Source organism: Schistocerca americana, chromosome 8, assembly GCF_021461395.2.
Source record: "Schistocerca americana isolate TAMUIC-IGC-003095 chromosome 8, iqSchAmer2.1, whole genome shotgun sequence".
Taxonomy (NCBI): domain Eukaryota; kingdom Metazoa; phylum Arthropoda; class Insecta; order Orthoptera; family Acrididae; genus Schistocerca; species Schistocerca americana.
The window spans coordinates 401,373,940-401,446,028 of record NC_060126.1 but is presented as its reverse complement, the minus strand read 5'-3'; the positions used below and the strand labels follow the sequence as shown (position 1 = coordinate 401,446,028).

General features: G+C 42.1%; 1 protein-coding gene across 1 annotated transcript; it reads left to right on the top strand.

Moving 5' to 3' along the window:
* The first annotated feature begins 23,899 nt into the window (after positions 1-23,899).
* LOC124545501 lies at positions 23,900-52,980 on the top strand. The gene is made up of 3 exons (XM_047124445.1): positions 23,900-24,028; positions 46,784-47,076; positions 52,547-52,980. Coding segments are annotated over exons 1-3 (726 nt in total). The 5' UTR covers positions 23,900-24,027; the 3' UTR covers positions 52,979-52,980.
* The last annotated feature ends 19,109 nt before the right edge of the window (positions 52,981-72,089 follow it).

Here is a 72,089-nt window from a genome sequence, read left to right as displayed (position 1 = left end):
CAGTGCGACCAGGATACCAAATTGTTTTCATTATACTAACGTAACTGTTCAACCAAGCATTGACATGGTTGAAAAAACTTACGTAATTTCTGACCTAATTCGATTGCTAAAAGTAATGATGAAATACAACTATTTCGCTTTCAATTGTAAATTATACCATTAGCCTGACGACCTGGCAATGGATAACCCACTGGCAGGCATGTTGGATGATATTTTCGTGAATTGGCTGGAAGAGAAATTCTTCCGATATTTTCATTAATACTCTGGAAGAGAAATTGTTCAATTTTTTTTCAGCTGCTCATCTTGGTATTTTGTCTTACGCTCGGTACGTAGATGGCATTTTGATCATACACATGAGTGGCCTGAAAGGAATTCAAAATTTGTTTCAAATTTAATGATAGTTTTCCCGAAAAAATTAGCTTCACTTGTGAATTAGAAAATGACGACCGTCAGCTCAAGTGCTTGGACCTCAGTATTGCTACTAACAACGACAGACTTTCTTTCAGTATTTTTCGAAAAGCCACTGATTCAGATCAAATTGTGCCCGCTAGTTTAGTGCGTCCTCATTCCTATGAGAAATTATTTTTCCATTCAGTCATTCATCGTGCAGTCTCCGTGCCTTTGTCACTTTACAAGCCTAATGAAGATATGAACATAACAAAAGGTATTGCATTTAATAACGGCTATGATCCCACCTTAGTTGACAAGATCTTCAAAGTTAAAACTGACGCTAAAGTGACCACTTTAGGCAGCAGTGCTATTCCTGACAGTAACGAGTGTAAAAATGTTTGCTTGATTCCATTTTTAGGCCCTATTTCGCATAAAATTCGTCGCCTTCTGATTAAAAATGAATCCATATGCAAAATTGGCTTTTCCACGAACAATAACTTACAGAGAAATCTCATCCACAATCTCAAGTCCACAGCTGCTCCGATACACAATTCAGGAGTGTATAAAATCACTTGAGTCCCGTTTATTATGTAGAACAAACTGGAAGGTCCTTTAGTGTCAGGTACAAAGAACATTTGTCGGAAAAAAGAGGTACTAATGGACAGAATTCCACTTTTGCTGATCATATACTAATTTCCGGACCCAAACCGAAACGCGTTGAAGAAATTTACGTTTTACATGGGGAAAGGAAACGTGATAGGCTCGATGTACTCCAAAAGCTAGAGATTATCGAGCATATTTCTAAGAACGATGGACTCATCCTGGGTGAACAATTACATTTGCGTAACAAAAGTTCTTCCAATGGTTTCAATCCATTGCTCGCGGAATTTGATTCCTCTATTTTTACTATATTTTTCCTGCATCTGATTCCGAAAGATTATTTTCTTCTATTGTCATAGATACGTGCCACTAAAGTTATCTTCATGCATATATTTTCTAGTCTGTGCAGCTGTTTGTAAATTTTTTTTCCATGTCATTCTGTCCTTTACGTAATAGTAATTTTTGTAAAGCGTAACAGATGGTTCTGTTGTCCTTAATGTGTTTGACTAATGTATAATTTCAAAAAGACATAAAATTAACTGTCTTTTTTTCAATTATTTTTGTTATAATGTTTCAAAGGGGCACATGGTACTGTCCACGACTGATAGGCGGCGCAACTCGTATTGTTTTCGTGGCAGCAATGTAAGCCACTGGGCCGATCACTCTGGTGATGTTCCCAGCTGCGAGCTTGTGACAAAAGTTACAACGCTTTGTTTTACTTTTGACCTGAGCTCAGTTGCTCCAAATTCCGATTATTGCTTTTTAGCAATGTAATTTTACGTAAGTAACGTTTGTGCGTCATGAAAACTGTCATCTTTGTTAATGTGTTTGTTGTCATACCTGATTCTCTGTGTAGTATTTTATGGGGTTCAGCAACTGTTCATTATGATGAAGACACCCGTAGTAGGCGTCGAAACCTAGGTCAATGTACCTAAAGTTTATGGGCAAACGGTTGGCTGTTTAATCATAAATGGAAACTAGTATACGGTTGCTTAATAACTGTTCTTTTCACTTAATAACTTGGTTTAGGTAATAATTTGATGAACGTGTTGGTAGTGCTTAAGTCGTATCAACTTTTTTAAAGGCATTGCATTTCATTGTGTTTCAGTAGAACAACATATTTAACAAAAATACTGAGTTAGAGTGCGTGTCTGAACACTGACTGTTCGCAGTATCAAGTTCCAGTAGAACCATCCAGTTTTCTTTTCAATTTGTTTTACCATTCACCTCTCATTGACGTGAAGATTAGCTAGAAACGACACATGGTTCGGAAGTTCTGAAAATTTGAGGTAAGTTCTATGGGATCAAACTGCTCAGGTCATCGGTCCCTAACACATGGTTCGGATTCCACGTTAAACTGTAGGTCCACTTTCCTCGTTTCAACAACTGATAGGGACACGCAGGTCGGTGAAGTGGCATCCAATTGAAAGACTTTGGCCACACCATTAAGCCTCACGAAACTGTTACATACGTCTGTCACCACTTTCATTCCTACCCACACATATGACTTGTAGGTAGCATCACATGTGTGCTGTACGTGAAATACGTTTCAGTTACACCATAGCCAAGATATGTACGTGTGTTCTTAGCTGCCAAACAAGGAGGTTGTGAGTTCTTAATGATTTGGTGACATGTCTGTAAAGCGGATAGTGTACATTGATTTCCTCTTTATCCATATTGCATTTGCTTCCACACTACTTTGCTAGGGCAAAAATTTCTTTCCAGAAATAGAGAACTCTTACTACATACAAAAATACGTAACATGCTGTGACACTACGTAAAACATATTCGGTTTTCCTGCCGCGTCAGTTCGGGATATAATCTCAAGTTTTCGACGATAGCCTCCATCGTCATCGTCAGGCGCAACTGACTGTCTTCACTGCTGCTGTGGTGGCCTTATATAGCCCGCGGACGGCTTCTGATTGGTCGGCTTGTGATTGGTCGGCGATTACGTACTGCTGTCGCAGACGGTGTCAATGTGTGCACTGGTGGCGCCACCGCTTCCGTGGGGACGTAAACACTGCAAGGAATGTCTCTGCTGCTTCTCTGCATCGAGCGCTCGTTTCCACGCACCGTACAGATAGTATCTGCTATCACGGTTAAACTTCTTCTCGCTCATTCTTATTTCAACAGCCTCCTTAGCAACAGAACCCCAGTATGTGGAGACATGGGACAAAATTTTTGTTTCTCCATCTCAACAGGAACCAGATGTTCGGATGCGTGCTGTTCATGTGCTCCATGAATTTTTCCAGAGCTTCTGCACCGTGTGGCCAGACCATTGTCAACAATCCTTATTTTATCGTTATGTTGACGATACATTTATGGTCTGGACACACGGCGCAGAAGCTCTCGAACAATTCATGGAACACAAGAATAGCATACTTCCGAACATCCGGTTCACTGTCGAGATGGAGAAGGAAGGAACGGTGCCATTCTTAGACATTTTAGAACAACGACAGGCGGACGGGCGTCTCGGGAACTCCGTGTACTGCAAGCCGACGCATACCGATTTATACCTTAATGCACAGAGTTTCCATCATCCTATTCAGAAGAGAGCCGTCTTGAACACGTTGGTACATAGGGCAAAAAATGTTTCTGACGAGGATCACTTGAAGTCCGAAATTAACCATCTGAAGTACGTGTTCCGAAAGAATGGCTATGGCGCACCCGATATAAAGGCAGCTATCTCCAAGAAAAGGAGACGTGAAAATACTGCACACTCACAGGATGAAACACCGATTACGGTTCTTCCTTTTTGTGGCACTATATCCAACAAAATAGGAAGAGTCTTGGGTATATGGGATATAGGACCGATTTTTCGTCCTCCTAAGAAAATGAAGCAGATGATGCGCTCTGTTATGGACAGTCTCGGCCTCAGGGTCCCTGGAATTTATAATATCCCCTGTGAGTGTGCAAGGAATTATATAGGTCAGACCATTCGTACCGTTTCCGACCGCTGTGCAGAACACCAACGGCGGCGGAGCACAGCCTCACGAACAAACATAAAATACTGTTTAACGAAACAAAAGTTTTGTCACATGCCTTCGCATACTGGGATTCTGTTATTAAGGAGGTTGTTGGAATAAGAATGAGCTAGAAGAACTTTAACCGTGATAGCGGATCTGAGCGGTGCATGGAAATGAGCGCTCGGTGCAGAGAAGCAGCAGAGACAATCCTTGCAGTGTTTGCATTTCACGGAAGCGGTGGCGCCACCAGCGCAGACATTGACACTATCTGCGACAGCAGTACGTAATCGCCGACCAATCACAAGCCTAGCAATCAGAAGCTTTTTTCCTTCTTCATTGCCCCCCCCCCCCCCCGAGGGAGTGGGGGCGGGGGCGGGCTGGCAGCAGCGTAATATTCCGCTCTGCAGTCTATGGAAGAGTTAAAAACATAATGCGGAGATAATAAAACAATGAAAACAGGCGATAAAACTGTGACTGTTTAAAACTGTAACATGGCGAAAAGTTGCGAAGTGAAAATATAAAAACAAAGGATTGGTTGTGGTTTGGGCATATCTGCTGTGTACAGGAGGTAGAAGAGAGGGGAGAGGACAGAGCCCTGGGGCACACCCACAGAGGGGTAGAAGGTGTGGGAATTGGCATTGTGGATGGTAACATAGGAGGGGCGGAGGGAGCACAAACACAGGCCTTTTCGAGGTCTAGGGAGACAAAATTGGTGAGGCAATGGGAGTTAAGCTGGAAAGAGAGGAGATGAGTGAAGCGCAGGGGTTGGTCATCGGCAGAGAAGGAAGGTCGAAAGCCACATTGGGTGCCGGGGAGGAAGTGCTGTCGGTAGAGGTGGTGATGGATGCTCTGGGTAAGGATAAATTCCAAGAGTTTGCTGAACACCGAGGTGAGAAATATAGGGCGATAGGAAGAGGCATCAGATGGAGGCTTGTTAGGTTTGGGGAACATCAGATACGGGAGGTTTTCCACAGGTCGGGGCAGAAGCCGGTGGCAAGGATTAAGTTGCAGAGGGCTGCAAGGACTATAAGGAAGGAGGGAGGGCAGTGTTTGAGATGGCAGTAGGTAACATGGTCGTGGCCAGGGCGGTGTTGCATTTAGTGTGGAGTGTGAGGCTGATGTCCTGTGTAGTGATGGCAGTGTTGTTCTGATGGTTGTGTGTGGCCCAAGTACTGGAAGCTAGGAGCAAGGGGAGGAGTGGAGGTATCTGTATATTCAGTGACATCGGGGAAGAGGGAATAATCAAATTGGAGATCATCTTGAATGGAAAAGACATTGGATAGGTGGGAGACAAAGTGGTTGGCCTTACTGAGGTTGTCAGGAAAGGGATGGTCATCAAGGAGGAGAGGTTACTGTTGGGTAGGGTGGTTCCCAGTAAGATAGTGGAAAACCAATACTTGAAAGAGTTTATTGGGAGTGTGGCGTTATGTGCATGTGTGTCACCAGGCACAGCATTTCTTCACAGTAAGTATGTTGCGGATGTGTCGTTGTAATTGTCGGTGGCGGGTTAGTCTGTCCTGGTCATGAGTGCGGAGGAAGGACCATTACAGGCAATGGGATTCTTGAAGAAGGACGGCCTTTGGGGGCAGGGCTGGGCGGTGAGGGTAGATGGCTTTGGTAGGGATATGGGTGGCTACAGCATCAGAGAAGGTCTGGTGGAGAAAGACAGCAGTTTTGAGATGTCTTTGGGAGAGTGGAGGGTAAGGTTGTGGCTTTCGACCTGGGTTTGTATGGAGTCCCGGTGGGCATCCCAGTTGGTACGGAAGTAATTGTGGACAAGTTTAGGAGGAATGTCAGGGCGAGGAATGGGTGGGGATGGCGATCATGAGAGATAGTGAGGAAGACAGGAGCATGGTAGCTGCCAGTTAGGTCAAGGACTTCCACAGTGATGCGCCCAAGGAGGTTGGGAGAGGTTAGGATCACATCAGCGCGGTTCTGGTCGCTGCAGTGCCTGTTCCTTTGCACATGCATGCATGCATGCGGTACTCGAACCCGGATTTTCTGTTTATCGCAAGCCGTCGCCTTACCATTTGGCTACCTGTGCAAAACTCACGGCCAGGCACGCGTATCTAAAGTAACTTTGCATCGTAATCAAAATGACACAGGCACCGCAATAACGTAAGCCTAGCGGTATTCTGGTAAGGTTCACAACAAATTATTTAAAGACAGAATTATTGTAGTCGTTATGTAAGAAGCCACATAAGATTATTTTAGCGACATTCTACACATTCATTAAAGGGGGATTTTGATGAAATTGGCACATTGACCAGACGCTTTGAATTGGTGAGAGATCTGGAGAATGTGCTAGCCAGGGCAGCAGTCGAACATTTTCTGTATACAGAAAGGACCGTACAGGACCTGCAACATGCGGTCGTACTGCACGAACAGTTTGACGACGTTTGCAGCAGCATGGACTATCAGCTCGGAGAACAAGAGGTGACCGAGACGTGTAACGAATTGCACCCCATACCATCATGCCGGGTGATACGCCAGTATGGCGATGACGAATACATGCTTCCAATGTGCGTTCAGTGCGATGTCGCCAAACACGGATGCAACCATCATGATGCTGTAAACAGAACCTGGATTCATCCGAAAAAATGACATTTTGTCATTGGAGCACCCAGGTTCCTCGTTTAGTACACCATCGCAGGCGCTCCTGCTGTTCGTGCAGTTGGTTATTGTCTTGCAAACGTCCCCATCAGTTGACTCAGGGATCGAGACGTGGCTGCACGATCCGTTACAACCATGCGGATAAGATGCCTGTTATCTCGACTGCTAGTGATACGAAGCCAATGGGATCCAGCACGGCGTTCCGAATTACCCTCCCAAACCCACCGATTCCATATTCTACTAACAGTCATTGGATCTCGACCAATGCGAACAGCAATGTCGCGATACGATAAACCGCAATCGCGATTGGCTACAATCCGACCTTTATCAAAGTCGGAAACGTGATGGTACGCATTTCTCCTCCTTACACGAGGCATCACAACAACTTTTCACCAGTCAACGCCGGTCGACTGCTGTTTGTGTATGAGAAATCGATTGGAAACTTTCCTCATGTCAGCACGTTGTAGGTGTCGCCACCGGCGCCAACCTTGTGTGAATGCTCTGAAAAGCTAATCGTTTGCATATCACAGTATCTTCTTCCTATCGGTTAAATTTCACGTCTGTAGCATGTCATCTTCGTGGTGTAGCAATTTTAATCGCCAGTATTGTATTTTGAAAGGTTGTCCCCAGATGTCGTTCTGTATCTGGGTTTTGACGAAATTGGTCCAGTAGTCTTGCCTTGTTATCTTTAGTTGTTTTTGATATTTTTGTTTAGCGTCACGATACAGGTCAAGTCTTATCTGTCTTTCAGGAGCTGTCTTTGCTTGTTGGTAGTACTTTCTTTTGTCCCGTGAATCCTTCCTTAATCTTGCCAGTTCTGTCGACCACGGTTGTTTCTGTCCCCACTCAGTTTGTGCATGTGGTATATCTGTTTCCCGTGCTCTTTGTCTGACCCCTGTCAGTAGATGCATTTTGTAATCTATACTGCCTTGAACAGTGTGTAATGACGACGCCCCAACAATGTCTCCAACTTTTTCCTAGTCAGCTCTTCCTATGAGTAAATGCTGCTGTTCATAGTCCATGTTATGTGTATTGACATATCTGTCTGTGGTTATGACGATTGCGTTCTGGTCGCTGTGTGTAGCTATATCCAGTACCCTCCTAGTGGAAGAGATTTTGCGTTCCCTAGAGAAAAGTCTATGTTACATACACCACCGGCATCTCTGAAGTAGGTAGGTGCACCCTCTCTATTCAGTATGAAGAGGTTGCATTCATTTACCACGTCAACCACTAGTTGTCCTCTGTCGTTAGTTCTATCTGAGTTCCATAAGAGGGATTTCGCTTTTATATCGGTTAGAATGAGAATCATTTTTCTTTCTGAGTGTCGTGAAATGTCTTATATTTTGTCAAAGAAAGGTTGTATATCATGCGAGTACTGAGCGTAAATAGACGACATGAGCCATACATCCTGTCCATCTGTTATTTCCGCTGTGGCGATGTGTTAAGAGCAAAACTGGGTGATCTGTTATTTATTTCAAGTTTACGCTACCAGTCACTTTTTATTTTATGCTTATTCTAACATAATGCAACGCGTTCCGAAAATGTTCTGTTCATCTTCAGGTGTTTATACACTCCTGGAAATTGAAATACGAACACCGTGAATTCATTGTCCCAGGAAGGGGAAACTTTATTGACACATTCCTGGGGTCAGATACATCACATGATCACACTGACAGAACCACAGGCACATAGGCACAGGCAACAGAGCATGCACAATTTCGGCACTAGTACAGTGTATATCGACCTTTCGCGGCAATGCAGGCTGCTATTCTCCCATGGAGACGATCGTAGAGATGCTGGATGTAGTCCTGTGGAACGGCTTGCCATGCCATTTCCACCTGGCGCCTTAGTTGGACCAGCGTTCGTGCTGGACGTGCAGACCGCGTGAGACGACGCTTCATCCAGTCCCAAACATGCTCAATGGGGGACAGGTCCGGAGATCTTGCTGGCCAGGGTAGTTGACTTACACCTTCTAGAGCACATTGGGTGGCACGGGATACATGCGGACATGCATTGTCCTGTTGGAACAGCAAGTTCCCTTGCCGGTCTAGGAATGGTAGAACGATGGGTTCGATGACGGTTTGGATGTACCGTGCACTATTCAGTGTCCCCTCGACGACCACCAGTGGTGTACGGCCAGTGTAGGAGATCGCTCCCCACACCATGATGCCGGGTGTTGGCCCTGTGTGCCTCGGTCGTATGCAGTCCTGATTGTGGCGCTCACCTGCACGGCGGCAAACACGCATACGACCATAATTGGCACCAAGGCAGAAGCGACTCTCATCGCTGAAGACGACACGTCTCCATTCGTCCCTCCATTCACGCCTGTCGCGACACCACTGGAGGCGGGCTGCACGATGTTGGGGCGTGAGCGGAAGACGGCCTAACGGTGTGCGGGACCGTAGCCCAGCTTCATGGAGACGGTTGCGAATGGTCCTCGCCGATACCCCAGGAGCAACAGTGTCCCTAATTTGCTGGGAAGTGGCGGTGCGGTCCCCTACGGCACTGCGTAGGATCCTACTGTCTTGGCGTGCATCCCTGCGTCGCTGCGGTCCGGTCCCAGGTCGACGGGCACGTGCACCTTCCGCCGACCACTGGCGACAACATCGATGTACTGTGGAGACCTCACGCCCCACGTGTTGAGCAATTCGGCGGTACGTCCACCCGGCCTCCCGCATGCCCACTATACGCCCTCGCTCAAAGTCCGTCAACTGCACGTACGGTTCACGTCCACGCTGTCGCGGCATGCTACCAGTGTTAAAGACTGCGATGGAGCTCCGTATGCCACGGCAAACTGGCTGACACTGACGGCGGCGGTGCACAAATGCTGCGCAGCTAGCGCCATTCGACGGCCAACACCGCGGTTCCTGGTGTGTCCGCTGTGCCGTGCGTGTGATCATTGCTTGTACAGCCCTCTCGCAGTGTCCGGAGCAAGTATGGTGGGTCTGACACACCGGTGTCAATGTGTTCTTTTTTCCATTTCCAGGAGTGTACATACATACGTACATGGAGAACTGTTACTTAAAATAAACAATCTTAAACTAGATTAATCTAGAACACTTCGTCCATTGTTTTTTACTGTAGCTGCTGGTGTGGCATTTGGGGGGAAGGAAGGGGGCAGCCATACACTGCCCCGCTCCTTCAAATGGCTCTGAGCACTATGGGACTTAACATCTGGGGTCATCAGCCCCCTAGAACTTAGAACTACTTAAACCTAACTAACGTAAGGACATCACACACATCGATGCCCGAGGCAGGATTCGAACCTGCGACTGTAGCAGTCGCGCGGTCCCGGACTGAAGCGCCTAGAACCTCTCGGTCACCGCGGCCGGCCCCCTTTCCTTCCCCCAAAATGCCACAACAGCAGCTACAGTAGAAGACAATGGACAAAGTTTTCTAGATTAACCTATTTTAAGACTGTTTATTTTAAGTAACAGTTCTCTATGAATGTATGTATGTATAAATGCCTGAAGATGAACAGAACATGTTCGAAATGCGTTGCATTATGTTAGATTAAGCATAAAATAAAAAGTGACTGGCAGCAGAAACTTGAAATAAATAATTATCCCACACAGTCACGGTTGACAGACATAGCCATTATGGCTGAAAATAATAATGGGTGATCTGTGTTACTATGAGGTTTTTATTAACTACTATTACCGCGGCTTTCGCGTTTGGTGTACCTGTTATTGTGATATAATGTAAGGAGAGCCCTGAAATCTTCCCGCATCGCAGAAGAGGCGATGTCTGCTTTTGTTTCTTCTAAGAGCCTACCTAGCTGAGGGGGAGATGAGAATGAGGTGGCAGCAAGTAGGAGCTGAAGATGGGGATGGTCGTGACGGCGACGGCGACGGCGACAAGGACGAGAAACGGCAGCGGCATCGAGGGCAATGGCGGCGGCGAAGTACTGCGGCTATGGTTGCAGCAGCAGCGGTGGCGGCGACGAGGGTGCCCTCAGCGAACGGGTGGGGGGCAGCCCCTCCGGCAGGTGGTGAAGGCGGTCCGGCGAATCCCTCTGGGCAGCGGCTGGACGGCGACGGCAAAAGGGGTGGCCCAGCATCCACGGCAGGGGGCGGCGGCAGCGAGGACCGGGCGACGGCGGCAGCGGCTGGCGGACGGGCCGGCGGACGAATGGCAGGCGGCTGCGGTGGGGGTGGCGGTGGCGGGCAAACGAAGGCAAGCGAAGGCCGGCACATAGATAACGGCAGCAGCAGGGGCAGGGCGCTGTTCCAGATGCGTTCATTCCACCCTGAGTGTAACCCAGGCAGTGTATTTTCCACACTGCGAATCGAGGGGATCCAACCCCCGAGAATGGATGGAATCAGAAGCTGTCGACGGGCTATATAAAGCCTACACGTCAGCAGTGAACACAGTCTGTTGCTCCTGACGATGACGATGAAGGCTGCCGTCGAAAGCTTGAGATTATATCCCGAATTGACGAGACAATAAAACCGAGAATGTTTCACATACCAGTGCCATCGCGAAAGACTTCGTTCTCGTGCTGTGACTCTGTCTTCATAACAAAAGCGATTGCCGGCCAGAGTGGCCGAGCGGTTCTAGGCGCTACAGTCTGGAACCGCGCGACCGCTACGGTTGCAGGTTCGAATCCTGCCTCGGGCATGGATGTGTGTGATGTCCTTAGGTTAGTTAGGTTCAACTAGTTCTAAGTTCTAGGGGACTGATGACCTCAAAAAGTCCCATAGCGCTCAGAGCCATTTGAGCCAAATACCAGGTGTACCGGTATGAAATGAGCGTTAAGGTACAAATGTGTCGAAAGGGAACATTTGTTGCGAACGAGTCTTAATTTTTTTTTTGTTTGGTTGGTATGACATCTGTCAAAGATATTTAGTGTACATCAAGACATGGAACAAACAACATCATATGTTTTCATCGTGTTAACAATGTCGAATTTTGTACCAGAAAGTGATGATGTGCGGAAAGCATTAATTTTTTGTTTTCATTTGAAAAAAAACCGCTGCAGAGTCGCACCGAATGCTTGTCGAGCCATATGGTGATCATGTTCTATCAGAATCAACATGCAGAAGATGGTTTCAACGGTTCAGAAATAATAATTTTGATGTAAGAAATGAAGAATGTGGAAGACCATCAAAAAAGTTCGAAGACACAGAATTGCAAGCAATATTGGATGAAGATGATACTTTGAGTCAGAAGCAAATGGCAGCAATGCTAAATGTTGAACAACAAACAATTTCTGACCGTTTGAAAGCTATGGGAAAGATCCAAAACTGTGGAAAATGGGTGCCACACGAATTTAATGAAAGATAGATGGATAAACCGAAAAACCATTTGTCAAATTTTGCTTCAAAGACATGAAAGAAAATTAATTTTGCATCGAATTGTTACTAGCGATGAAAAATGGATTTATTTTAAGAATCCTAAACGGGAAAAATCATGGGTTAATCCGGGACAGCCATCAACATCGACTGCAAAACCAGATCGATTCGGCAAGAAGACAATACTCTCTGTTTGGTGGGATCAGAAAGGTGTGGTGTATCATGAGCTTCTAAAACCCGGTGAAACTGTGAATACTAATCGCTACAGACAACAAATGATCAATTTGAACTATGCATTGATCGAAAAAAGACCAGAATGGGCCAGGAGACATGGCAAAGTATTTTTTTACACGACAATGCACCTGCACACAAAGCAAAACTGGTTCAGCATACAATCAAAACACTTGGCTGGGAGCCGCTAACCCACCAGCCGTATTCACCAGACTTGGCCCTTCCGAATACCATTTGTTTTCAACAATGGGACACGCATTGGCTGAGGAACACTTCGATTCCTACGAAGAAGTCGAAAATTGGGTGTCGGATTGGTTTGCTTCAAAAGACGAACATTTCTGTGGGCGTGCTGTTCACAAATTGCCAGAAAGGTGGTCAAAATGTATAGAAAGCAATGGTCAGTACCTTGAATAAAATGTTTTTACTTTTCAATTCAAAATTAGTGTTTCATTTTCAAAAAACGCTCATTTCATACCGGTACACCTGGTAAAAGCGATTATGAAAGCTGTGTAATAAAATAGATCGCAGGAGATCTACAGTCTGGTCTTTTATTTAAACCTAGTTGGCAGACAAGCATGGCTACTGTACCTCTATATGGCTTGGTTTCGTTAGTTTCTTTTAAACTGTCGGTGTTTGTGCTGGAGATTTCAAACTTTGTTGTGGAAAGGGTGTTTACGACCTTTTCTACTACTAATGTTTAGAGATGTTCAGTTGAAAGTTATAGATACTTATGGCAACAATACGTATTAGTCCTTTCTGTTATAATAGGTTGTACGAAGCTGTCGCTACCGCTGTTAACACATGTTAGCATGACAAGAACTGGAGTTTAGCCTAGTGGGAAAAGATATTTTTTCGACGCATTATATTTCCACATTCTGTTGGTAAAAATGACAGACGTTAGGTTTCAAGCTTGTGCGCTATGTTAGTACTGCGTGAGGTCTCTGAGCTCGCTTCCTTAATAAAACCAGATAAAAACGTAGTGATCATTGTGCTAGCAGTAGTGAGAAAGACCCAACATGGCTGCCACACGTTCGCTGAGTAGTGGCTGCAACGGCTAGAGTCACGGGAATGCATTCGACACATTCTCCTAGTTCCTGTGGTTTACGACTCGTTGAAAGCTGTTCGAGTGGCGGCCAATGGCAGTTACATCAGGTTCGTTCGAGATACGGTTGCAACCGTTGGAGCCACAAGAATGTGTTCGACGTAGGCATTCTCCCAGTTCCCGTGGTTTGTGACTGGGTGAAAGCCGTTCAACTGGCGGCCAATGCACAGTTGCAACTAGTTTCGACTGATCAGAGGAAATTCATCTGACTGGCTCCAAAGCATTTAATAAGCATGCTCCAAAAATATCAGCGTGCGCACGTGCTTAGCTTTTTGTGATCAGTCTCATAGCATTAGGTTCCTGCTACCCCTTCAAAAGGAACGGTACATCTCAACCTTGTGAAAATTTCATACATACTAGTGTAATTAGCCGACCGTGGAGGCCGTGCGGTTATAGGCGCTTCAGTCTGGTAGCGCGTGACCGCTACGGTCGCAGGTTCGAATCCTGCCTCGGCCATGGGTGTGTGTGATGTCCTTAGGTTAGTTAGGTTTAAGTAGTTCTAAGTTCTAGGGGAGTGATGACCTCAGAATTTAAGTCCCATAGTGCTCAGAGCCATTTGAACCATTTTGAACTAGTGTAATTTTATTCCGTTGATGGATTTTTCTGCGGAAATGAGTTGCATATTTAAAGCTTGGGATATCAAAAGCAAAATTATTTCATTTCCTCTGTTAACTTTACTTTGAGATTGAATAAACGTTCTCTCTTCCACACAATGATCGCATCAAACGAGCCGATAATTGTGCATCGCAGGCTATAGTCTTTGCTGTAAATGGCATGCGTACATTAACTTGTCTAACATAAGATGCATAGGTAGAAATTCGCGTCGTATGTTGTTATAGAGACGAGCATATTAGTGAAATTAAGCTACGTACCATGTTGATAAGTACTAGATGCATTGCAGCCAATCCCTACCAGCTAAAGTAGTGAAAATTTTCTTTCAAATCACATTATTACCACGTAGTAGTTCATTAACGTTACTACTAACTATCTACTGTGTATTATTGTCAATCAGCAATAAAATTTGCGTTACAAGCTGATCAAACTTGTCATAATTTGCATATAATCAAAATATGTAAAAGAAAACGGAACGTTGATGAGGAAAGTGGCAAATTTCAGGAATATTTGAGAACTTCTTCCGTTAGCATTTTGTATTATCACTCCTCCAGAAAGTGCTAATAACAACTGGGGAGCAGAAACGTTTGACTGAATTTCATTCATCATAATCGATGTTTTTGGAAAGCCTGCAACTGCGTCATTCATTATTTAAATAAACACTGTATAACGTACGTACTTTTTTCATGCTTAGTGCGACGCATTTTGAGAATTTCTCATTGTTACGCTGAAATGTTTATGTTAGTATTTTGTGCGTTGTGCTGCCTGTCTTGCACTGTAGTCGTCTGTTGCAGATTGTAAGGTACCGTGCCTCTTCCATCGTGCAAAAAACGACACAGGCAAACCATCACTCATTCTGTGAGGGTTTTCACACTTTTCTGCATAATGTAAGAGGCACAGTACAGTACCTCACAATGTCAAAATAATTCCTCGAAATACATAATGCTAAGCATGAAAAACGTACGTACAGGGTGCACTGTTTCATTATTTAAGGGGAGCCGGAGGTGCCTATGCTGCCCATGTTAAACTCACTAAGTTTGAGGAACATTTATGAATAAACTACCAAATAGAAAAATTTGATTTTTTTTACATATAGAGTGGTTTAGTATTGCAGTTATGACAGAGGGATTTTGGAGTATCTTTTCTAGTTTCCTTCCAATTGTTTTTTTTATTAATGACCCAAATTTTTTTTACAAATAATTGCTTTATAATTAAACTGAAATGAAACTACTGAACATATTGTCAAATGGCTGTGTTACAATGTAAGTTTGACCACTAGGAGTGCTGTATAAAAATTTCATCTCTCTAGCTTGAGTGGGTTTTGAGAAAATGTCCTTATATTCGAAAAATTCTAATTTACGGGAAATGGCTATCAAATTTTCTCAATACATTCCTGCACTATAGGATGGATTATCAGGGTCTTCTTCTTCATCCTCCAAAAGCTTCCTCTTCTGTCTTCTTTTCTGGCCTGTTGTTCCATCATACTTCATATGCCTTTCTCTTCTTTCTGCTCCTCTTATCCTTTCTCTGTCAATATTTCTTAGTGCTCGTACAGTGTTCACCCCGGCTGTAAATCCTAATGCCTTCAGAACTTCACACTTCACACTGTTCCCTTGCTTGTAGGTTGCTATTGCATCATAAATGCCAAAGTGCAGTGTTTTTATGCTTACAAACACCCTTTTAGGAATCACTTTCCAAATCAAATTGTTTACGCTCTCATTAGGATTCTGCGTCTTTCCGTGTAGACATCTGTGTAACAATTCTGGCTGTGCTAAGTCATGAAAAATTGGTTTTATTGTTCCCTCCTGATTCTTGTACATACTGCATATCACCCGCTTTACACAAGAAGTATAATACTACCAACAACAGGCGCAACACTGAACTAATTCGAAACGGTAAACAGCAAAGAGACGATGTTCCGCGCTCTTATTCATTGTAGTATCGCAACTTGGTATTAGCGTTAATTTTCTTTTCCTTACGTTCTTCCTCTTCTTATATACACGGTTACTAAAACGTGACATCGTAACCAGAACAAAAGTGTACGACAATATTAAATGGAGCAAGATGTTCGAAATTCTGAGGAAAATAGGAGTAAGCTGTAAGGAAATGCGGGTAATATTTGTCACAGAAAACAATGTAGCCAACCCTTGCACACTCGCTGTATGCGTAACATAAGGCGCTGTATGCGTAACAGGCCGAGAAAATCCCAAACAGTTCGCCAGGAAGTCACGAGAGGGTGTTTGATGCATTCAGCGGCCGCCCATTTCCTCTGCAGGCATGGGGGAAAATGGTAATAACTCCACTTCTAGGGCGAGTAGAACAATAATTCAAAGTTAACATTAAAGAGGAATGTTCCAATTAATTTTCGGTAGCAAAAAAAAAAAAAACGAATTTTTTTTGGATTTGACCACCTCCGGCTCCCCTTAAGTCACAATCATTTGAGTAACGCGAGGAGAGCGAATGTGCCAGCTAGAGCTATTGGTGACCAATCAACGAAAACATGCGAAACATTTGTTCGAGTAAACCCAAAGGGTTCTGACGGTCGAAACTATTGCGAAGCTGCGCACGCGCAGTAGAGACAGTTTGAAAACGGTTTTATTCCGTTAGGACATCTTTACTGGAACGAACCTATTTAGTTTCGAATGACCAAAGGAATTTCTTCTGGTAACTCCAAAGCCTATAATAACCTTGCTCCAAAGAGATAAGCCTGCGGAAAGCTCCCTGCATTCAGTCTGATAGTTTTCCTGTTGAAGAAAATAAGTGTCAGTTTCCTGGTAGCCTTTAAAGGAACAGCGCGTCTCAAAACTGAAAATTTAAATACGTGTTAGTGCAGTTTTATTTTCTTCAGGGATTTTTCTGCAGAAAAGCAATAAAAGCTCACTATCCTCTGTTGACTTCACTTTCAAAATTGAATAAACTTTTCCTCTTCCATACAAAGATCGCATCAAAAGAGCCGATAATTGTGGATCAATTACCGTACTCGCTGTTATAAACGACAGGCTTACATTAACTTGTCTCACGTAGGTGGCATAGGTTGAAATATGCGTTCTATGCTGTTCACAGATGTGAGCTTAATAGCTAAATTAAGCTACATACCACGTTCATAAGCGCTAGACACACTACAGGTACTCCCTACCAACTAAAGCAGTGATAATTTTTTTCCGAATTAAGGAATTTCCGACTTTTGTAATTGCTACATTTGGCTTATCAACATTGGTACTAACTATCTGCAATGTACTGTCAGTCAACAACAAAATTTGTGTTATCAAAGTCAATGAGACAAGTTTATTTGACACCATACGCATACAATCAAAATACGAGGGTTGGAACTTAAATAATGGCAACTATTTATTCACAACCGATACAAAAGATTACATGCTTGCACCTGTTACTCTCTTTCAAAGTAGTCGCCAGCGTTGTGTAGAACCGTTGCCAACGATGTGGAAGGCGTAGTATACCGTTAGCAAGGTCTGCTCTGTTGATGGTGCGAATGGAGCGGTCTCACTGCCTGTCGAATCTCTGGAACAGTTCTGAAGCGAATGCCACGAAGTGGTTCCTTCATCTTCGGAATCAAATCAATGTCACAAGGACTAAGTCCAGCGAGTATGGTCGATGGTACAGTACTTCCCAGTCCCATCGATCGAACAGAGCCACCACAGCTTGCTCTGTATGCGCCCGTGCATTGTCGTGCGTAATGATGGGTGGGTTGCGCAGGAAGTTTCGCCGCTTCTTTCGCAAAGCTGGTCGCAGGCGATAATCCAAAAACGAACAGTAATACTGTGCATTGACGGTCTGCCGTGGAGGAACGTAATGCGTTAGGATAACACCGTACGGTCGTACACGACGCACTTTCGACTTTCGCGTCGACCCATAATGGCGCCATTTCTTGGATTGGCGTTTCAGTTTTGGCTTGTACAATGTGGCCCATGTCTCATCCAGTGTTATGATACGACGTAAAAAAGCCTCTCCTTCGCGCTTATAGCGCTCCAAGTGCGTTTGAGCAGCGTCGTAACGCATGCATTTCTGCATTTCCGTCAAGTCATGCGGAGCCCATCGTGATGTAATTTTTCGCGTGCCCATGCGTTCCTCCCGGATGCGAAGCACAGTCGTATGCGCTAATCCGGTTTCGTGGGAGAGATCACAAATCGTACGCCGTCGATCACTGTCCACTAACGCGGCAACAGCATGCACTTCTTCAGACACGCTACGAGGACCTGCATGTCTGCCACGGTTTGCCGACCTTCGTTGAAGGCTTTTACCAACTTTTAGCCACTGTTCTGTACGGCAATGCCGATTCCCCGCACGCCTCTTGAAGGCCTTGATGACACTGTCGTGTTGTACGACCTCTGGCACATTCAATCTTGATTCAACTGCGTTGTTCCTGTTTCGAATACATAGTGACACCGTTACGTTAGGCCGTTCGCTCACAATTGACTACGTTTCCCTCGATTGTGTGGACGCCGGTGACGTGGGACGGGCGAGTTCATTTGCTTGGAGGTAAGGTAGGTATGTCAACAAAAATGTTGAAATGTGTGTGAAATCGTATGGGACTTAACTGCTGACCGAGCGAGGTGGCGCAGTGGTTAGACACTGGACTCGCATTCGGGAGGACGACGGTTCAATCCCGCGTCCGGTCATCCTGATTTAGGTTTTCCGTGAATTCCCTAAATCATTCCAGGCAAATGCCGGGATGGTTCCTCTGAAAGGGCACGCCCGAATTCCTTCCCCATCCTTCCCTAATCCGATGAGACCGATGACCTCGCTGTCTGGTCTCCTTCCCCGAAACCACCACCACCACTTATCTGCTAAGGTCATCAGTCGCTAAGCTCACACACTACTTAACCTAAATTATCCAAAGGACAAACACACACACTCATGCCCGAGGAAGGACTCGAACCTCCGCCGGGACCAGTCACACAGTCCATGACTGCAGCGCCTGAGACCGCTCGGCTAATCCCGCGCGGCGGTATGTCAACAAAGTTTGCTATCAGCGACATTAGTAGATTCCATTGCATAGAGTCTCCAAAGAAGTGTTGTAACTATTTAAGTTCCAGCCTAAGTATTTGAAATAGAACAGAATGTTGATGACGAAAGTGATGGCAGAAATAATTCACAACTTCTTCAGTTAACATTTTGTGACACTGCTCCTCCTAGAAGTGCCAGTCACAACTGGGAAGCAGAAACATTTGGCTCAGTTTCTTAATCATAATCGATTTTTTTCGAAAGCCTGCAACTGTGTCATTCTTTATTTAAATACTGAAACACTGTACCATTTACGTACTTTTTTCATGCTGAGCACGACGCATTGTCATGATCAAATACGAGGCTAAGGTCTCCTATTATTTTTTATAAGCACTTAGACCTGTTTATTTCTACAATGGTTTACATCAGTTCATAGCTTGAACATTTAGCTATTTTTCGACATAATCACCATTTTTCTGTCGATGCATTTTTATAGATGCTGTGGCAGTTTTAGTATGCCCAAGTCATACCAGCTCGCATCCATGCTGTTCAGGACGTTATGAACCTCTTCTTTCACCTCGTCGTCGGAGCTGAATCGCTTTCCGGCCAAATGTTCTTTTAACTTCGGAACAGGTAATAGTCACTAGGCGCCAGGTCAGGACTATAGGGTGGGTGGGTGATTATGTTCCACTGACACAGGAGAGCAACAGTTTGCCGAGCGATGTGTGGGCGAGCGTTGTCATGGAGAATGTGTACGCCCTTGCTCAACATTCCTCTTCTCCGGTTCTGAAATGCCCGTTCGAGTTTTCTCAGAGTCTCACAGCACCTGTCAGCTTTAATTGTGGTCCCAGTGAGCATAAAGTAGACCAACAACACCCCTTTCCGATCCCAAAACACGGTTGTCATGACTTTACCGGCAGACTGTGTTTGAATTTCCGCGGCTTTGGCGAAGAAGGATGCCGCCACTGACGTGATTGTTGCTTGGTCTGAGGTATAAAATGGTATGCCCAGTTTTCGTCACCCGTGACAGTTGAGTCCAGAAACAGCATGGCGGCGAGCTGGTATGACATGGACATAACAAAAACTGCCACAGCGTCTACAAAAATGCTTCGACAGAAATTGTGATTATGTCGAAAAATAGCCAAATGTTCAAGCTGTAAACTGATGTAAACCGTTGTAGAAATAAACAGATCTATTTACTTATAAAAAAATAGGAGACCTTACTTTTGGGATTACCCTCGTATTTACATTAGTATTCTGTGTGTTCTTCGGCCACTCATGCCGTGTTTTTGAGCTTGTAAGTTATTGTGCATCCTACTACATGCACAAAACTACACACACGCAACCCACCATTCATACTGTGCAGGATTTCACACCGAGTGTGTGGTTTTCTCCATAATGGATGGTGCACATTACTCTGTAACCTCAAAAAGACCATGCAGTACAGTGCAAAGACAAGCACAACACACGTACAAGCATTACACAAAATACTTACCTAAATATTTGTACCTGACAATGAGAATAAATTCTCGAAATGCGCAGTGCTAAGCATGAAAGAAATACGTACCAGGTGTGATGTTGGGAACTCGGCTGCAATCTATGTGCCAAAATTTGGAGTGCATGAACAAAATCTGCCATGTCGAAGCCGAGTAAACAGCTGAGTCTGAAGCCAAAGATTAATGGATACGTTTTGTTTATTTTATTAATTGTGCATTTTAACTGCTGGGCTTACCTGCAAGTAAAGAGTTGTTTCATGTACCGTAAAAGCTGAAAATATTTTAATGAAGTGTAGTAAGAGGGAAAGTAACGAGAACAAAGCTGCCGGATACAGTACATGATAAAAATTAGTTTTCCGATTTTCTTCCTGTAAACAATGAAACTCATCAAATTGGAAAAAATACTGTATGTAAATGAAGCAAAAGTAGCTGAATTCCTGGATTTAGTTTTTGTCAGAGGTTCTTCTTTTCAATTAAAAACGACTTCACTGATGTATATTAATACCTATCATTCGATTCTGAAGAAACTAACTGGCCCGCAAAATTTACGTCTTTTGTACGTTAAAGTTTCATATCACAGCTCGATGTTGATGTGTCTATTTTTTCGATATTGGTCATAGCTACTCTCATACATAATTTCCAAGTGTTCTGCACCATAAAATTTAAGGGCTTGCAGTGAAAAATGGCTACTTCAGGTTTGGATCATTTACAAGCTGACTGTCAGCGTTAAGTGTAAGTAGACGCACGTTTCTCAAATTAGTCATCAGGATTTCTTGTTGTACTGTTGTACCTGCTGCTGGACGACGACAATGAAGAAGACATTCCACACCAACAGTTACATACTGGAAAAGCTGAAACGTATCTCATTTAGCTTGACAACAGTTTGTTTGCAACACGTACACTTCAGTCTATCAGACGGTATTTATTAAATGAATATGATTCGTTTAACATAATATGTTGGAGTGGCCTTACAGGTCTGGACCTAGTTCAAAACATTTACATTAATTAAATTTTAATGCAGGTTAATGTAACCATTTAAAGTACTACTTACATTACTTTCAGGTTCGAAACGTGAAAGAAAGTACCGGCTCTGATACTGAAGCTGATTTTATCAGCACTAAGTGCCAGAAAAGAAAAATTAAGAAGTAATAGGAAATTTCTATAAGGAAAAATGCAATATTTACAGAACAAAGTAGGTTCAGTGTCATCTGAAGCCAGGCACAGATCTACGATATTTCCGAACCGGGGCAAAAACTTGACAGTGGTGCCCCCCCTCCCCCTCCCCCCAAGCGTTTGAGATAGGACGTCAAAAGCTTTTTAAAAAATTGATTTTTCAAAAACGTGTTCATTTTGTAGCGCACACCTTTGTGAAGTTTGATATATAAAACATATGTGTTCGAGGAAATGAAAGACATGTTATTCAATCTTAAGTTTGCCTAAGTGCAATGCCACACCTCCCTCCACAGAATTCTTCTATCGCACGTCACAGTCTTTCACACTGTGGAATTCAACGTATATGTTTTGTAATAGAAGCCATCAAACCTCTATTCAGGACAGCGGAGATTAAAATGTCTCCTGCTCCCAATCGGCCAGTTTGACATCCTACCTCCATAAAAAAAAAAAAAAAATAATAATTCACAATTAATACTGGGAGGGATTATTTGTGACCAGGGGAATAAGAAATCTTCATTGAATTTGTACTCTTTATTGTCTATTAGGTAATACGTTCTCTTTTGTGTGACACAAAATTAAATATAGGAAACATAAAACCAGTAAAGACAAGAGACAAGAAAGGAAAAGTACGCATTTCTCCAATCCTGAGGTCCATGCATTTTTTTCCCTCCACTCTTGCTACAGCCTTTCTGCGAATGAATCTATTACCTAATCAAAGTTCGTCAATTGTTTTCCTACATGAAAAATCAAAATGTTGTTGTCTAATACTGAAAAAGCTGTTAATACGAACAATACCCAAGAGTGGCGTGGTTTCTTGATTTGATGACGTCTATTTTGTTACTGTCTGTTAGATGAAACGAAACAGGCCTTTTCTACTTGTCGTCAATTCTGACGCACGCCAAATAAGCGAGTCTGTTTTCGCACAAATGCTCATTTTTATGTACCTTATTTACATAAATAACACGACAGAATACGATTCGCGAAGTACGATTATCAATTGCCTATCAGGCGTACTACGAGCAAACAGTTTTATGTTAGGAAATAATTTCACATTTCATTCATATGCTCCAGCTTCTCAGGCGTGAGCTCGAGAAACAGTATTACGAAAATTGTATATAAATTTGGAATCGCCATATTCTTCCATATGATTTATGTGATGTTCCCATTTCTTCTCCTTCCTCGTTTTAACAAACAATCTTGTCGTCACTAATTCTGTAACTATTCCTACCACTGTCAAAACTTATTCTCCAGTTGATTTCACTAACGCTGCCACAATCGCAGTTTCTGTTTATTCTTCGGTTGGGTGTCATTACGCATTCGTACAACGCGTTTACCTGACTGCTAACCGGAGGCTGTACAATTAGTCCTTAGTAGTGTGACGTTCTGGCAAAAATTTTCATCTTCTTGGATACACCGAGAAGAAATTTCCACTCTGGTAGTCTGAATCTAAGGACTTCGCTAATACTTATAACAACGCTGATCATTCGCACATCCAATCAACCATATAAACAAACGGTGATTGGCATTCATTCGTACGGGTTTATTAGGCTCAGTTCCTATAGCCCCATCCCCTTTTGTCTGCGGGAAAGTTTTTTTATTTATAGACGCGACGGAAGTTAGCCTGGCAGAGACAGCACATACAATATGCACGCATTCAAAAGTCAACTGAACATTCGTTCAGAAATCAGCTTAGAATGTGTTCAAATATGATCAAAAGCCAACTGGGATTCGTTTCAAAATCATATGAATAATCGACGACCAACGTGCACTGGATGCTAGAAGCCTTGTGAAACAAGATTTTTTCCTTCAAGAATATGAATATTGCGTCCACTGAAATTACTGTAGATACTGGCCTGTCTGAAGATAAAAGCAGTGGTATTTCACAGCTTGCAAATGCTAACAGTAATAAGTTTAAAAGCTTTTACCTATAGATTTATCACAATTAGTTTTACTAGCGTTTCCTTTCGTAAAAGTTTTCATTTAGTCGGTTGTATTAGTTCCGTTTTGTAAGAAAGTCTATTTCGAGCTGTAGTAGCAAGCAGCCATCGTTTCGCGTTTACACGGTTTCAATATGGCGTTGAGCGCAACTTTTGACTACAGTTTAAAGGAGCCGTCATCTGCTGTGTTGTATACTGTCTGTTCTGTGGATAAGATGTGAACTAGCGTTACAAGTGGCCGAGCAACGAAACACGCGAAATACACGTTCTGACTGTTGCAACTACCGCTGAGATGCGCATATGCAGTACACGCTATTTGTAAACTGTTGCAACAGTTTGTGATATCTTTATTCGAAGCTCATTGTTTTCCCACACAGCCGCACCGGTTCACCCCTAGCGACAGAGCGAAGAGCGCTCAGGAACTCACTCGGGAGCGAGGGAGCAGCACACAAGTGACTCCTAGCGGAGAGCGAGTGAACTAGCTCTCGCCAGTCGCTCACAGCTCCCGCCAGCGCTGCCACGTTGCAGCTCGCTTGGAGCAGATAGCACGGCGACACAGGAGATTGTCAACTTGCAGCTCGACCTGTTACTTACATGACCTAGCGCCAACCGAGTGCGTCTCTACTGGATATTGTTCTTTATAATAACAACAGTATGTATATTATGCAATTATCCTGCTCGTATATGATAGTGCATGTACTTTTTTTAACTCATTTAGGCCACCTGTAATTATGGTGCTTTTGTTTTTGCTGTGCTGTTGTCATCTGCCGCTTCTGATGTTCTTGGTGACGTTTAGTAGCTCTTTTCTTGTTAGCACCTTACCACTTCACTGCTAGGCCAGTATTCCTTCATTTTCCTACTGAACCTTATTGCGCAATCCTTAGACCATTTCCAGGTCCCATTGTGGTTAACTTATGTAAGGGAGGCTAGGAAGGGTCTGGTTTCAACAGCAAAATTGTAGTCACCCCTTTTAGTTTATATATTGCCTACTATAAAGTTCTATTTGCTTGACCCCACAAGAATCCAGTGGTGTTATTCTTGTTGGCTACTTTGAAGACCTTATAGACAACCTGAGACAGTCAATTCTGTACAGATGGCCGTAGAAACGATAATGGTGGGATTTTCTTGGTGCTGGTGCAGTTCAAGATTTGATTTTTTATGTTACCATGTGGTAGGATCCTTAGTACCCGCCAGGGTAGCGGAGAGCGCTAAGGCGCTGCTTCCTGGACTCGGGTAGGCGCGCCGGCCCCGGATCGAATCCGCCCGGCGGATTAACGACGAGGGTCGATGTGCCGGCCAGCCTGGATGTGGTTTTTAGGAGGTTTTCCACATCCTGCTAGGAGAATACCGCGTTGGTCCCCATGTTCTGCCTCAGTTACACAGCTCGCAAACATCTGAACACTTTCGCACTATTCCATGGATTACACTCGACTCAGACAGTTGGCGTGCACTAATTCCGTCCCGGGGGGTAGGGGGTGGCGGCAGGAAGAAGGGCATCCGCCCACCCCTTAAACATTAACATGCCAAATCCGATTAACGATGGCTAACCCTGCGTAACTGCAGGACAAGGCTCAAGTGATAGTAATAGCAGTGGTAGGATCCTTAGTCACTCTACATTTACTGTAATTCGGGACTCTTCTAGGGTCTTCTTGGCTAGGGCAGGCGCTCTTTTGCATAGAGGACTGATGCACTGACTCCTGTGTTATAATGTCTTTCTTTGTATTAATCGATGCACGTTTCCTGGCACTAGATGCGAAGAAAGAAATTTCTGTTCTAAGGACGTACAGTCCAGAATCGTTATTCCAGTCAGGCAGAACCGTCGTGAGCATTGAGGCGATCACCCCACGAAATCACCAAGCTGAAGATACCCGTTTGGTGAAACACTGTGCATGTTGGTTTGGAAATAACATCACCATAGTTCAAGTTTCTGCATTTACTGTACGCACGTCTGAAAGACACGGATGTCAAACTAATCCCTTGCCTAGGTTGCATGTACAGTGCAGCAACGTTCTGAATCGGAAACATTTAGACCGCCGTTTAGACACGGTTTTCTGCAAGGAAGTATGCCCTACCTAGTTTGATTTTCTTTTGTTCGAGAGCTGCAGTATTACAGAGATCCATTCTCCAAGGTACGTTACGGTTTTGGCTCTCTTAATATGATTGGTGGCGCTTTCATTGTTCTAGGGGGAGTCTAGTGTTCGTAATGAATTCGACATTTTCGATGTATATCCGCAGACCTGTTTCCTCTTACATTAAAAGCAGTGTTTGGAGTTGCATTGAAGACTTTTGCATGTCGCTTGGCAGTAGGTTATCAGGTGATCAATAAAAGCCAGGCGTCAAACCCATAGGCTGCCTGCTTCGATTCCGCCCTTGATCTAACGTTCGATGGTCCATTCACCAACGACTTTTTCCAGGACACTGTTGATAGTCCTGTAAACGGTGATTCTTAGTGGAACTCTGTGCAAAAGTTTTTTTTGAAAAGCTTTCCATATGTGTTCGAGGATGCTGAAACCGAATTTTCAAAGTACCACCAAAATTACAACCCGAAAATGGGTCAAAAATGAAGAAAAGCTCGAAAACAGAGGACTTTTGGGGTTTTTCGTTTATAACTCGAAAATAACGCAATTTTCGGCAACGTTCATTATTTATGAAAATAATATTTCTCCCTAATAAGTATTGGTGATTTTTTTCGTCAGACGAACAGTATGGCGTGTAGTTTGTGTTGAACTTAATGTAATTTCTGGTGCAATACAATCCCAACTCCTCGTCCGTCAGTGTGTTATGATGTTCGTTCAAATGTCGAAATAAAAGATTTCGTCAAGCCTGCAGTTAAAAGATGTTCGAATAACTTATCTAAATGGCCTAAAATTATGCTTCACTTATTGGCATTTGGTAATAATAATATTTATATTATTAATATAATAATTTTTAAGTCACATCAGAGTAGTTTTATCCTCTTTGCGTTTCGCGCTCTACTAAAGTCTTGTTCACTTGATTCGAAAATGAGAATATAGGCTACAGGGTGTGCCCAAAAACAAAACCCGACAAAGTTTAGGGCAGTTTCCTTATACAGAAATAAGTAAAAATGTCTAGTAGTTAGGCTCTAAAATGCATACCTTAAGAGGTGTCAGGTTCTTGTTCGATACTATGAAACACATCTCTTCTACTAGAAGGTCTTTGCTTTCAGTATTTTGGAAGGAGGAAGTATTAGCTAAAATGGGGTCTAAAATACCTACTTCAAGAGCCATGAGCACCTGTTCATCTTCACTAGTATGAAACACATCACTTCTACCAACAAGTGCTCATCTCTCTTAAGATAATGAATTTAGAGCTCATGTTTGTTAGACTGTTTTTCTTGTTTTGGTCCATACTACTTCCTCCAAAAATATGAAAAGATAAGAGCTTGCAGTTTAAGAGATGTGTTTCGTAGTATCGAAGATGAACAAGTGCTGATGTCTCTTAAGATATGTACTCTACAGCCCTTGTTTACTAGACATTTCTTGCTTGTTTTGATGTAAGGAAGCAGTCGCTAAAGTTTGTCGGTGTTTTCTTGGGACAATGTGTATACGGGTATGTTAAAGCTAATGCATCATTAATTTCATTTGGTGCCATATAATAGATAAATAATTAGAGTAGAAACCAATGTATAGTTTTTATCACAGTAATAAGGAGGTGTTAAATAGGATTGGGGAGAAGAGAAGTTTGTGGCACAACTTGACCAGAAGAAGGGATCGGTTGGTAGGAAATGTTCTGAGGCATCAAGGGATCACCAAGTTAGTGTTGGAGGGCAGCGTGGAGGGTAAAAATCGTAGAGGGAGACCAAGAGATGAATACACTAAGCAGATTCAGAAGGATGTAGGTTGCAGTAGGTACTGGGAGATGAAGAAGCTGGCACAGGATAGAGTAGCATGGAGAGCTGCATCAAACCAGTCTCAGGACTGAAGACCACAACAACAACAACAAGGTCATGGGATTTCACAACGGGAAGTTACAATTACAACAATGTGAAATATGGCTTATCGCGATCTGTAGGAGTCCTGGTTTCCGTCTCCTGCCCATCCCCTACTTCCAAAACGGCGTTTACTAAGTCTTGTAATTCTCGCCAACTATATCGCAGCTGACGCAGCGCTTCCAGCAGTGGAGGTCTGTTTTTCGGCAGCTACAAGGGCAGCCACGACAGCCAATTCTGCATTAGCGGAAGATGTAGGTCAAAATAACATCGGGTGCTGGCGACTGAAGCATAGTGGTTGGAACCAGGCGATCATCCGCTCTCGTCCAATCCCATTCTGCACAGTCACTGTTGTACCTTATGGTACACTCGGAGAATATGCTGGAAAGCAGCGTTCTCAGTTGGTGGCAGAGAAACGATGTTGGCAGTTGCTCTGAATGCCGATTACGAGGGCTATTCGGAAAGTAGGGAACGTTCCCATCTGACGCCGCTAGGCGCGCGTCGATCGCGTATATTTTGGTATGTGTGTGCTTGGCAGCTTAGTCGGCATCAATCCGTGATAGTGGGAACGTCTCTGCGCTTCTGGTTTTTTTCGATATTCGAATTTGAAATGTGAGCTGCTATCGAAAATCCCGCCAGTTGTGAGGTGCGGTCTGTGATGCGGTTTTTGTTGGCAAGAAACCTAAAACCCATAGAAATTTATCGTGAACTGTGCGAAGTGTACGGAAACAACATAATGATTGAATGTTCCGTCCGGAAATGGTGCATTCGGTTTCAAAATGATCGAACCAACGTTCGTGATGAAGAATTGTGACTGACCTGCTACGGTCGCAGGTTCGAATCCTGTCTCGGGCATGGATGTGTGTGATGTCCTTAGGTTAGTTAGGTTTAAGTAGTTCTAATTCAATCTGTATATTGAGCAAGCAGTAAAGGAAACAAAAGAAAAATTCGGAGTAGGTATTAAAATTCGTGGAGAAGAAGTAAAAACTTTGAGGTTCGCCGATGACATTGTAATTCTGTCAGAGACAGCAAAGGACTTGGAAGAGCTGTTGAACGGAATGGCAGGGTCTTGAAAGGAGGATATAAGATGAACATCAACAAAAGCAAAACGAGGATAATGGAATGTAGTCAAATTAAATCGGGTGATGCTGAGGGAATTAGATTACGAAATGAGACACTTAAAGTAGTAAAGGAGTTTTGCTATTTAGGGAGCAAAGTAACTGATGATTGTGGAAGTAGAGAGGATATAAAATGTACACTGGCAATGGCAAGGAAATCGTTTCTGAAGAAGAGAAATTTGTTAACATCGAGTTTAGATTTAAGTGTCAGGAAGTCGTTTCTGAAAGTATTTGTATGGAGTGTAGCCATGTATGGAAGTGAAACATGGACGATAACTAGTTTGGACAAGAACAGAATAGAAGCTTTCGAAATGTGGTGCTACAGAAGAATGCTGAAGATAAGGTGGGTAGATGACGTAACTAATGAGGAGATATTTGAATAGGATTGGGGAGAAGAGAAGTTTGTGGCACAACTTGACTAGAAGAAGGGATCGGTTGGTAGGACATGTTTTGAGGCATCAAGGAATCACAAATTTAGCATTGGAGGGCAGCGTGGAGGGTAAAAATCGTAGAGGGAGACCAAGAGATGAATACACTAAGCAGATTCAGAAGGATGTAGGTTGCAGTAAGTACTGGGAGATGAAGAAGCTTGCACAGGATAGAGTAGCATGGAGAGGTGCATCAAATCAGTCTCAGGACTGAAGACCACAACAACAACAACAACAAGTAGTTCTAAGTTCTAGGGGACTGATGACCACAGCTGTTAAGTCCCATAGTGCTCAGAGCCATTTGAACCATTGTGACTGACGATCTCGCTAAAGTTGATGAAACGATTCGTGAAAACCGTCGCTTCACAGTAACGGAACTTTCGCTTTCTTTTCCACAAGTTTCACTAACTTTGTTGTTTGAAATTGTCACTTAAAAGCTAGACTACCACAAATTTTGTGCATGATGGGTGCCCAAAATGCTAACACACAGTGAGTGGGGGCGACGCTGACATTTCTAGAGGCCTACCACAAACATGGCGATTCACTACTGGATCGAACCGTAACCGGTGACGAGACTTGGGTGAAACACGTCAATTGCGAGACAAAATTACAGTCCATGGAGTGGAGGCAAACAAGGTCCCCCCCCCCCCCCAAAAAAAAACAAGAAAATGTTTGCAGACCTTGTCAGCAAGGAAGCTGATGGCGACCAGTGTTTCGGGATAGGCAAGGTGTGCTTCTTATTGATTTTCTCGATCGTGGAGCAACCATAAATTCTGCCCATTACTGCCAAACTTTGCACAGCCTTAGGAGTTCAAAACAAACGCTGAGGAAAGCTGACATCCAAAATTTCAGTTTGGCACGACAATGCCCGACCTCACACAGCAAGCCGCACTAAGATCTCTTTAATTCATTCAAATGGGAAATTTTCCCTCACCTGCCCTGCACCAAGCGACTTCCACTTGTTTCCAAAGATGAAAACTGTCTTCCAACGCAGCACTTTGATGACGAGACGGAACGCCAGGTGGGCGTGACTCATTGGCTAATGTCTCAGGTGGCAGAATTTTACACGAAGGTATTTCAAATCTTGTCCACCGCTATGATAAGTGCCTCAATGTGTTTGGTGACTATGTGGAAAAGTAGTATGTCAGTCACTCTTTCAGATGTATATAATAAAATGTATTTCTTGTACTTAGTGTTTTTTAATGCCAAAACGTTCCCTACTCTCTGAATAGCCCTCATAGATGCAGCTTCTGTATCTGAGGCAGTTCAGAGATTCTTCGCTTCCACCAGCATACAGTCTGATGAGGAATCGCTTACAACACTCGACTACATCTAGTCATTTCCTTTCCTTTCCCACTCACAAACAGAGCGAGGAAAAAAACAGCTATATGTATGCCTCTGTACGATCTCTAATTTCTCGTATCTTCGTGGTCCTTAGGTGAAGTGTGTGTTGGCCGCAGTAGTCAGTTGGCAGTCAGCTTCAAATGTCCGTTCTCTAAATTTTCTCAATAGTGTTCCTCAAAAAGAACATCTCCTTCCCTCCAGTGATTGCGATTTGAGTTTCCGAAGCATTTCTGTCATATTTCATTGTTGTTCGAACCTACCGGTAACAAATCTAGTAGCCCGCCTCTGAACTGCGTCGGTGACCTCCTTCAATCTGACCTGGAACGGATCCCAAACACTGGAGCAGTATTCAAGAATAGGTCACACCTGCGTCCTATATGCGGCCTCCTTTGTAGGTGAAACACACTTTCCTAAAATTCTCGCAACTAACCGAAGCCGACCATTCACCGCCCTACCACAATGCTCACACGCTCGTTACCTCATATCATTTTGCAACATTTCGCCCAGATATTTAAACGATGTGACTGTGTCAGTCAGTACACTACTAATGCTGTATCCGGACATTACATGTGTGTTTTCCCCACTCATTCGCATTAAGTTTTCCCACATTTAGAGCTAGCTGCCATTCATCACACCAACTAAATGGTTCTGAGCACTATGGGACTTAACATCTTAGGTCATCAGTCCCCTGGAACTTAGAACTAATTAAACCTAACTAACCTAAGGACATCACACACATCCATGCCCGAGGCAGGATTCGAACCTGCGACCGTAGCAGTCCCGCGGTTCCGATCTGCAGCGCCTAGAACCGCTAGACCACCGCGGCCGGCGCACACCAACTAGAAATTTTATCTAAGTCATCTTGTATCTTCCTACAGTCGCTCAGCCTCGATACCTTACCGTCAGCAAACAACCGTATATTGCTACCTACCCTGTCCGCCAAGTCATTTACGTATACAGGGTGAGTCACCTAACATTACCGCTGGATATATTTCGTAAGCCACATCAAATACTGACGAATCGATTCCACAGACCGACCGTGAGGAGAGGGGCTAGTGTAATTGGTTAATACAAACGATACAAAAATGCACGGAAGTATGTTTTTTAACACAAACCTACGTTTTTCTAAATGGAACACCGTTAGTTTTGTTAGCACATCTGAACATATGAACAAATACGTAATCAGTGCCGTTTGTTGTATTGTAAAATGTTAATTACATCCGGAGATATTGTAACCTATATTTGACGCTTGAGTACCACTCCTCCGCTGTTCGATCTTGTGTATCGGAGAGCACCGAATTACGTAGGTATCCAAAGGGAACGGTGATGAACCTTAGGTACAGAAGAGACTTGAACAGCACATTACGTCCACATGCAAACACCTTTTTATTGGTCTTTTTCACTGACCCACATGTACATTACCATGAGGGGTGAGGTACACGTACACACGTGGTTTCCGTTTTCAGTTACGGAGTGGAATAGTGTGTGTCCCGACATGTCAGGCCAATAGATGTTCGATGTGGTGGCCATCATTTGCTGCACACAATTGCAATCTCTGGCGTAATGAATGTCGTACACGCCGCAGTACATCTGGTGTAATGTCGCCGCAGGCTGCCACAATACGTCGTTTCATATCCTCTGGGGTTGTAGGCACATCACGGTACACATTCTCCCTTAACGTGCCCCACAGAAAGAAGTCCAGAGGTGTAAGATCAGGAGAACGGGCTGGCCAATTTATGCGTCCTCCACGTCATGGTAATGTACATGTGCGTCAGTGAAAAAGACCAATAAAAAGGTGTTAGCATGTGGACGTAATGTGCTGTTCCAGTCTCTTCTGTGCCTAAGGTCCATCACAGTCCCCTTTGGATCCCTACGCAGTTCGGTGCTCTCCGATACACACGATCGAACAGCGGAGGAGTGGTAGTCAAGTGTCAACTTTAGGTTACAATATCTCCGGATGTAATTAACATTTTACAATGCAACAAACGGCACTGATTACGTATTTGTTTATATGTTCAGATGTGCTAACAAAACTAACGGGGTTCCATTTAAAAAAAACGTAGGTTTGTGTTAAAAAACATACTTCCGTGCATTTTTGTATGGTTTGTATTAACCAATTACACTAGCCCCTCTCCTCGCGTTCGGTCTGTGGAATCGGTTCGTCAGTATTTGATGTGGTTTACGAAATACATCCAGCGGTAACGTTAGGTGACTCACCCTGTATAGGGAACAACTGCTGCCCTGTCACACTTCTCTCGGGCGCTCCTGATGATACCATCGGTTCTGATGAACACTCGCTGTCGAGGACAGCATACTGGGTTCTATTACTTTAGAAGTCTTCGGGCCACTAGCACATCTGTAAAATGATTCCATATGCTCGTACCTCGTTAACAGCCTGCAATGGGGCACCATGTTAAACGTTTTCCGGAAGTAAATGAAATGATCGTATGGCATTGTTGGCCGGGAGGCCCCATTCGGGGCAGTTCGACCGCCGTATTGCAAGTCCTTTATTTTAGTGAGTTGCGAGTCAATGATGATGAAGAACACACAACACCCAGTCCCCTGCCGAGAATCGATCCTGGGCCCCCTGCGTGATAGGCGGTAACGCTACCGCAACGCTACGGAGGCGGACTGTCTTCCGGAAATCTAGAAACATGGAATCAGCCTGTTACCCTTCATCCGCAGTTAGCAGTACGTCGTGCGCGAAATGGGCAAGCAGAGTTTAGCACAAGCGATGCTACGGCCTCCTTGTTCGGATCAGATCTTTAAATATTTGCATGTCGTTTTGCAATTAAGGGTTTTTCCATAGCGTAATGAAGCATTTCACTTTTCCATTATTGTAAAGAGCGTGAGTAGTGTCACATCCACTGACTGCATGAAATATATATATATATACAGGGTGTTGCAAAAAGGTACGGGCAAACTGTCAGGAAACATTCCTCACGCACAAATAAAGAAAAGATGTTACGTGGACATGTGTCCGGAAACGCTTACTTTCCATGTTAGAGCTCATTTTAGTTTCGTAAGTATGTTCTGTAAGTCCTCGATTCACCGCCAGTTGGGTGGGCTGACGAGAATCTGCACGCAGTTGTGCAATCACGTCATCAACACAGATTTTCCGTGAACGTTTGGGCAGACATTGTTGGTGATGTCTTGATTGGGCCCCATGTTCTTCCACCTACGCTCAATGGAGCACGTTATCATGATTTCATACGGGATACTCTACCTGTGCTGCTAGAACATGTGCCTTTACAAGTACGACACAACATGTGGTTCATGCACGATGGAGCTCCTGCACATTTCAGTCGAAGTTTTCGTACGCTTCTCAACAACAGATTCAGTGACCGATGGATTGGTAGAGGCGGACCAATTCCATGGCCTCCACGCTCTCCTGACCTCAACCCTCTTGACTTTCATTTACGGGGGCATTTGAAAGCTCTTGTCTACGCAACCCCGGTACCAAATGTAGAAACTCTTCGTGCTCGTATTGTGGACGGCTGTGATACAATACGCCATTCTCCAGGGCTGCATCAGCGCATCAGGGATTCCATGCGACGGAGGGTGGATGCATGTATCCTCGCTAACGGAGGACATTTTGAACATTTCCTGTAACAAAGTGTTTGAAGTCACGCTGGTACGTTCTGTTGCTGTGTGTTTCCATTCCATGATTAATGTGATTTGAAGAGAAGTAATAAAATGAGCTCTAACATGGAAAGTAAGCGTATCCGGACACATGTCCACATAACGTATTTTCTTTCTTTGTGTGTGAGGAATGTTTCCTGAAAGTTTGGCCGTACCTTTTCGTAACACCCTGTATATATATATATATATATATATATTCTCTCGGGCTAGGTGGCCAATTGCGTGAGGAGATTAAAGCTGTTGTGGGATTTTACCTCCCCCTGGTTTCATCATTAGTAATTAGTTTGCTGATGGAGGTCTGTTAGTATGACAACAAGACCACGTCTTCCCTAACAGCTACGACGGTTGAATGTGTGGGAGCCAAAGATAGTGCGATGCTGATAATCAAAGTATCAGCATCATCCACAGCTTGCTTGCAAGCTGTGTCTGCTTTACCCAATTTCTGCATTAACAGTGATATTAAGTGATTCCTGTTCTCCAAATTTGAGAGGATTTTTATCTGGGCAACACGTGTTATCATCGATCTGACGAAAAGGTCAATGAGACGTAATTTTTGTGAAATTTTATATTCTTTATTTTCATAAATAGTCAACTTTGCCTAAATAGTGTCGTTCCCTAGTTATAAGCATAAAACCTAAAGAAGCACAATTTTTCGTGGTTTTTTTCGTTTTTGACCTACGTCCAGGCCGAAATTTTGCTGGCGCTTTGAAAATTCTGGTACAGGACCCTCGAAAAAATACACAAAACTTGTCAAAAATACTTCTACAATACTTTCCATCATTTGGCCATTCTGAGCACCATTTGACTGGACTATAAATAATATACATGAAATAACGTCGCCTTGCCCCACTCTTGCACTGAACGGGAAAATCTGTGAGAGTTGTTCTCTCCTGCATGTGTATATTATTGATTGTATATATTATTTGTTTTTATTTTTTGTTTATTTATTTAACGCAATCAGATTAGGGCCTTCAGGATCTCACATCGAACAAGAGTTTTACATGTGATTAAAAAACTTATTACTTCACAGCTATGGTACTTAATAATCATAGTACATTTAATGTAATAAGCACTGATGATATAAAATAGAGTTAGAAAGAGCAATTGAATTTAATCAATACCATTTGGATTACTAATACTAAGTCTGACTAAGAGCAATGATACTAACGATAATACTACTAATACTGCTAATAATGACAACAATCACAACAGTGCATCATACAAAAAGGTGTTTATGGGTGTACTTCTTCTACTTCATTAGCGTACTTCATTGGCTGTCTGTTGCCATTTTATCCAAGGTTGCACCTGATCATGGTGCAGGCTTGAGATCTTCAAGCAGGCTTTCAAGCCATTGCTACCCAGGTCGTCCCACTGGCCGTTTATTATTTGTTTACAAACTGCAACTAATCGTTGCCATTGTTGTTGCACCTGCACTGAGGACATGCCTAAGCCATCGTAGTTGGCTTTCTTTCATTTCGTATACTTTTTGTACTATTCCATATAACTTAAGAACTTCATCATTTGTGAAATGACTGTGCGCTGTTAATCCAAATGTTCACCTGAGCACCTTTTTGTTTCCACGACACCAAGTCGTTGTTCCATTTCTCTTGTTGGAGGTCAGCATTCAGCACCACAGAGTGCAACTGAAAGGATTATAATTCAAAAGTGGGATTTTATAACAGAGCTAGATCTGAGGGAGAGAAAATCAAATACAATGCTTGGAAAGTGAGAAATACCTGTTGGATACTTGTAAGGCGTCAGAGGTGTGTATGGAACAGAGGCTGACATTATTGTTGTGTTAGTTAATATGTCATTAGCTGTCTTTTGAAGCAGGATGTGTTGTCAGGTTCTCTGATATAATGAGGCAGATCGTTCCAGTAAGGTTTCTGATATTGAAAACGACTTACAGGGGACGACCAAGTGACTGTGGTTGAAAGAAAGTGTTTTGTTGTGATGAGAACGTTTCTGCTGTGTTGTCCAGGGAAGAGCCTTAAGGTATGGGGAAGATACGAGCAGTCATTATGAGCAGTATTGGGTCAGCAAGAAGCTTGGTCATTTGCCATCTTGTACAGAAGATGTTGATCTAAAACGCATGACGAGTTTTTCGACGGTGTCGCAAGCAATATGCGTAAGACGGAATTTTTCGCTGCTACCATCACTGACCTTCATGAAATAACCAAAAGTCTTATATTCTGTTTTCAGTTCAATGACGATAGTCGCTAAAGTGAAGTGCTAGTTTAGTTTCCCGATTGGGCCGAAGGGATCAGATGCAGCTCTTATTTTGCCTCTAATTTGACTACGCAGGTCTGTCTGTTGTCTGTTACTGTATTGACAAGCGCGAGTTATCGTTTTTCTCAGACTGACTGACTCTGTTCCCTTTCTGCTTGTAATCAAATCGATTTTCAAGGGTAGGATTTTGTTTGGAAGTCAGATGTGCAGCCTCTCTGAGATTCAGAAGCTGCTTCAGCTGATCTGTGAGCCAAGGTTAGGGAAATGCAGGGTACAACTGGTAACTCTGCAAGAAGTAAAATGGCAAGGAGCGGAATCGCTGAAAATAGAAGATAGAACAATAATGTACGGTGATTGCAGTGAATGTTAGGAATTTCTACCCGGTTTCTACCTTTATAAATCAATAAATAGCTGAGTAAAGGAAATCAAAAATGTTAACAATCGAATATCACATAGTTCGCAGTCAGTGGTTAGACATTACATTTTTAAATGCACATGCATCCGCAGAATATAAGTATGATATGAAAGAAGTATACTGGAGTCAACTGGAACACACACCCAACTGGATAAGCAGGCTGAATGTAAAAGTTGAGTCAGGAAATGATACCAAAGAAGGAAACAAAGAAATTTACAATCATCGGCAATTTTAGCTTACATGAGAAAAGTTCAGGTAATGGGCTTCGACTTATAAGCCTTGCAATGACAAACGATCTCATGCTAAGTAGCAAAAAATTTCAATCCAAACACATTCATTTAGGGAAATGGTTATCACCAGATGGAGAAACAGTGAATGTCAGATTGATCCTATAGCTACCAAAAAAGATTCCAAAACAGTTTCAAAAATGTTAGAACATTAAGGGTTGCGGATTCTGACCAAACCAAATGTTAAAAACATTAAAAATAAAACTAAAAAAGAAACTAAACGGAAATAGAATTGAAATTATTGGATAAAACATAGGAAATAAGATTAAAGAAAAGTCAAACGAACCTTTATAAAAGAAATGGAAAAAACCTAACAATAATAGACTACGCAATAGGTAGCAAAGAAATGACGAAATCAAATGGAGTATTTAAGAAGTAACTATCAAAGTTATACGAAGAAGAAAACGGCGTAACAAAATCTGGTTGAACATAAAGTACCAAGAAAAAGTGCTGGAGAGAAGAAACATGAGGAAGCCATGGATTCAAGACAGGAACAATATGACAGTGAAGGAAAGATACTACAAAATCTATCAGGAAGCACATCGTACCCTAGCACAAGAAAAAATGGAATATTACAATATGATAAGAGAAGCAGAGGATGAGTTTAAGCATATACAGGGAAAGACCAATATATACAGGGTGGTCCATTGATCGTGACCGGGCCAAATATCTCACGAAATAAGCGTCAAACGAAAAAACTACAAAGCACGAAACTTGTCAAGCGTGGAGGGGGAAACCATATGGCGCTATGGTTGGCCCGCTAGATGGTGCTGCCATAGGTCAAACGGATATCATCTGCGTTTTTTAAAATAGGAACCCCCATTTTTATTACATGTTCATGTAGTACGAAAAGAAATATGAATGTTTTAGTTGGACCACTTTTTTCGCTTTGTGACAGATGACGCTGTAATAGTCACAAATATATGGCTCACAATTTTAGACGAACATTTGGTAACAGGTAGGTTTTTTAAATTAAAATACAGAACGTAGGTACGTTGAACATTTTATTTCGTTTGTTCCAATGTGATACATGTACCTTTGTGAACTTATCATTTCCGAGAACGTATGCTGTTACAGCGTGATTGCCCGTAAATACCACATTAATGCAATAAATGCTCAAAATGATGTCCGTCAACCTCAATGCTTTTGGCAATACGTGTAACGACATTCCTCTGAACAGCGAGTAGTTAGCCTTCCGTAATGTTCGCACATGCGTTGACAATGCGCTGATGTATATTGTCAGGCGTTGTCGGTGGATCACGATAGCAAATATCCTTCAACTTTCCCCACAGAAAGAAATCCGGGGACGTCAGATCCGGTGAACGTGCGGGCCATGGTATGGTGCTCCGACGACCAATCCACCTGTCATGAAATATGCTATTCAATACCGGTTCAACCGCACGCGAGCTATGTGCCGGACATCCATCATGTTGGAAGTACATCGCCATTCTGTCATGCTGTGAAACATGTTGTAGTAACATCGGTAGAACAGTACGTAGGAAATCAGCATACATTGCAGCATTTAGACTGCCATCGATAAAATGGGGGCCAGTTATCCTTCCTCCCATAACGCCGCACCATACATTAACCCGCCACTTGTCGCAGCCATTGTGGATTTTCCGTTGCCCAATAGTGCACATTATGCCGGTTTACGTTAGCGCTTTTGGTGAATGTCGCTTCGTCGCTAAATAGAACGCGTGCAAAAAATGTGTTATCGTCACGTAATTTCTCTTGTGCCCAGTGGCAGAACTGTACACGACTTTCAAAGTCGTCGCCATGCAATTCTTGGTGCATAGAAATATGGTACGGGTGCAATTGATGTTGATGTAGCATTGTCAACACCGACGTTTTTGAGATTCCAGATTCTGCCGCAATTTGTCTGCTACCGATGTACGGGTTAGCCGCGACAGCAGCTAAAACACCTACTTGGGCATCATCATTTGTTGCAGGTCGTGGTTGACGTTTCACATGCGGCTGAACACTTCCTGTTTCCTTAAATAAAGTAACTATCTGGCGAATGGTCTGGACACTTGGATGATGTCGTCCAGGATACCGATAGCACACGCCCGTTGGGCATTTTGACGGTCCATTTTAACACGGGTAATGTATCACGAAGCCAATACCGTCCGCATTGGCCATCTGGTTTCCCCCTTCAAGCTAGAGGAGTTTCGTTCTCTGTAGTTTTATCGATTGACGCTTATTTCGTGAGATATTTGGCCCGGTCACGATCAATGGACCACCCTGTATATATATATATATATATATATATATATATATATATATATATATATATATATATATATATAAGCCTGGTAAATATGGATCAGCGTGGGAAAATGCTGACTGACAAGACTAACGTACAAGGAAGATGGTAGAGATACTTTTCACAACAACTCAACTTCAGTGATAAATTAATACTTTAAATTTCAAGAACCTGATACACTTGATGTACATGTCACCACCCCATCAGAAAACGAAATACAGCAGGCAGTAAAAAGTTAAACAATAACAAGGCTTGTGGCGAAGACGGGATACACACAGTCATTAAAAAATGGAGGGTCACAACTGTAACTAAAACTGCAGTTTTTAACAGAAACAATTCAGAAGACGAAGTAAATATTCTAGAACTCGAATCAAGAACAGCTGCCAACGTGCGTAACTTAAGACGTAGATATCCTTGGAGTAGTGAAGCAACTTAAATCACTTAATAAAAGCACGTCCTCCGTTCCAGATTTTACACCAGTTAGGTTCCTTTCAGAGTCTAATGATGCAATAGTTCCATACTAATAATCACATGAAGGGCTTATTGCAGTAGTGGTACAAGTCCGTTACCTCCACTTTTCTGCCTATAATGCTACTGAAATTAATGATCCAAACAAACAGAAAGAAAGGTTCATCTCTACCAAGAAGCCATATGCTTGAATATTTCCTGTATCTCAACTGCAGATTTTTCAGCGCTCATTTAACTTTAGGACTCTGTATCTCAAAATGAACAAAAATGGACTTGTACCACTGTTGAAATAAGAGCTTCATATACAACCGCTCGCTCGACGAAAGATCCATACCCAAACCTGGAAAGTTGGACAGATCACACCAATATTCAAGAAAGGCAATAGGAGTAATCTACTAAATTAGAAGTCCATATCATTAACGTCGATATGAAGCAAGATTTTGGGACATGTATTGTGTTCGAACATTATGAATTACCCCAAAGAGCGCAGTCTATTGACACATAATCAACACGGATTTAGAAATATCGTTCTTGTAAAATACAGCTAGCTCTTTACTCACACGAAGCGTTGAATGCTATCGACAAGGAATTTCAGATTGATTCTGTATTTTCAGGAGGGTTTTGACACCCTGCCTCACAAGCAGCTTGTAATGAAATTGCACACTTATGGAATATCGTCTTAGTTGTGCGACTGGATTTGTGGTTTCCTGTCAGTGAGGTCACAGCCTGTAGTACATGACGGAAGATCATGATGTGAAACAGAAATGATGTCTAGTGCTCCCCAAGATAGTGCTAGAGGTCCTCTGTTGTTCCTTATCTATACAAACGATTTAGGAGACAATCCGAGCACCTGTCGTAGGTCATTTGCAGATGATGCTGTCGTTTATCATTTAGTTAAGTCATCAGAAGATCAAATCCAACCACAAAACGATTTAGATAAGATACCTGTATGGTGCGAAAATTGGCAAATTGACCCTAAATAATGAAAAGTGTGAGTTCATTCACAAGAATGCTAAAAAGAATCCGTTAAACTACGGTTACACGACAATCAAATTTAAAGGCTGTAAAATCAACTAAATACATAGGAATTACAATTACGAACAACTTGAATTCGAAAGAACACATAGGAAATGTTGGGGGGGGGGGGGCAAGGCAAACCAAAGAAGATCCAAAAGATCTATTAGAGATATTGCCTACACTACACTTGTCCGTTCCCTTTGGAGTACTGCTGCGTGGTGTGGGATAATTACCAGATAGGATTAACTGAGTACACTGAGAAAGTTCAAAGAAGGGCCGCACGTTTTTTTACTATCGGACATGATACAGTATTTGGGGTGGACATAATTAAAACAAAGGCGTTTCTCGTTGTGACGGGAACTTCTCACGAAATTTCAGTTACCAGCTTTCTTCCGCGAATGCGAAAATGTTTTGTTGACGCCGACCTACATAGGGAGAAACGATCATCATAGTAGAATAAGGTAAACCTACGTTCATAGCATTTGTAGACCTAGAGAAAGCTTTTGACGATGTTGACTGGAATATTCTCATTCAAATTCTAAAGTTGGCAGGGCCAATATACAGGGAGCGAAGGACTATTTACAATTTGTGCAAAAACCAGATGGCAGTTATAAGGGTTGAGGGGCACAGTGATTGAGAAAGGAGTGAGACAGGGTTGTAGCCTATGCCCAATGCTATTCAATCTATATATTGAGCAAGCAGTAAAGGAAACAGAAGAAAAATTTTAAGTAGGAATTAAAGTCCAGGGAGAAGAAATAAAAACTTTGAATTCTGTCAGAGACAGCAAACGACTTGGAAGATCAGTTGAACTGAATGGACAGTGTCTTGAAAGGAGGATGTGAGATGAACATCAACAAAAGCAAAACGATGATAATGTAATGCATTCGAATTAAATCAGGTAATGCTGAGGGAATTTGATTAGGGAATGAGACACTTTAAGTAGTAGATGAGTTTTGCTATTTATAAAGCAAAATGACCGATGTTGGTCAAAGTAGGGAGGATATCAAGTGTAGACTGGCAATAGCAAGAAAAGCGTTTCCGAAGAAGAGAAATTTGTTAACATCGAGCATATATTTAAGTGTCAGGAAATCCTTTCTGAAAGTATTTTTATGGCGTGTAGCCTTGTATGGAAGTGAAACGTGGACGATAAACACCTTAGACAAGAAGAGAGTAGAAGCTTTTGAAACGTGGTGCTACAGAAGAATGCTGAAGATTAGATGGGTAGATCGTGTAACTAATTAGCAGGTACTGAATAGAATTGGGAAGAAGAGAAATTTGTGGTACAACCTCACTAGAAGACGGGATCGGTTGGTAGGACATATTCTGAGCCGTCAAGGGATCACAAATTTAGTCCTGGAGGGAAGCGTTGGGGGTAAAAATCGTAGAGGGAGACTAAGAGATTAATAAAGTAATCAGATTCAGAAGAATGTAGTTTGCAGTAGTTACTCGGAGATGAAGAGGCTTGCACGGCATAGAGTAGCATTGAGAGCTGCATCAAATCATTCTTCGGACTGAAGACCACAACAACAACAATAAAATAAGGGAAATCAGAGCTCGCACGGAAAGATATAAGTAATCGTTTTTTCCGAGCGCTGTTCGAGGGTGGAGTAACAGACGTACTGTCAAGGTGGTTCGATGAACCGTATGTCAGGCACTTAAGTTTTATTGGCAGGGGAGCCATGTAGATGTAGAAAAAGACCCTCAAAATTAAACAGATTAGTTAAAATGAGTATACAGGGAACTTTGTGGCATATAAAGACACCAGTAGGAAAAACTGAAATTTTTAAGGTGTCCTCTGGGTTGAGAGAAGCGGATGCCATTTCACCTAATTTATGATACTTTGTCTTAGAGAAGATAGACAGAGAGTTTACTAAAAGTTATCCACAAGTGATCTAACTGCAGGATGTGAACATTATTAGATTTGCTTACGTAGACGATGCAGCATTAATAAGTAGTTTCATTACAGAATCAGATTGATTCAAAACTTTTACGAATTGGAAAAACGACAGAATACCGGGTCATAAATAAGGAAATTGGAAGTAATGCACCTTTGGCTGTAGATGCATTCACTTTCAAGACTATTGACCACTTCAAGTACATAGCAAGTCTTTTCAGAACAACAATAGAACGGATATGAAAATAGATGCCTGTCTAGCAACGGAGTACATAACACTTTTGAGTTTCATCAAAATTATAAAGAAAATACAGATCATTTACTACTATCTTTAAAGTTCTCTTGTATCAGTCAACTAATATATCTGTTGTATTCGGTTGTCACAAATGATTTAAGATTTAACCCGTAATAAACGATATGATTATTGCATGCGTAAAATATAAGGATTGAAATATATTTACAGCGAAAATGAACACTTATCTTTTGTTATACAACGTCTTCTTTGCTGTGACTGTGCGTCAGAACTAGGTACAATAATATGCAGTGATAGAACCAGTCTAACACGTGTGATGAAATTGACTGTCATTGGTAATACAGTCCGAAGCACTGTTCAAACAGAAACTCTTTCTCGTAGCGATGTTCACAGTCCAAGCTCACAAACATATGCAAGCACTTGCAGATTAACTTGGAGAGTTTAGCTGGTTGTCTCTAACTTTGCTGTAGACTAGGCGTTGAGTGGAACGTGTTCTGGCGTGGAACTGACCTCACGTCCGTGTGTAGGTCTGTTTCAAGACAGCACAGAGAACTTCTGTGGGCGTGTCTTGCTACTTACGTCTCACTGGTGTCGCCAGCAATGCTCCGATAGCAAGGAGCGTCTTTGTGGTGTCGACAGCAGGCGCCAGTGCTACACCTATGCGCCACACTATAATACCGTACGTTGTACAGATGTGAAACATCAATATTTAGGAAGAAAGATGAAGAAAAACTGTTAATATCACAGGTCTGCAAGAAAAAATTTTTTTTTAAAGTTGTTTGAAATTTGATAACTGACTTTTGTGTACTTTACAGCGCTGATTTAAAAAATGCAATCCATTTTTTCTATTACGTCAAGTTTCCTCACAAAAAAGGGAACTTTTTGGGTATAATAACAAAATTTAACCAATTTATCAAATTTTTCCCAACATTATAAAATTTTATTTTATTTATAAATCATGTTCTAAACTACATTTCCGGCACACTTCCATTTCTCTTTTTCTCATAAGTCCTTATAATAACGCTTTCGTTTTCTGTCGAAGCTTCTTTTATTTCTTTTCCGGCTGTGGACTCGTTGAGGATCATCTTCTTTTATCATCCAGCAGTAGTCCGCTATCATGTTGACGTTCCATCTTCCTTGATATCTTCTTTCCATTTCTTTGATGTCTTGGTTGAATCTTTTGCCCTGCTCTTCACTTACATCACCAAGGTTTGTAGGGAAGTAGTCAAGATGTGAGTGGAGAAAATGAACTTTAATGCTCATGTTACAGCCCAGCTTCTCAAAGTTGTCGAGCATGTCTGCGACGATTGTCTTGTAGTTTGGATCTCTTTTGTTTCCTAGGAAACCAGTAACAACTAATTTAAAAGACGTCCATGCTGCCTTTTCTTTTGTTTCCATTTTGTCCACGAAGTAGGGACCTGTCATTAGTTTTCTAATGTCTTGTCCGACAAAGATTCCTTACTTTAGCTTTGCCTCCGATAAACCAGGAAACTGTCCACAAAGTATCTGAAACACTCCCTTTCTTTTGGCAGTGCCTTAACAAATTGTTTCATTAGCCCCAACTTAATATGAAGTGGTGGGAATAACACCATTTCGGAATCCACAAGGCTTTTCCTCTCAACATTTTTAACCCCTACCTGTAAGCTTTATCTCAAGGGCCAAGCTTTTTTTATGTAGTGTTGCTTTCTGTCTCTACTGCCCCATTCACAGAGAAAGCAAGGGAACTTTGTATAGCCACTTTGTTGACCAAGCAGCATTGAAATCACTTTTAAATCACCACATAGTGTCCATTTGTGGTCTGAATAGCAGAGTTTGCTTAAAACCAGTTCAACTTTTCGTAACATTCTTTTAAGTAAACCGAGTGTCCAACTGGTATAGAAGCATACTTATTGCCATTGTGTAGAAGTACTGCTTTAAGGCTTCTTTTTGAAGAATCAATAAAAAGTCTTCACTCATCAGGAGCATATTCTATTCTGAAACGTGCCATAAGTCCAGGAACATCACTGCACAACACCAGGTCTCCTTCCTTCCTGAGAGAAGAAATATACAAACTCCCTTTTCCCTCGATCGATACCAAGAAAAAGATGTACCCAGAGCTAACTTATGTTTATCTTTCAATCTAGATCCTAAAACCTCTGCCGATTTTCAGTCTCTGTCTTCTTCACTATCACATTGCTGAGCCAATGGCTCGTGATCATCTATATCATCCAAAGAATCTGGAGGAGAGGGTATTGGTACTTCAGGTCCATGAGGAACAGGGCGAATGGCTGATTGAATATTAGGGTAAGAAATATCCTTTTTGTTTTTCAAATTGAAACCTCGTATGTTGCAAGAACAAAAATAGCAGTCATCACTATGATTTTTGGGCTCCCTCCATACCACTGGTATTCCAAAACGTAAGGACTGCTTTTTACGCTGAAACCATTGCCACTGTTCTTCGACACACATTGAACAAACTTTGTGTGGTCCCCAAGGCTTATCTTGATCGCCTAACTTTATACCAAAATAGGCGAAATATACTTTTTCAACAAAATAGGAAATGTTTCTTTGTTGCCTTTTAACGGTACAGTTATCACAAATGTAGCAGAAGCAATCTGGCGAGTTTTGCATCCTGTGGTAGTCATTGTCCATAAAACAGCTTCACAACACAAGAAAACAGTCACTACTTTAAAGCACTAGTAACAACAACACGTGAACAGCACAGAGTGAAGGACAATAGCAGAACCTCACTGCTTGGTGATGGTGGGGGAAGGGGCAGCACAATGGACAGGCACTAACATGAAAATACTGCTGGTTTCTCCTAATTACTATTTATTTTACATATATCTAGTGTAAAAACGGCTAAATAACAGTTTATGGAGATCCTAAAAACCAAAATTCAAACTCACTAGAGTGCTGAAATATCGAAAAAAGCTAAAACTAGACAAGCAGTTTGTGAAATAACTGTATGTGATGGAATTTTTTCCCGAAATCAGCGTTGAAAACACTATAAAAATCACTTAATAAATTTAAAACCATTTTTATGTCGTAGAGCTGTGTATTTGGAAGGCAAGTTTTTTGACCTGTGTACGATGAAAATAACATGGAGTGGGGGATAAGAAGAAATGAAGAATTAAGAGAACTCTACAAGCACCATAACATCGCCAAAGTGCTAGAGAAGTCTAGCTAGGCTTGAGTCAAGTCTGCAACAGAAGTATTACATGGATGTCTATATTTTGAAATATATGGTAAAGTTCGTCGAGATGAGGTGGCAGTGATAGAACATTCACGTTTGAAACATGGAGAATTGTGTGTTTAGATGTAGCACTAAAAAATGAAAAAGAGGAGAGAGAGAGGGAGATGATAGTGAATGCACTGGAAAGATGCTGGAACGGAAGACGGAAGCAGAAAGGAGAGACAGAAACCTGATCTTCCGAAGAACAAAACTCATCTCCACATAACACTAGTATAAACAAAATTAAAAGAATGATGATAAAGAGTATTCTTAATGTTAGTGGTGCTAATGACAAGTAACGCTAGTGATGTCATAAAGAACTGCTGAACAATAAACGAAACTAACATGAATTAGCACAGTAAGAAAAATGAGCTAATCAATGAGTTAATCAACAAATACATGAGTACATTATGGCTAATTGTCTTCTACAGTAACAATACAGACACGCTGTTGGAACATTTTGGCTGTATGAATTGACTTCTTAGCTCCTAAAGCACATGCTTTAAAGTTCATTACCACAACTAACAACATTTTTACAGCTTCTACCCTCGCCATTATCCTGCCATCATTTGTCCACGCATTGGACAGCCCAAATTCAGATATCACACTATTCAAAATTCTTAATCCTTCAGAAGTGAGATCCTTACATATTATTAGACCTGTCTTCTCGAATTTCTTTTTCACTATGAAGGTTTCAGATTTTTCCTATATGATACATGCTTCACAACTGTGAGCCTAGCTACCACAGATCACAATGTCCCATGATCACTCTATAATTTCTGATTGTAAAACCTGTGCATGTACATTTATTCTAATTGTAAGTTTTTATTATTAAAAAATTTTATCCTAAAAGGAAATATTTTAATATTCCCAATCTACTTTTCAGTGGAGCAGGATATGTCAGCCACATCGACTCCCAGAAGAACCACAAGCCTTGTATGGCAATATTTTACCAAACTTGGAAAAAAAGGAAAATGCCGTTATTGCCCACAGATAATTTCCTGTTCTGCTGGCTCCTCATCAAACCTAAAAAGACATCTAAAATCGAAGCATCCAACAGCGTATTTGGAAATGCGAGTGTCAGGAAATCGCTCAGGTTCGCCATCAACTGATGCAGAAATTCAAGAGATGATTTCTCACGAAACGTCTTCAATGATGTCTGCTTCTGCCTCAGATGAAGTAAGTCAAACTGAGTCTCACGCTGCATCCAGCCGGCCGTTGTCATGTGATTCTGGAACAAGTTCTGATTTATTTTCTTTTGTGACGCCCTCACGCCAAATCGCTTTTCATTTGCAAGAACCCGTAAATAAATTTGTTAATATTGTAAAGCTCATCAAATTAAATAACAGTACAGCAATAGATCCTCAACTTTTAAAACTGATTTGCAAATAAACCATGTTTTTTCTGTATTTGAAGACGCAGAGTTTAAAAAAAAAAGATCATATATATGACTTGCCTAAATTATAATTCACCATGTGGAAAACGTTATCAAGCTCTTTAATGCCCAGTTTGTATCACGATTAAGTGATAAAATTAAAAATGATTTACTCACTGCAAAGATAGTTTCCCTTTCGTCTGACAGGTGGACAAGTATAAATAACATTAATTTCTATGCACTTAAAGTACATTTTATACCTGAGAATGAAAAACAACAATCATACCTTTTAGACTGCTTACACTTCATAGGAATAAACACCACAGAGAAATTGAGGAAAGACTGTTATCAACAGCTGTAATATTAATTTTTAAATCGCCGCCACAATAACAGAGACTGATTTAAATATGAAATCAGCTGCCTTGATTTTGAAATTTTCACATATCCCATATTTACACAGTTATGAAACCTCGTTGCGCTCCGCACAGTATGGAAGTCCATACAGAAAAACGTTGACAAGGTCAAAAGACCAGTTATATTTGTGCCTTTGCCTTAGCCAAATTTTCTGGAAGTATATCCCAGAGGATGGAACACTGGTAAAACATCACATCGTTTCTTGTCTTGTTATTGTCGATGAAAAATCGATCACTTTAAAGTTAAAGGGCACACGCTGGGGGATAATGCAATAGGCCATATAGATTTTGAAAGTTTTCGATTAGGTAACTAAAGACGTGTCTTGAAAGGTAACTGTCTCATTGTCAAAAATGACAATCTTGCCAAGATTAATGGTATGGCAACTAAAATTTTTCAAAGACAAAAATGTCTTCGAGGAATAGGTTCATCAGTTAATAGTTTGATTAAAGGGTTGCGAGAGTAGTTTGAGGTCATTGAATACCCATGTCAAAACATCTGTATGAGTACTAAAAGGAATCCGCTAAATTTTGGTTACACGACAAATTATACAAATCTTAGGACTGTGAATTCAACTAACAAGAGGACCATACGCACTTCCCCTCACTGGTTTGATTCTTATTGACCGGATGTGTAGGACAGCTCGTTTTGTATTATCACGTAATAGGGGAGAGAGTGTGGCAGATATGATACGCGAGTTGGGATGGAAGTCATTAAAGCAAAGACGTTTTTCGTCGCGGCGAGATCTATTTACGAAATTTCAGTCACCAACTTTCTCTTCCGAATGTGAAAATATTTTGTTGACCCCAACCTACATAGGTGGGAATGATCATCAAAATAAAATAAGAGAAATCAGAGCTCGAACAGAAAGGTTTAGGTGTTCGTTTTTCCCACGAGCTGTTCGGGAGTGGAATGGTAGAGAGATAGTATGATTGTGGTTCGATGAACCCTCTGCCAAGCACTTAAATGTGAATTGCAGAGTAATAATGTAGATGGAGATGTAGATGTAGACACGACAGGGACTTCAACATATGTAAACAGCAGGATGCAACTCTCGATCATATTCGACGAAATCGTTAGAGTTCGAAAGAGTTGGCAGCCGAGCCAGTAAATGCACAGTCCGAGAAGTGCGAGATCCAGGGGTCGAATCCTTCTCCCGACACTCACTTTTCTTTTTCATTCCCATGTAATTCTAACAACAGAATTATTGCGACTGTGCATGTTACCATTACAGAATGAGTCAGTTATTATTTTGATTATCTTCATCCTGAAAAATGAGAAAGAAATTTTCGTAAGGAGACTGAAAATGAGAAAGGGATACACAAGAACTTTCAATCAAATCAGTGTAGTCATTTTATTTATAATGTTATTTCTACGTTTGTGACAAGTACAATGTTTAGCCTATGGAGCTTGTTACAAGTATAATGTGTAGCCTATGGAGCACTGCACGATACAGGATGATACTGACCATAAAAGCATAAGAAACAATAATTGTTGCTAAGTGCAGCACTTGAAAGAAATGATTTTTGCATATGCATGGCTTTTTTCAGTGTGTATGTGGCAAAAGAAACTTTGTTTACATTCATAAACGGTTCTCGGTCATCATACAATTTCATGACGTATCACGCGTATCTGTTGTTAGAATTACGTGGGGAAAAAAGTAACAACAGCGACACTCGAACCACGCACTTCGCACTTATGAAGCTAAGTGCTTACTCGCTCGGCTGCAGAAACATTGAATACTAGCTTCCATTCGAAGTATATAGCGCCCCTAAAATTTTCAAACTCGATTTTGTCGAAAATGGTTGAGAGTTGCCTCTTCCTGTTTACATGTGTTGATATCCTGGTCTTGTCCTACACACCCTAGTATGAATCAAACTGGAGACGGAAATTTCGTACGATTCCCTTTTAAGTACTTAGGGGTTACAATTACGAATAACTTAAATTGGAACGATCACATAGATACTGTCGGGGGAAAGCGAACCATAGACAGTGATTTATTGACAGAACACTTAGAAAATGCAACAGGTGTACAGAAGACACTGCCTACACTACGCTTGTCCGTCCTCTTCTGGAGTGTTACTGTGCGGTGTGAGATCCATATCAGACAGGATTGACGGAGGATATTCAAAGAAGGGCAGCTCGTTTTGAGGTATCGCGAAACAGGGGGGACAGTGCCACGGATGTGATAAGCGAATTGAGGAGAGAACCGTTAAAACAAAGGCGTTTTTCAGACACTATCTTTCACCTCTAAACGTGAAAATACTTTCTTGGCGCCGAACTACATAGGGGAAATTGTCATCATAATAAGATAGGAGATCAAAGCTCGCACGGAAAGATTTATTCATTCGTTCATCCCGCACTCAGCTCGGTGGTGGAATAGTAGAGAAATAGCTTGAAGATGGTTTGATGAACACTCTTCCAGGCACTTAATTGGGATTTGCGGAGTAATTATGGAAATGCCTAGAAAAAGCTATCCCCTTACGTTTATGGGGAACGAGAAAATTGCTGTACCCCATATTGTACCAACTAGTTCTGAATGTACTATGTATCCCAGCTACGTCAGTGCCCTGAGAGGGTATTTTTCAAAAGCAGAAAAAATATCCACTGAGAGAAGAAACCAACTCACTTCGACTAAAATAAGTTAAATTTTATATACAAATCACAATGCTGATTAACTTTACAGTTTTGGGGAAATATATTGCCATAATGATTATGAATGACGACTATAAATATTTAAATGAATTACAATTACGATATAATTCTTATACTGTATTTTATTTCCAATAAAAGTATGAAACCACAACAGAAATTAGCCTTATTTTTAAAATTCCTCTATTTCATAAAAAATATAGAATTTTGCCGTAGTATCTTTAATTTTTACAGCAGATGCAATGCAGAACCTTTAAATCTAAAAACTAATAGCGTCATAGGAAACTTATTACTTCTCCTATGTTACTTCAAAAGAGGGTCAAATCTGATACAAATGTTGGTATAGTGACTGGAAGTTGAAAGGGCAAGGTACCTTCCTATTTTTATTTTTGTGAGTGAATGGCGAGTGTTGAGTCACGAAAAAGAGCGATTCCATTCCTGATCTGATCACTGAAACGAATGGTTTTGCCCTCCTCCACAGCGCAAACTGCCCAAAGCTTTCCTGTTGACTGCCTTACCCAAAAAAAGAAAACAGAAAAATGCGACTCGCTGAGATATGTTTTACGGTTTTCAGCCAAAGACTGTACTACCCTAGCACACGATTAAATTCTTGAGTCACATAAGTGCCTGTCGACATGCGCATGAATGCACAACATGAACAGAGGCTGGCAGCAGACGCCTTTCAGTGTGAGATACTGAGACACCCCCTTAGAAAAATTTATAAATGACAGTGCTGGAAAACCTCTGCGTTATTTGCTTTTCAAACAGATGAGCAAAACTGAACGTACTCAAGTCATTTCTCTCTTTACTTATTCTGATCAACACTAAACTGACACACAATATTTTTTTTAGCGCAACGCAATCTGACTTTCAATAATCCCTACAAAAAAATGGCCCTGACTAACAATAACCTATACCTTTCATGAATCACTTACCTCACAAAAATCGTCGTTACTCAAACTACTGTATTACAGCGAGCGCCAATATTGCCAGCTAAATAAAAGATTCTACTGAAGGCACTAATTACTGATAGGCATAGTTAGCAAAGGAAAGATTTTGATGGAGAACAGACAATGTATTTACCTTAATACTGTTCAAAAGTCATTATATATATATATATTAGTTCATGACATCCAGTCTTACAAATCTCCTTTTTCTGACGGACAAACGTCCAGATCGTCCGCTCTCAAAGCTCTGCCATCTCTCTCTCCACATCCACCACCGCTGGTGTCTCACCTCCAACTGCGCAACGCTACGCGCTGTTCCCATCCAGCTGCCCAACACTACAATAGTGAATATTCCAACAATGCCAACCAGCCACAGATTGCACACAGCACAATCACTGATTTTCATTCAGAGCGCTACGTGGTGTTACCAACATAAAAACCTAAACGGCCTACTTGCAATAGTTTTCTGTAGTCTCCAATAGTTTTATTTGCTGCAAAATACCCATCAGCGTTTTCCACAAGGGATATGTCAAGTCGCTGCTTCTAAATATTCCTACATTTCGTAGTTCTAGCACAACAACGTACTTCAGTATACAGAAATCTATAATGTGCATCAACTGAGGCTAATAAAACTGTGTTGTTCATTCCCTTGTAGTTGTAATAAACCGATCCATCCATCCTCTATAGACCATTGCATGTGATACGCGTTTCATGCAAGGCCCAAAAACGCTGGGGGAACTGCCTCCGTGCATTAGAATACGCTTCTGTAATATTTGTCCAGACATCCTTTCTGAAACCATTACACTGTTTCACAAGCTGCGACATCGTCGCGAAAAGACACAGTGACCCGTATATGTAATAAGTTTCCTTTAATTTACGTCTGTGGTCACAATCTTTTCTGTTTAACAGATTACCGGTTTCGGTCTTTAATGACCCGTGTATGTAATAAGTTTCCTTTAATTTACGTCTGTGGTCACAATCTTTTCTGTTTAACAGATTACCGGTTTCGGTCTTGAATTACCATCATCAGATCTGTCTCATAAAAACAAAGTCCTAATGCACTAATGCCAATATGGCTACAGTGCATTAGGACTTTGTTGTTATGAGACAGATCTGATGATGGTCATTAAAGACCGAAACCCGTAATCTGTTAAACAGAAAAGATTGTGACCATAGACGTAAATTAAAGGAAACCCATTACTCTGTATTAGGATAACAACAAGCGTATCAGTTATGTCTCAACAGTATGATCTTTTGTTACCAGGTGCAGCCTCGAAAAAAGAAGCGCAGCAAAGAACCTTTGCTCGATGACGCACGAGGAGCATCACAATACGCTAATAGCATCACAGACAGTGCCACTATGAGTGCTGAAGATCTATTTTGCAAATTTGTTGCATCCGAACTGCGGCAAATGTGCTGTGAAGTACGCCAGGAAACAAAGGCCAATATCATGTTGGCATTAACGGAGGGAATGCGCAAGCAGTCAGCTGTGAGCCTCAAGACCGTCTCACAAACCGGCTGTCAAAATTCATCGTCTACTCTCTGCCCACCTGGTCCAAGTACAGCCCACAGATTGGTCTCTACAGTTCAAGCTTCACCTGCAACAGTAACACCTAAAGAAGACGTAACCTACTTCCAGTCATCACAGGATATTGTATATACGACATATTCTGATGCACTGGAACAAAGTCTGTAATTTTGTGGGGTAGTGGTCAGACAATAATAATTATTATCACTTCAGTAATCTTTTTTATGGTTTTCTTTCACTCATTTTCAAATAATCGTTCTTAAGGGCTTCTACCGTGTGTCAAAAGTGTCAAAACCTTTAGGTATCACATGGCATAATGTTGCTTTTGATACCAGAAGCCAATATTCCATATTTTGGTAGTGTCTACGGGTGGTAAGGACTCATAGAGTAATGGATTACTTCTCGAAAGGAATAACTGCATTTCCTGTCACAGAGAGCTAATTCCTTAATTTCCATTGCAGCAGTTCCAGTATGAACCGGTAATTATTCTTGCACGTCCTCAAATCAGTTCAAAACTAATATTAGTCCTGTAACAATTCTTTCTGAAGAAATGTAATGCTTTCACCTTTCTTCCATCTGATCATCCTTTACTTCGCCCATAATCACCATTTTTCTTCTTAGTTTTGATCACTGTGACGGCATTAGATGCAATGGCTGCAGAAAAAGCAAGAACTTTTGATTACTTCTTAGAACTCGACGCCATGTACGAGCTAGAGACGGCTGAGCTAGTTCATCTTTGAGAACTAGTTCACTGGTGATCGGCTCTTTTACAGACCCATTTATTTTTACTTCTTCACTGTTCTTTTTATTTTACCTGAGTTCGTATTGCTATAGGGGTCTTAAAAAAAAGTGAAAATGAAAACTGGGAGTATCATATCCTAACAAAAGAGAGCCAAGACTCTGAACAATGGAGGGGGACGAGGTGGGCATGGTTTGGGGCATTTCATACTACTTTCGTGGTGAATCCTGAATGTCGGATAACAATTATAGCAGAATTTAAAAAAAAATGAAGTTCATAAAAGTTGAAAACTCTTTCTCTCGAGGCAAGTACACTCATTGAATTACAGACCCATATCACTGACCTCAATTTGCAGTAGGATTTTGGTGCATATACTGTACTCGAACATTATGAATCACCTTGAAGAAAATGATTTATTGATACATAACCAACACGGTTTCAGAAAATATCGTTCTTGTTTATTCCCGTGAAGTAATGAGTGCTGTCGACAAGGGATCTCAGATCGATTCCATATTCCTAGATTTCCAGAAGGCTTTTGAAACCGTTCCTCACAAGCGACTATTAATCAAATTGCTTGCATATGGAGTATCGTCTCAGTTGTGCCACTGGATTCGTGATTTCCTCTCAGAGAGGTCACAGTTCGTAGTGATGGACGGTAAATCAATCGAGTAGAACAGAAGTGATATCTGGCATTTGAGCAGCCCCCTTAGATTGTTTGCAGATGACGCTTTAATTTGCCCTCTAGTAAAATCATCAGACGATCAGTTCCAATTACAAAATGATCTAGAGAGAATTCCTGTATGGTGCGAAAAGTGGCAATTAGCACTAAACAAAGAAAAGTGCGAAGTCATCCACATGGGTACTAAAAGAAATCCGATAAATTTTTGGTATACGATAAATCACACAAATCTAAGGGCTGTCAATTCGACTAAATACCTAGGAATTACAATTACGAGCAACTTAAATCGGAAAGACCACGTAGATAATATTGTGGGGAAGGCGAAATAAAGACTGCTCTTTGTTGGCAGAACACTCAGAAGCTGCGACAAACCCACTAAAGAGACAGCCTACATTACACTTGTCCGTCCTCTGCTGGAATACTGATGCGCGGTATGGGATCCTTGAAGGGCAGCTCGTTTCGTGTTATGCGCAATAGGGGTTACAGTGTCACTGATATGATACGCGAGTTCGGGTGGCAGTCACTGAAACAAAGGCGGTTTTCTTTGCGGCGAGTTCTATTTACGAAATTTCAATCACCTACTTTCTCTTCCGAATGCATAAATATTTTGTTAACACCCACCTACGCAGGGAGAAATGATCATCATAATAAAATAAAAGAACTCAGAGCTCGAACGGAAAGGTTTAGGTGTTCCTTTTTCCCACGCGCCATTCGAGAGTGGAATGATAGAGAAGTAGTACAAAAATGGTTCGATGAACCCTCCGTCAGGCACTTAAGTGTCAACTGCAGAGTAATCATGTAGATGTAGATGTTAAAAAAACCGTATGTCGATAGCAAAAAGGTAGTCTTTTTAAAAATTGAGATATTTAGAGAAATACTGTACATACGTAAAATTCAACTGGAATCAGAAATTTTCAAAACTCGAATAGAAACAGTTGGTGACCTGAACGAACGAAACAGAATTAACTCCAGGTACTCAGACCGCCCTCTAATCCCTTCACAGAATTACAAACGGTGCCTCAGTAGCTGGGAAGTGAAAATGGTTCTGGGAAATGTTTTGATAAATTAATTTTATTCCATTTTAAAATTTTACTTTTTAAACAATTCGAGGAACAATTTTGCACTAATTTAAACGTTGTCATTGATAAATATTCCAGAATGCACCTTCCACTGTGCTGTGAAGTGAGTGGTTTGATAAATATTATTTGTGAAAGCTGAAGCGGAAATCATGGGCACATTGTTTTCAGAAACATGGACTAGCATGTCGATAAGCGAGTTCGAGTAAATCGAGACTTTCTGTTTCACGAGGACGTGCTGAAAAGTAATGGCCCTGAATTTTTTATATGAAAACTCGTAAAGCTTTTTAAGTAAAACGAACGTTGTCAACAGTCTTCATTATTATTTTTCATGTCTACGTATTTGCAGTCCTCTGCTGCTGGAGGGCTTCGAACTGTATCGTGTAACATGGCGACGTGTGACATAACTATGGTGGTGTGTCAGAAACGGAGTACTGTAATCCAGTTTCGAATTCAAAGAGTTAGTTCGTCCAAATGTGGGACATCCTCTCCTTCAGCATGACAATGCCAACCGCACGAGCGCTGCGTCATCTGTAACAATCAGACGCCTTGCCAACAAAGCCTAACATTCTACAGCGATGATATCAACAAAAGGGGCCTCTTGTTGGGAGCTCTCACTGGGAAACAAGCGTTCGACGGCAAGGTGACTATGTTGAAAAATAAATATGTGGGAATGAACAATAAAGAAGTAGAATGTTAATACTGTTTGTTATATATAAGAAGCTGTAAGAGTTTGCACATGAAAAATTTGGAGACACCAATTATCAGCACGCCCTCGCAATTTTAATAAAGAATCACAGTACCGGGTGATCAAAAAGTCAGTATAAATTTGAAAACTTAATAAACCACGGAATAATGTAGATAGAGAGGTAAAAATTGACACAGATGCTTGGAATGACATGGGGTTTTATTAGAAACAAAAAAAAACAAAGTTGACAAAATGTCCGACAGATGGCGCTGGACAGCAAAACGTTAGTCACTGCGCATGACAATTGTATATAAAAGGAGCTTTAATGAGAGACAGAATCAGATGCGCCAGCTGTCGCAGCATGTTGACGTTACCTGAAAAGGCGCTTTTAGTGAAGCTGTATTATCAGAATGGGGAATGTACTAGTTCAGCGTTACGATCCTATCGCCATAAGAAGTGGATTCGAACGGGTAAAGGTCCGTTGACAAATGCAGCTGTGGCGGGAATGATTTCGAAGTTCGAAGCCACGGGTTGTTTAGACGATAGACCCCGTAGTGGCCGACCGAGCACAAGGCGTAATGCTGCTGAGACAGTTCAAGAAGAAGTGGAGACTGTAGCGGGTTCGTCTATGCACGGGGAAGTCAGCGCTCGTGCAGTCGCACGTCGCACCGCCATTCCATACAATACTATTTGGTTGGCACTTAGGCGTACCCTCTGATGCTATCCGTACAAAATCCATTGGCATCATTAACTGTTACCTGGCGATTTAGTGCAGCGGAGGGCATTCGCGGCGTGGGCGTTTCAAAAGATGGCGGAAGATGACGATTGATTGATTAACGTGTTGTGGACCGACGAAGCTCATTTCACGCTCCGAGGGTCTGTCAACGCCCACAACTGCAGGATTTTGGCTACCGAAAATCCTAGAACTATCGTGGGAACTCTACTGCACGACGAGAAAGTCACGCTATGGGTTGTATTTACCACATCTACTGTTATCGGGCCTTTTTTCTTCGAGGTAATGCGTAATTCTGGTTTTGTAACTGCTACCGTGACGGGTGAGAGGTACGCCGAAATGTTACAGAATCGCATCATCCCCAGCCTGACTGATAAAACCTGCTGGAACGTACGATGTTTATGCAGGATGGCGCTCCACTCCATATTGCTAGACGCGTGATAGATCTCTAGCGCGTCGTTTGGTGACGATCGTGTGCTCAGCCGCCACTTTCGTCATGCTTGACCTCCCAGGCCCCCAGACCTCAGTCCGTGCGATTATTGGCATTGGGGTTACCTGAAGTCGCAAGTGTATCGTGATCGACCGACATCTCTAGGGATGCTGAAAGACAACATCCGACGCCAATACCTCACCATAACTCCGGACATGCTTTACAGTGCTGTTCACCACATTATTCCTCGACTACAGCTATTGTTGAGCAATGGTGGTGAACATATTGAGCATTTCCTGTAAAGAACATCATCTTTGTTTGTCTTACTTTGTTATGCTAATTATTGCTATTCCGATCAGATGAAGTGTCATCTGCCGGACATTTTTTGAACTTTTGTATTTTATTTTGGTTCTAATAAAACCCCATGTCATTCCAAGCATGTGTGCCTATCTACATTATTCCGTGATTTATTCAGTTTTCAAATTTATACTGACTATTTGATCACCCGGTATAACAGAGTTATACCGGTCTTGGACGCTAACCGGCGTACACAAAGAACTAGAAATCGGTATTTGGTGTACGGTTCGCAGCTGAACGGGAAGTGAGTAACGCAGGTTATGTCTCGAGACGGAAACGAGAAACGGTGGGACTGCAATGAGGAATGTGTGACCACCAGAGAAAGAACGAGACCGACCGAAAGACGCCGATGCGAGAACGAAACCGACTTGAAGAGGCCGCAGACGATCATTCTTTCTCAGTCCTCAGTCCTTCCGTTCAGTTGACTGAAACGTTTCTTTTGACCCGTTCCCTCGCAAACGACTCACCTCTAGTGTGCACAGTACAGGTGTGTGCTATGTTATGCAGCTAACCATACGCGAATTTTTCCGTACAGCTTAGTACAGGCTTTAATGAATGCGTAGAATGTCACTAAAATTATGTGGATTCTTACACAACGACTATACTAATTCTGTCTTTAAAAAATTTGTTGTAAACGTTACCTGAATACCGCTAGGTTTACGTTGTTGCGGTGCCTGTGTCATTCTGATTCGCTCTGAGCACTATGGGACTCAACTGCTGAGGTTATTAGTCCCCTAGAACTTAGAACTAGTTAAACCTAACTAACCTAAGGACATCACAAACATCCATGCCCGAGGCAGCATTCGAACCTGCGACCGTAGCGGTCTTGCGGTTCCAGACTGCAGCGCCTTGAACCGCACGACTACTTCGGCCGGCTGTGTCATTCTGATAACGATGCAAAGTTACTTTGGATATGCATGCCTGGCCGTGAGTTTTGCACGGGTAGCCAAATGGTAAGGCGACGGCTTGCGATAAGCGAAAAATCCGGGTTCGAGTACCGCATGCATGCATGTGCAAAGGAACAGGCACTGCGGCGACCAGAACCGTTACAAGACACATCAAATGAATTCGCAATTGAGAATAAGGACTGCCATGAGGTGTAGAATGGAATGACGACAGTGAAAATTTGTGTCGGACCGGAACTCGAACCCGGTTATCCCGCTTACCGTGACATGATTGACGACATATGGAATTATGGATGTGGCCGTAAATCTTGCACTGATAGCCAAATGGTAAGGTGGCGGCTTGCGATAAGCAGGAAATCCGACTTCGAGTCCTCGTCCGACACAAATTATCATTGTCGTCATTCCATTCTACATCTGATGGTAGTCCTTATTCGCAATCACGAATTCATTTGCTTGCTAGGTTTCGTGCACCAGGACATACACTATGCAATCAAAAGTATCCGGACACCTGGCTAAAAATGACTTGCAAGTTCTTGGTGGTCTCCATCGGTGATGCTGGAATTCAATATAGTGTTGGCCCACCCATACGTCAGGTGCTGGAAGGTTTCTTGGGGAATGGCAGGCCATTCTTCACGGAGTGCTGCACTGAGGAGAGGTATCGATGTCAGTAGGTGCGGCGTTCCAAAACATCCTAAAGGTGTTCTATAGGATTCCGGTCAGGCTCTGTGCAAGCCAGTCCATTACAGGGTTGTTATTGTCGTGTAACCACTCCGCCACAGGCCGTGCACTATGAACAGGTGCTCGATCGTGTTGAAAGATGCAGTCGCCATCCCCGAATTGCTCTTCAACAGTGAGAAGCAAGAAGGTGCTTAAAACATCAATATAGGCCTGTTCTGTGATAGTGCCACGCAAAACAACAAGGTGTGCAAGCCCCCTCTATTAAAAACAGACCACACTATAATACCACCGCCTTCGAATTTTACACGCTGGCAGATGACGATCACCGGGCATTCGCCATACCCACACCCTGCCATCGGATCGCCACATTGTGTCCCGTGATTCGTCACTCCACACAACATTTTTCCACTGTTTAATCGTCCAATGTTTACGCTCCCTACACCAAGCCAGGCGTCGTTTGGCATTTACCGGTGCGATGTATGGCTTACGAGCAGACGCTCGACCATGAAATCCAAGTTTTCTCACATCCCGCCTAACTATCTTAGTACTTATAGTGGATCTTGATGCTGTTTGTAATATCTGTGTGATGGTCTGGATAGATATCTGCCTATTACACATTACGACCCTTTTCAACTGTCGGCAGTCTCTGTCAGTCAACAGACGAGGTCGGCCTGTACGCTTTTGTACTGTACGTGTCTCTTCACGTTACCTCTTCACTATCACGTCGGAAACAGTGGACCCAGGGATGTTTAGGATTGTGGAAATCTCGTGCACAGACGTATGACACAAAAGACACCCAATCACCCGACAACGTTCGAGGTCCATGAGTTCCACGGAGCGCCCCATTCTGCTCTCTCACGATGTCTAATGACATCTGAGGTCGCTGATATGGAGTACCAGGCAGTAGGCGGCAGAGCCATTTGAGCCATTCCCTTGTCAGTTCCCTACGGCTCTCCTCGCGCCGCAGTCAAAATCCCCCTTTTCCAGCACACGCGCGCCCTCTCGCTGACCCGCCCCAAAGACATGCTACGATTTGTCGATAGGTCGTGGCAGAGGGTCATCAGCAGTGTGGGAAAAAATCAAATCTTTGGTTGCCCGCTTCACAGGTGCAAAATATGATCAAAGCATGGAATCAATTGACAGAGGCACGTACGTAGATTTATTGACGTTTATTGACATTTATGAAATGCAGAAAATTGGAAATCTGCGATAAGTTCTATGGGACCAAACTGCTGATGTCATCGTTCCCTGCCGGCAGGTGTGGCCAAGCGGTTAAAGGCGCTACAGTCTGTAACCGCATGGCCGCTACGGTCGCAGGTTCGAATCCTGCCTCGGGCATGGATGTGTGTGATGTCCTTAGGTTAGTTAGGTTTAAGTAGTTCTAAGTTCTCGGGGACTGATGACCTTAGAAGTTAAGTCCCATAGTGCTCAGAGCCATTTGAACCATCATCGGTCCCTAAGCTTACACATTACTTAATCTAACTTAAACTAACTTACGCTAAGGACAACACACACACATACAGCCATGACCAAGGGAGAGGAATCAAACCTCCGACAAGGGGAGCCGTGCGAACCATGGCAAGGCGCCTAAGACCGCACGGCTACCCTGCGCAGCTGAAATGCAGAGATCTTGCTACTGATACCAAGAGTAAAGTAAGAAGGGGTGAAGACTACAGCAGCCACGAACTGATGTCAGTTTGGAAACTATCATAATGCTAGGTAACGTTCATTACAATGTAGTTTTATCGTTAAATAAATAATCAGCTATACTGAAAACTGATGATTGTCACTGCATTATATCTAGTGTGAGAGCATCTCCAATTATCATGTTGTTTTATTTTATTTATTTATTTATTTACTTACTTTTTTGTAAAAAAGAGCACATAATTTACCTGACGACTTATTTCTCATAACATCGTAGACACTGCCATAAATCTCCAGACTATCTCCATCACCGGCTCTACGATATTTCCGAACTGGGACAGAAACTTGATAGTGGCGCCCCTACCCCCTCCGTCCCACTCTAGCGTTTCATATAGGACCTCCAAAATATTTAAAAAAAACTATTCTTCAAAAATATGTTAATTTTGTAGCGCACTTCTTTCTGAAGAGTTTGGTATATAAAACATGTATGTTCGAGGAAATGTAAGACTTTTATTTGGTGTTAAGTGTGCAAAAGTGCAGGACCAAGGCTCTTCACACAGCATTACTCTATTGCGCATCACTGTATTTCGCTCTATGTAATTCAAACGAGTATGTTTTGTAATGGAAGCCATCAAACCTATGATCAGGACAGTGGAAATCAAAATGTGCTGCGGTGCCTCTCCTACTCCCAGTCTGATGGTTTGACATCCTACCCCCTTAAAAAAATTCACAGTTAATAATTGGTGGGATTATTTGTCACCTGGGGAATAAGAACTGTACAAAATTTGCACTCTTTATTGCCTATTAGGTAATAACTTTCTCTTATGCGTGACATAAAATTAAAGATAGGAAATGTGAAACCAGTGAAGACAAGAGACAAGCAAGACAGTACACATTTCTCCAGTCCTTATGTCCAAGCATCTTTTTTCTCTCTAATCTTGCTAAAGCTTTACGCGGAGTGCTTTCCTTTCTGCGAAAGAATCAATTACCTCATCAGAGTTCGTGAAACTGTTTGCAACATGAAAAATCAAAATATCGTAGTCCAACACTGAAAAAGCTAATACGAAAAGTACCAAAGAGTGGTGTGGTTTTTCGATTTGATTACGTCTGTTTTGTCACTAACGTCCCCTTTTTAAAATTATACTAGACTGTGCTTAAACTGACACACAATATTTTTTAGCGCAACGCAATCTGCCTTTGAAAAATCCCTGACTAACATTAACCTATGCGTTTCGCAAATCGCTTACCTCTCAAAAATCTTCATTACTCGAACTACTGCAATACAGCGAGCGCCACTACTGCCAGCTAAATAAAAGATTCAAACTACGGAAGGCACTAACTACTGATAGGCATAGTTAGCAAATGAAAAATTTAACTAAAGAACAAACAATGTATTTACCTTACTAGTCATAATATATATAGCAGTTCATGACAAATTACAAAACTCCGCCATCTCTCTCCCCACATCCACCACTGCTGGCGGCTCACCTCCAACTGCGCAACGCTACGCGCTGTTCACATCCAGCTGCCGCTGCCCAACACTACAATGGCAGACAACAATGCAAACTAGACACAGACTGCACACAGCACAGCCAGTGATTCTCACACAGAGCGCTACGTGGCGTTACCAATAAGAAAACATAAACAGCCTACTTACACTGTCTGCTAGATAAAACGAAATAGGTCTTTCTAATATTGCACCAATTGTAACACACGACAAATACGCGAGACTGTTTTGTCACAAATTGTCATTTTTATCTACCGCACTTACATAAATAACACGACAGAATATATTTCTCGAAGTACCATTATCAAATGCCGGTTAGGCCTATTACAAGCGAAAAGTTTAACGTTAGGAAATAGTTTCACATTTCATTCCTATGCTACAGTTTTTCGAGCATAAGATCGAAAGTAATAGTAGAAAGAAATTCTTATGTAAATTTGTAGTTGTCATATTCTTCCACATAATGTGTGTGGTGTCCCCATTTCGTCCCTTTCCACGTTCTAACGAACAATCTCGTCATCACTAATTCTGTAACAATTTTTGCCAGTGTCAAAACTTATTCTCTAGTTAACTTCGATAGCCCTGCCAGACTCACGGGTTCAGTTGCCTAGCGTTTATTCTCCGATTAAGCTTAAATGGCTCTGAACACTATGGGACTTAACATCTGAGGTCGTCAGTCCCCTAGAACTTAGAACTACTTAAACCTAACTAACCTAAGAACATCACACACATCCATGCCCAAGGCAGGATTCGAAACCTGCGACCGTAGCGGTCTCGCGGTTCCAGACTGACGCGCCTAGAACCGCTTGGCCACACAGGCCGGCTCCGATTAAGCGTTATTACGTGTTTGTACAACGCGTTTTCCACGCTATTGCGAGAATAGAAGTTAAGCGGCTGCTAACCAGGGACTGTACAAGAAGCCCTTAGTAATGAAGCAATCTGGAAAAAATGTTCTGTCAAAATTTCATTTTCTTGGATACGCCGGGAAAATAATATGTACTGTTTCTTACCTGTTATTCCTGTCAGTCGTTTATTTCCACTTTGGTAGTCAGAATCTATGGATTTCGTTAACAATTATAACCAAATAAGTTCAATTGGCTCTGAGCACTATGGGACTTAACATCTCGTCAGTCCCCTAGGACTCAGAAATACTTAAACCTAACTAACTTAAGGACCTCACACATATCCATGCCCGAGTCAGGATTCGAACCTGCGACCGTTGCGGTAGCGCGGTTCCAAACTGAAGCGCCTAGAACCGCTCGGCCACAGCGGCCGGCACAAAGTAAATCTGCAGGCTTTCGTGGACGTTGTCACTGAAGTTAAAATCTTGTGGGTTATTAGGCCGCGTCGTATTTCTTCTAAAATGATCGACGTTTCCACTGTTCAAGCAGTAATGGACAGCGGAAGATCCTGAGGAAGATCCCAGCAGAGGAGTCGAAACGTCGATCATTTTAGAAGAAATACGACAAACCCTAATAACCCAGAAGATTTTAACTTCAATTATAACAATGCTTATTATTTGGACATCCAATCAATAACATAAAAAGTAGCGATTAGTATTCACTCGTTCGAGTTTATTCTGCTTAGTTCGTATATCCCCGCCCCTTTTGTCCGCGGGAAAGTTTTTTTATTTCTTCATGCGGTAGGAATTCCCATGACAGAGACATCACGTACACTATGCACGCATTCAAAAATCAACTTATGATACGTTCAGAAATCAACTCAGAATATGTTCAAAAATGTTCAAAAACTAATGGAACACGTTTCAGAATCATATGAATAATCGATAGGCCAAAGTGCACTTGGTGCTAGACATTTGTGAAAGAAGGTTTTTTTTCTTCAAGAACATGTATTTGGGCCTCCTGAAATTGCTGCCCGGGGCATATACCCCAGTTTGCCCTCCCCCTAAATCCAGGCCTGACTCGTCACTTATCAGACAGAACTACAAAGGGATAATTATCAATTCTGACAGTCTGTAAACCTAAATCAACATAATTAACTACAACCACACTTACCGAAACATCATATTGCTTAAATTTACTATACCGTTAGTATCTCGTACTGTCCTTTGACAAACTTCACATTTCACAGATACGGTTTTTGTAACGTTGTCCCTCTGAACCTCTAAAAATTCAGTTTTTCTTCACTGAAAAGCCAGTTCCAAAAGAAGAACGGAGACGGACGTGCACTATTCTTCTCAAACCTTTTTTTCTGTGTAAAGGATGTTTACATTTGTAAGTAGGCTGTTTAGGTTTCCTGATTGGTAACGCCACGTAGCGCTCTGTATGAAAATCACTGGCTGTGTTGTGTGCAGTCTGTGGCTGGTTTGCATTGTTGTTTGCTATTGTAGTGTTGGGCAGCTGGATGTTAACAGCGCGTAGCGTTGCGCAGTTGGAGGTGAGCCGCCAGCAGTTGTGGATGTGGGGAGTGAGATAGCGGAGTTTTGAGAGCGGATGATCTGGACAGAGACAGTAAATTTGTAATACTGGATGACATGAACTGATATATATACATTATGACTTTTGAACACTATTAAGGTAAATACATTGTTTGTTCTCTATCAAAATCTTTCATTTGGTAACTACGCCTATCAGTAGTTAGTGCCTTCAGTAGTTAGAATCTTTTATTTAGCTGGCAGAATTGGCGCTCGCTGTATTGCAGTAGTTCGAGTAACGAAGATTTTTGTGAGGTAAGAATTCATGAAAGGTATAGGTTATTGTTAGTCAGGGCCATTCTTTTGTACGGATTACTGAAAGTCAGATTGCGTTGCGCTAAAAATATTGTGTGTCACTTTAGTGAATGTCTGAGTACGTTCAGTTTTGCACAGTTGTTTGAAAATCAAATAACATAAGAAGTTCATCAGCACAGTAATTCATTAATTTTTGTACTTGCAACTACGAAGCTAAACCGCAAAAGGAAGTGGCGATTACCCTCTTTATAAATAGGATCATTGCTGCAGAAGAGCTCAGCGCATGACTTCATAGCATGGCAGCTAAAGACGGAGTTAAACCACTGAGTCACACATAATAAATGTACATATTTGTGCTGTGGTGTCACCGCCAGACACCACACTTGCTGGGTGGTAGCCTTTAAATCGGCCGCGGTCCGTTGGTATACGTCGGACCCGCGTGTCGCCACTATCAGTGATTGCAGACCGAGCGCCGCCACACGCCAGGTCTAGAGAGACTTCCAAGCACTCGCCCCAGTTGTACAGCCGACTTTGCTAGCGATGGTTCACTGACAAATTACGCTCTCTTTTGCCGAGACGATAGTTAGCATAGCCTTCAGCTACGTCATTTGCTACGACCTAGCAAGGCGCCATTATCAGTTGCTATTGATCTTGTAATTCATGTATCATCAAGAGCGATGTTCACCAATTATGGATTAAAGTTAAGTATTCCAGAAGCTACGTACTTTTTTTTACTAGGCTCACGCCAGCCTGCGTGAGCTTAAACGCGTGCCTTTCGGCTATCTCATAGTGGCTTGGCTGTCTTGCCAAGTCACAACAAGTGCTACACTGTAATACACACAGAGTAGTCTAAACATCTAATATTTTCGTAAAAACCATATAGAAAGCCATTACTATTCATCAAATTTGAGAATGCTGTCAGGTCTTAAATTAAAAAAAGTAAAATAAAATTACCGCCCAAAGAGGTCTTGAATGCTCAACAGTACCAACCGGCGGCCGTGTCATCTTCGCCCTTAAGCGTCACCTGATACTGGTATGGAGGAACACGCTGTCAGGACACCGCTCTCGCGGCCGTTGTCAGTTCTCGTGACCGGTCCAAGTACCTTTCAATCAAGTAGCTCCTCAACTGGCCTCACAAAGGCTGAGCGCACCCCGCTTGCGAACAGCGCTTGACAGACTGGATGGTGACCCATCCAAGTGCTAACCAAGCCCGACAGCGCTTAATTTCGCTAATCTGACAGGAACCGGTGCGGCAAGGCCGTGGGCCGTCATGTCCTCAATAGGTAACGGATGTGATGACTCGCGTCTATCGTGGAGCAGCGGCAGCCGAATATCTGCCTGCTGCACAGTTCGAACGCCCGCAGCTCCACTCTAGGTGCAGCAAGACCAAGAAGTCAGCGAGTAGACCAGCAGAGGGCGAAGCCGGTGGCGGCCAAAAAGTATCAACTGTCGCGCGCCGATCGAGACTATGTTCTGCTTACGCGATCCAGCCAAGCACCCTGTCAGAGGATATAAGCTAGCGCCGGGGCAGCGAAAGCAGTGACGTCGTAAAATGGTTCAAATGGCTCTGAGCGCTATGAGACTTAACTTCTTAGGTTATCAGTCCCCTAGAGCTTAGAACTACTTAAACCTCACTAACCTAAGGACATCACACACATCCATGCCCGAGGCAGGATTCGAACCTGCGACCGTAGCGGTAGCGCGGTTCCAGACTGGTAGCGCCTAGAATCGCTCGGCCACCACGGCCGGCAGTGACGTTGTAACACCATAGCTCTAATGCTCTACTGATTTATTTTACCTTTTTGTTTTATTTAATGTTATATCGTTGAGTTTCTGTAAATGTTGTTGGATTGAATCGATACCACGAGAGTTGTTATTCTTTTCTGTGTAAAAAACTGTGATGTCATGGCTTGATTCTATGCAATGTAGTGTATCTATCATTTAAATTCTTTGTCTCATTTGAAGGGAACAAAACTTAATGTATATAATTGTAATTTTGTTTAAATAATGTTGTGTAGCATTACCAATATGTGCAAATAATATGTTTTGTTTAAAGTGATTATTTGCTGTTATGTAAAATGCTGACCTTCACTTAGGGTTCTTAGTTATTTTGTAAGTAAAAGGTGGTGTGATTCCCCTCGGGAACGGAGCTTTGTAGCGCGCGCAAAATGTGGTGGGCATGGATAGAAAGGTGGAACCAAGAGTCAGTCGGGGACGAGCTACCAAACTGTCAGCTGCTCATGTAAAAGTTGTGTCTTGTGCTGATGCAGAGAGAGGCTTTCCGTGCCGCTTTCCAATGCCTCGGATGGATGGATAAAGAGCTGGAACTATTCTGGAATTGGTACCTATCATCGCCATCAAGAAATGACAGGGTCCAGCATTTCCGCCTGCAAATCCACCCACCGACATGCACTCGCCACCACGTTGCGCAATCACTGAAAAAAGGAACCAAGGAATTGTAAATATGTAAAGTGAAGAATCAACTCATTGGATGTTTTAGTGTGCGCAAATATAAGGTAACTTATACTCGAACTCTTATACCTACCTTGATTTTTTATCCCTAGTCACACAACCACTTAGGGTCCTTCTTATGTCAAAAATGCTTACCGTGTGTGCATATTGTGAAAATAGGAAAGTCCAGTGTTTACTAATTAATGGTATTTGGAAATAGTAAGAAGAAACTAAGTTAAAGTTAATCTAGCAGAACTGAGTAATATAGTAAATGATGCTTGCTGAAAATAATTTTTCTATTAAAACTATTTATTAATATTTTGTTGCCAACTTCTAAAGTGAATGTTCTCAAAACTGTGGCTTATAAAGTTTTGCAAATTAAATGATCACAGTGCAGCCTGTTGAAAATCATCCAAAGGTGAGCTATTGTCTTATAACCACGTCAAGTTGTGTTCTACTGAAGTAAGAGTTGAGAACTATTACTGTTGAAAGTTACGTGTTCATGCTTGATAAGGGCTTGTTTTTCTAGTGCATTGAAAGTGTGTTTAGTTTGCTCAGCTACAGTGGTCAAGATTAAGGGCCCCCTTCCATTGAAACTAGTTCAAATGCACAAAGTTTCTTAATTATAGCAAGTTTCAATTACTCTTGATATTCAAGTGAAATTTTGTACAATATTGGGTTCCTCTTGTGTATTAAAAGTGCATATTAATGGTGTAACAGGATCAACAGTTTGTCTATTGTGCTCACGCTAGATAACGATTAATAGAAAGACCACTATCTATTAAAACAATAGTTTCTTTATTTAAAAGGCAGTGAGAAATAATCTGTTAGTGAATCCCAAACAATTTTCATTCTAAGTAGACAGGAGTTTAGTAGTGAGAGACTTAATCTATGCACAATAACTAATTTTACTGTGAACCATATCCATACTTCATGTCAGATAGGAATATATTTGAAAAATAATATTGAACCTATGTCCAATTTACGATTCTACAGTGAGTATTAATAGTAACATTATTGAGACCCTTCAGTTTGACTAAGTCCTCAAGGTAATAGGGTGTTTCGTTATCTGTTGTCCTTATACAAATAGTCTTCTTCTCCTATAACTGTTAGCACTTTCTTTAATGTCAACATATGCTTGCGACAGAGTTGATTGCGCTCTCATATGATAAAGTATAGGCTGTGTCTGTCCATTAAAGGTACTCACATCTATTTTCTTGAACAAGAATATTACTCATTCTTATGCCTAATTAGGCTGGTGACCGTTTTCTTTATTATCATTTGGACGCTGTGGATAAGTAAATTATTGTTTGTTACTGTTTGAATATTTAAATAATTCTTTCACTTCCGATAAGCCACCTCCGTTAGGTATAACACGGTCAACATAACAAAACTCCTTTCAGAGGGTGACACTGCTCTGTTGCTTTATACCATAATTGCTTTATCAAGATAGTTTTATTTCACAACCTGCCTTCGACTTTGAGGTTATGGCGCAGCAGTAGCAGACGGTAGTGTTATAACGTCGCCAGCTTGGAACTGGTGAGCTCCACCAGAGCCGCCACCGCTGCCGCCGTCCAGTCCGCCGTCAACCGCTGCTCTTCAATCAAGACGCCGCCGCCCCCGGGGGCCGGACTCTGCCGGCTTGGCACGTCTGGACTTCGCTGTCGTTTCGGTGATTGTAGCTGGGAACACCAACTTCTTCATTACTCTTGCTGGGAACGGACTTAGCGTTCACGAATAGTGCGCTCTACAGTGGCGTGACGGAACTTTAACTTCTGACTTTTTTTCTATTAGTAATACCGTCCAGTAACGGACTTGATTGTTTGTTTTCCAAAATATTCCACCTGAACAGGCCTCGGAAGGCCTGACGGTATTCACTGACCGCTGTGTCAGTCTTAGTCAGTAGGCGTCACTGGATGCAGATATGAGGGGACGTGTGGTCAGCAAACTACTCTCCCGGCCGTTGCCCGTTTTCTTGACCGGAGCTCTACTTCTCATCCAAGTAACTCCTCAATTGACCCTACAAGGGCTGAGTGCACCTCACTTGGCACCAGTGCTTGGTAGACATGGACAGTCCCCCATCCAAATGCTAACCGAGTCCTACAGCGCTTAACATCGGTGATCCGACAGGAATCGATGTTAGCATTGCGGGAAGACTGTTCGCATTTGTTTCGTAAATCTGCGTTGTTTACTACAGTATTCAAGAATAGCTTTTCTTGCCACTGTAAATTTTCTGAAGAATTATTTAATTTCTGTGGTGTCAACTGATTAGTTTTGGAAGACTCTTCATGAAGCATTTTTTTGTGCTGTCGTTAATATTTAGCTTAACGTTCAGAACTGTGCTCATTCAGCTTAATGGTGTCAATAAACATCTCTCTAGTTTAGATTCCGTGTATGAATTAGTCGGACTTAATAGGATGGAAACAAAACAAATGACTTTCGTACGCAGAGGTTCTGAAGTACAGATATTTCCGCAGAAGCAAACTAAACCTGCTTGATGGCCCACGTAATATCTATGCGAAACGTGCCCCTTTAGTTTTACATAGTTGCAGAATGTTTCGCAACTTAGGCAGAAAGTTAATAATTTCGCTGATTTCGAAATGCGAACATCTGAGACCACAGCCCAACATATGGACTGTACGATACGACTGCTACATCACAAATGCAGCAGTATTATTTGTCTTAGGCGATAAATTTGCGGTAGATAATGCAACCTGTGTGTGTGAGAGTGGCTCAGTGGAACCAATTGAAAGGAAGAACACTCGGATATCAGTGGAACAACGTGTGGGAGTACATTCAAAACGCGATCCCACAGTCGCACTATGGCGCACGTCGTTTGAGAGTAGTAAACAGTTTCCTACCAATGGGTAAAAAGTTATGAAAAATAAAATTGAGAGCGGGCCCGGCATGCCGGCGTTGTCAGCTAATTGACTATACCACAAATATGTGATTACAGGGACCGAACCGAAATATGGGTTCGGGTAGCAAAGAAACTGGTCCTAATAACCAGACCCAAAAAGTCACCATTCGCTTTGAAATACTTATTACGATTCCACTGGTCCTGATCCCCAACCCATCAAGAGAAACAGCTTCATGTGGATTCTGGGCACTTACATATATATTACACATAGCACAATACATATCCATCGCGAGCAGACTCTGTGTAAAAGTTACGAAATTTCGATCTTCAGCTTTCTCCTCCGAGTGTGAAAATATTTTTCTGACGCCCATTTACATAGGGAGAAATGATCAGCGTAATAAAATAAGAGAAAGCAGAGGACCAACGGAAAGACTTAAGTGTTAATTTTTCCTGTGGGCTATTCGAGAGTGGAACGTTCGAGAGATGATGGTGGTTCGATGAACCCTCTGCCAGAGTGAATTGCAGAGTAGTCATGTGGATGAAGACGTAGATAAAATGCACGTTATCAATTAACAGGCTTCGCAAATGGAAGAAACATATGCAGAAATTTCTAATGCCGTGCAAATGAAACTTCCCTTCAGTTAAATAACACAGGTTTCACTGGGAAAGGAGATTTTGTTTTCTGTTAGTATTATTTGGTGTTTTGATTCCCATAATAGCTCGAATTTTCTGAGACGAAGAACGGCTCAACTTTTGTTTTCCAAAAAGTATTTGTTCTCTTATTCCTTTTCTTTTTATCGCCAGGAAGTTGTTTCAAGAACGAAGAATTCATTTAGTTATTTTCTAGTTTTTAACAAACGGAGGAAATTGTTTTGCTTTCAATGAAGCACTTCAATAACATTTCGCCTTCACATAAAGAGATATTACTGGCGGAGAAGCCAGATCGGAGAGAGCACGAATGGTGAGCGAAAGGCAAGGCTGTAAGGCAGCGAAGGAGGTCTTAAACATATGAAACGAAACATGAGTAAGTCACAGACTTCAAATGGAAAGGACTGGGGTTCATTTCTCGGTGGGACTGCGTATGCGCTATCATATCTCTTCTCATGTTCTCTGCACGTGATATGTAATGATGACAACAGAACTGTCACACAATCGTCCGTAGTCACCAGTTTTTTCAATTTATCCAACTACGTTTCACAAGAACAGCGTTGTATTCGTCCAAATACTCCCATTTGATATCCCTTACCTGTTTCACCTTCATAATGGGCTATTTCGATACATTCTAGGAGTGCTTCTCTGAATTTTTATTACTTCTGTTATCACGCCTAGTTGATACGGGCTCCAAACACTGGAACAATGTAGTTGGCGGCCCCTAGGCTTGTCATTTCCTTTATAGATGCACTGCACTGTCCTGGAACTTGAAGGCTTTGCGCTACTCTATACTTCCACTTGTAAGTTCCCGACTGACTCCGACCACACTTTATAATGCCCTGAAAGAGAACTCCTTTTATATGAAATCTGGCCCAAGTACGAATAAATTGTAATCTGAGTAACTTAGTTTCAATTGTCGTTGTCGTAAGAATTCTCTCATAGCTCAACAGAGTAATTAAAGGGGCTTTCAAGACGAATTAGACCAAGACAAAGCTGAAAACATAACCCTCACACAAGATCTCAGATAAAATGTTCAAATGTGTGCGAAATCTTATGGGACTTAACTGCTATGGTCGTTAGTCCCTAAGCTTACATACTACTTAACCTCAATTATCCTAAGGACAAACACACACAACCATGCCCGAGGGAGGACTCGAACCTCCGCTGGGACCAGCCGCGATCTCAGATAGCTACA

Coding starts and splice junctions, on each gene's coding strand:
- LOC124545501 (XM_047124445.1), top strand. Junction 47,077..52,546: donor CTGCTTCTGCCTCAGATGAA/GTAAGTCAAACT, acceptor TTTTGTTACCAG/GTGCAGCCTCGAAAAAAGAA.